Source organism: Anthonomus grandis, chromosome 9 (genome assembly GCF_022605725.1).
Source record: "Anthonomus grandis grandis chromosome 9, icAntGran1.3, whole genome shotgun sequence".
NCBI lineage: Eukaryota > Metazoa > Arthropoda > Insecta > Coleoptera > Curculionidae > Anthonomus > Anthonomus grandis.
The window spans coordinates 18,874,226-18,946,314 of NC_065554.1; the positions used below are offsets into that span (position 1 = coordinate 18,874,226).

General features: G+C 31.1%; 1 long non-coding RNA gene across 2 annotated transcripts; it reads left to right on the forward strand.

Moving 5' to 3' along the window:
- The first annotated feature begins 4,548 nt into the window (after positions 1-4,548).
- LOC126740484 (uncharacterized) lies at positions 4,549-56,662 on the forward strand. 2 transcript variants are annotated; one of them, XR_007661919.1, is made up of 4 exons: positions 4,549-4,721; positions 4,798-5,071; positions 9,660-9,876; positions 56,385-56,662. It is a non-coding gene; the product is annotated as an uncharacterized LOC126740484 (long non-coding RNA). The 2 variants fall into 2 exon arrangements; XR_007661920.1 differs by lacking the exon at positions 56,385-56,662 and adding an exon at positions 39,477-39,579.
- The last annotated feature ends 15,427 nt before the right edge of the window (positions 56,663-72,089 follow it).

The window sequence follows — 72,089 nt, forward strand, 5'->3', positions numbered from 1 at the left end:
ACATTATATCTGATTGCCAATTTCGATTTTTTGAAGCCACACATTTACCAAAGATTGCTAAGATATTAAACTTACAAAAGTTTCACCTTTCATTCTGGATTTCTTTCTTTCAACTTCGCTTACTTAAAAATTGTTGTTTCAGTGACCACTATAAAATCAGTACAAAAATATTAGGTAAAGCTGTTAAGTTTGTTAAGTATGTTACATAGAATATAGATACAAAGAAAAAAAAAGGGTGAAATAAAATTGCTTAATAAGTCTAATAGAATATAATATATTAATTATTTAATTCAAATTCTTTATTTGTTTAATTATATATTAAAATTTCTCAACTTTTTCAGAATAAAAATATACAATTAATTTTTATAGAATGTACCATCTTATGTGAAATCCTAACATAGTTTAATGACATTTAATAAGTCTTTAATTTCGGGAGCTAACTTGTTAATTCATTAATAAAATATCTCAATTTCTTGTTCAGTTTATTCAGGTAGTGGTATCTCCTGTTGACTGCTGCTAAGTAAAATAGTTTGGATTTTATGTAAGTAGGATACTGATATACAGGTTGGAGAATCGATCACTATGCTTCAAGGCGAAATATGGCAACGCGCACACATTTCGTGCGCTCTGCTACTCGCCTGCTACGTCATTGTTTCTATTTACGACGTTAGTAAGCATCTCATTGTTCACACTAACCTATCTAAAAGACTGGAAATTGCCGTTAACAGGCACTATATAAGAAATTTTTTATATACTAACATTTTAACCTTTAAGAAATCTGGAGGCAATTTCTTCTTCTTTACACTTTAAGGCATTTCTACGATCTTGGATCATAGACCTTTGTCGCAGTAGATTAAATACAACGTATAATTAAACATAACCATATATTCTTGACTCTTTTCACTAACATATCCTTTTTTTCATCCATATACAAAAATTCTCAATAAAATCTCATTAAACGTCATCCATTTCGAATGGTCGGACGCATTTAAAACAATGACACGATCTCCCACCGGCCTCTATCCCTCTTATTCCTTGCCAGTAATAATTCTAGAAATTTTTTTCATCATAATAAGATATCGGGGTAAGGGAGTCATACTGTTTTGTACTGGTCTCATATTCAATATCAAGGTTACTATAAATCACTGGAGGTACATATTTATTTGACCTTGCTGGCGATGCTCCGCTTGTACAGCCCGTGGAGGTATACGCAATTCATTTATTGTTGAAATCTGAATTGGCGATTTTGCAAAATGTAGGTATTTGTTGTGTATACTGGTGTATAAACTCTTTTATTATGTAACTTTTTAGTTTTATGATATAAGGTATTTATTATGTAATTTAAGACATTAAACCTTATTGGAATGTAATCTTTAAAGACCAACATTTTGTCAAATAAATACTGAACAGATTTTATTTGTAGCAAATGTAACCAAAGTGATTCAATAAGAAATTTTCATTTGTACATTTGCGTGATTTATTGGATTTCATTAATTAAACTTCGTGCAACTATTATATTACTCTTTGGGCGTTTATGAGCCATTTAATGTGCTTTTTCTTTCAGAGATTTTATGCTTTTTGCTAAGCTTTTATGCACTTAACGATCTTTAATGATAATAACATCAATCTTAAAAAAATACATTGATGATTATTGGACTAAATATATTTTTTCAATGAGACGTTTACCAAAATAAAATTGAACAATATAATAAGTATTAAGTTACAAAATGGCAGAGTATTGTTTTAATAACGACAAACCGGACGATACTTTTGGGATTTTTATCGCTCAATAAACCCACAAATATATGTTTTTATATTTGCCACCTTAAGATGATTTCGCCTGCTTGTAACTGAATAAACTTTTCATATTATTGACTATACCTTTCCATTTTTGCGGCTTTAATGTTTGGGAGATGACCAATTTGTAAATTCCTTTCGTTCATATAAATTTGACAAATAATATAGATGTAATTATTGAATTGTAGACCTCTGATGAAAATATTAATTAACTGGTAAATATAAAATAATGCATAATATTACGTAATATTTATAACTATGAAAATGACAAACGATGGTACATCTCCTAATATTATTTCAACACTTTATTGCAACCATTTACCCACATTTCTTCATAACTTGTTTAAAAAAGACCCCCTGGTAATGTTCTGGAGTTAATCTACTCAATTCACTCACGTTTCACAGCGTGGAGTTAGGTTTGAAAAACGAGAGAAAAAACTTAATGTCGTTATATGATTGACTTTGAGAGAGTTTTGACAAGCTGCTGGCATTGCAGGCAATAAGTTACTATCGTGTTATGTTAAGAGTATTTAAATGTTTAAAGCACACCGTTGCATACAAGAAATATTAAGGAAAAAACAAATAAAATTTAAAAAAATCTTAAAAAATAGATGAGAACGATGTCTAGGTATTAAGGAAATATAATGTATGAGATAAGCTGTTTAGATCGAATATTAATTAAATTAATATTTATGTGAATATAAAGGGTCACTAATAAAACAAGATATATGTCTTCATTTAGATTCAAATAGGGGCTTATCTACCAGCAATTGATTAATTATTAAAAGTTATGATGATTGAGCTAGACCTATTATATGACATATCATATAAGAGTATCGTGGATCTTCTTTTAGGTACTGGTTTTGATCTATTAAAAATCTATTTCCCTTCTAGTCTTTTAATGAATGTGTGGATGTTATCATACCCAGATCTTTAGGATATTTCCAGATTAGCTTAGAAAATGGTGAAATAACTTGCATAATTTCTCATAACTTGCTCAGATCTCATTATATTTTGTACAGTTCTATGACTTTGATCAAAGCTAGTAACTGTCAGTCCTGAAAATTCATAGTCGCCAAGATGCATTTAGGTAACAATCTTTCAGTAAGTAGGCAGTCGGGAGGTTCTTTCTCCTTTTACATAATCTGCATTCACTGAATTGTTCTAAAATTGATATCAGGAACCGTATAAGAATATTTTGTTCACTTTTACTTGAACCTATTGGAACCTTGGACTTTTTGGAATCATTAAAAGTATAAACAATTAAGCTAAAAAATAATAGAAATTTTAATATCATTCCAGGTAAGTGGGTTTCGTCCATAAACTTTTCTTTATTATAAGATTCATAAATATAGAATTTCCTACCCTGTTTAGATAGAGTACACTCACTTACACCTTACCTCTCACGTTAATTTGGTATAGATGCTTATTTAAATTATAGTTTCGATGAGGGTCTTGATACTCTTGGACTTTTTCCTTCATTTTACTGGCTACATCCTTCAATCCTTTTCAATTTTTCCAATTATTTCCCAGTTTGAAAGTCACAAATTCGTGGGAGATTTTGCTTCTGAGTCGAAGACAAAATTCTAGACTTACAATGTTACAACCATTCCTTCTTGAGAGACTTTTGCTAGTGTTGCAGGTAATAAGTTAGTATCGCGTTATCTGTAGTTGGTATAGTAACAAAAAGAGTATGTGCACCCTGTGAACTACAATAGATATTAAGGGAAAAAAAATTAAAACAATAAAGTTTCTTGAACAATAAAAGACGATGTCTTGGTACTAATGAAATATAATGAATCAGAAAAGTTCTTTTGGTGTTGATTAATTTGAACATAAAGGGTCACTGATGAAATGAAAGATATATATATGTCTTCATTTTAATTCAACTAGGCGCTTGTCTACCAGGAATTAATTAATCGTTAGTAATTATGATATTTAGTAAACATTAATCAGAAATTAATAAAATATTCGTTAAAATTCATAGGTTTTAGTCACACATGGTTGTCCACCTTGGAATATGAAGAAAAAAATTACAACGTCTTTAATTAAACATTTATCATTGTTTGATTATATGTCATAAATGTAATTTATTTAAAGCCAATTAAATACATGACAAATTTCTTGAAGCACCTACAGGTTAATTAATTATTGATTATTGCTAATTGATTAATATTTCTAACCGCATTGAATCAATAATATATTTATTATAACTTAGTTGGGTTAATAACAAGAAAACAAATGGCTATTTGAGATATATAAAATAGCTCTATGTTAGGCAGGAATTATTTGAAAATTTTATACAATAAATAAACAGTAACATTAATTGAAAAATCATGATTTATTATTAATGATTAAAATAGGCACCTATCAGTAGGGACTTAATTTTATGTTTATTCTTATGTAAAATCAAATTCTCATTTTGATCATTTATTTTAAATTAACAAATTTCTTATATTTGGCTTGATACTTTTTGCGTGCTTGAAATTCTTAATAATCATGATAACTATAAGTAATTAATGGAAAATCAATATAATATTGATCATATGAAATTACTTTTTTCTTTAGAATTATAAATTTATTTTATAGAACTAGTGGCCAGAAGCAAATTTTTCATATGTTTTAATTTAACTATAGATTCAATATTGCGATTCTACGTCAGAGAAGTGATTACCCAAAAACTGATAAAATAATTATCATTGTGATAATTAAGTAATGGAATATGGTTATCATTCAGGTACAGTCTTTTAAGCCAATAATTTATTAAATGTTGTTGTGAAACTTAGAACATTGAAAGGCCTTTTACAGTCTCTTCAGGAAAATGTTCAAGAGTATCAAGACCTTAATCAACACTATAATCTAAACAAATAGCTACACCATATTGACGTGGGAGATGAAGGTGAACGCTACTCTGTCTAAACAAAGTGAGTAGTCTCAGAAAAAAAAGATTTTTAGGAAAAGTACTCGCCTGGGATAATATTGAAATTTATTTTTTTTTAGCTTAGTGCATATGACCCCAATCACTCCAGAAGGTCCAAGGGTCTAATAAATTCAAATAAAACTGAGCTAAGAATTATTACACGGTTCTTGACAACAAAATTAGAACCACTTAGTGGATGCAGATTATGTAAAAGGAGAAAGAACTTCCCGAACGCCTACTTACTGTATAAAAGGTTGTCAGCAAAAGTCGTGTTATATGAATTTTCAGAAGAAGCGATACCATCTCAGAAACAATCACAACTACTAGCTTTATCAAAACCCTGGACTGTACAAGGTATGATGATCTGAGACTGACATCACAGATATAACTAGCTAACGCAAGTTATATAACTTAAGTTATAACTTGCGTTAGCTAGTTATATCTGTGCTGGCATCAATTCAGTAATGGCAGGAGAAACTTATAAGTCGCAGTGTAGTTGTTTCGCCCTTTTCTAATCTAATGGTAACGTCCACACCTTTATTGAAAGAGGTATCTCATTTCATAATACATCCAGGTCTAAAGAAGAAATAAATCTAAATTGGCAAATCTAACATACTGAATGACTGCTATCAGCGAACCTTAGCATGGGACTTTAGAGAATATCAACCACCTAAATCTATATTCTATATTGTCTCTGTTATAGAAGTTTCCTTGGTAAAGCATTTTTTTACCAAGTTCGTTCGCAGTTATTAAAATAAGAAAAATGCTGCTACCTACCACCTAAAACAACTAAAAATATATTTTTCGAATAAAACTTGATCATACTTCAATCTGATACTGGTTATCATGTCTGAAAATAGAAAAGAAATTTAATTTGATTTCTTTAATTGCACTCGAATCATTTTAAAATATTTTTTTCTTACTTGAGTTTGATCACTTCATATGACATCACATAATCCTATGTGATGATTCTATTATGTCTGAAAATAAGAAAATAATTATCGTCATCTTTGCTGCATTTCGTTACTCTGGTTAAGCATGAATTAAGTTTTCATATATAATCTGGTCTACTATATGATAATTACCATCCTCACTTGGCTTCAGTATGTTACGTAAAATAAGACAAATACTGTACTTATTTATTTCTTATTGGTGCCTCATTAAATGCTATTACTCCTTCCTAAATCATTTTAAAAATATATTTTTTCCTATATAGTTTGGGTTACTACTCCATGATTTTTATCAATCTGTGATGATAAGGTAATAAGCTGTAACAAGGAAAACTATTGTAAAATAGAAGGCTTGTTTGTAAAAATAAGGTGAATCAAGAATTCTATTTTTTTCTATTTTGAATTTACTTCAGTGGTCAATAATATATAAATCTATCAAAAACTCATATAGGAGACTGACAGCCAAAGTTCATAGAACTGAATCATATTTGCATTTTCTTCAAGTCGACGATGTTTATTTCTTATTTACCATACGTATTAATGAAGTAACTAAATATTCTCCAATGTTCGTCTTTTTGGCTGGTATTCATCCTCAAGTTTAAAACGTCGTAAATTTTATTGAATAATTAACGGTTGTAGTTTTAACAACTAATTAAGACTACTAATTGATTAGTCACACTAATGAGTTATTCATCAATAAAAATTATCTTAATTTATATTCCTTTCCTAAATAAGAACAGTTGTTTTTTAAACTAGAAAGATTTTTGAAAGAAAACCTTTTTTTGATATGTCAGCGATAAACGGTGTGTTAGTAAAGCACAGTTTTCACGTTGTCATTTGTCCACTGTTCTACAAACAAAATAGGTGATATGACCTTTGTTAATTTCTATTTAGTGTTATTGCTCTGTTACTGTCTAATTTTGAAAATTAATTTTCTTACGTGTTAAATGGAGCTTATTTCATTAAATAATCATTAGGATTTTCCATCTTGCTTTAACCTCAGATAGATAATTGTATCTTAAAATAAGAAAGATATTGATTGTTCAAATAATCTGCATTTTATTTCAATATCTGATCAAATTTTAACTGCATTTGTCCTATGGAATCAGATTTACCCCTTATGTTAAGCATCATTTTATTATGATCGTCCTAATTAAATTGGTCTTCAAGATGGGTTATCTTGTCTCTATTATCTTGATTATATTGAATTTACTAAATTTTAATCGTGTCTACTGCATTTTATTTCCCTAGTACCTGAATCATCTTAAAATTGTATTTTTCTTTTTCAACTCCCTATACGATCTTCCATAATGCTTGAATATAAAAGCTTGAACCAATGACCTTGAAAAATTGAAAAAAAAAATTGTAAAATATAAAACTTGTTTATAAAATTCAGTGAACGACGTATAAAAATATCTATGCATCTTTTTCATACTTTTTTACATAAGTAGCAAAAGCTTTTCCAATATTCCTTTTTTTTCTAGAATTCAAATGTTCGCATACTCTATTCTCTTCAACTTTAAAACGTCATAAATTTAATCGAATAATTAACGGTAAGTAACTCGACGACTAATTAATTAGTCACCCTAATGAGTTATCCATCAATAAAAATTATAATAAAATTTTATTACTAATAAAATCGTCGAAATGTCGCATAATTATCTGATCTTTTTCTATTCAGCCTTGGGGCTTTTAATAGAGTTTTTAATGCTTTTCTTCGCCTTTTTAATAAGTATACAAATGCAACACATTAGAAACGTTCGTTTTAAAGTTCAACAGCCTAACTATACTATTTCCACCAACAAATCACTTGTAATTACGACTGACATACGCACCATGTTTCTGTGTTAATTCGCCCATTTTTGTATACCTACTTATGCAGTCATTATATTATGATCATTTTTAAGACATAGGAGGTACAACTGTAACTTAGAGGCACGATACTAGGCAACAATAGGCCCATTGTATCAATGATTTAAATGTAAATTATGACCCATTGTTTTTTCTTTTAGGTAAATGAAACTTGATACATTATGTTTCACTTTGTGGATCGTAAATTTGACTTGTTGGTTATGATTTATGGGCTCTCGGATTGCGTTACTTGACGAGACGAAAAACTTTGAAATTTAAAATCTAAAAAAATAGAGTCTATATTTATTAGGAAGCATGAAGCTAGTTAAAATACTTAATCAGATTTTTAATTACTTTAAGAAGGTTTTACCTCAAAGTAAGTACTATGGAATACTATGAATGGAATTGATGGTTCTTATCAAAGAAGTTTCAAAAAAGTGTGACCAGACGGAGAATTTTTTAACTAATTTTTCAAATTTTTCTTCAGTCTTTTGATACGAGGATATTGAAGAGTAAATAGAAAACCTATTCACTAATATCTTTAAGTACGTAGAATAATTTCAGTAGGTTTCAAGCCAGAGACGTCAACTTTCACTATGAAAGCCGACAACTTAATCAACTATTGCTGATCTCCATAATGAGTTCGTATAACAAATCATAAATTTAGATTTTTAGGAAAATATATGATACATTTAAAAAGCAACTCTTTATAATATATCCTAAAATTATTTCATACTATTTCCTTGAATCGTCTTTACATCATGAAAAATAGAACTATATTCCCAGAATTCGTACCATAAAAGCTTTAAAGTTGTTGCAAAAAATTATTAGGTCGATTTTTGTCGACTTTGATATTATTTTACCGTCACTAAGGTTGACGAGACCAATTGGAAAATTTACGTAAGAAAATAACTTACGTTTTATTGAACTGGGACCTAAAAATTTCAATAGATTCCAAGTCAGAGATGTCAATTGCTAATATGAAAACCAACAACTTGATCAATTTTCATTGATCTTTATCAGAAGTCAATACACGTGTTGAATTATCGATGTTAATTTTTGCAAAATATGCGACTAATTCAATTCAATTCAATTCAACCGATGGAAATTTTGATGAAACTGATAAATTACATTAATGCAGAGTGATCAGTTCAAATAAGTGTAAAAAGTAATTGAAAAAAAATACGTGTTAAAGTGATTTTAGAGCAGGTACGGTTTGGTTTTAGAGACAGATTTATATTATATCTTGCATCTCATCAAACTCTTTCAATATAAGCAGTCATTTACACTTTACCCTAAATTGGAGTTTGCATCAGAAATTAGAATGTCTTACTCTGAGTACTGTAGAAACGATTGATTCATACTTTGATCATCGTTCATCTTATCATTTACAAACTACTTTCCTGCTTCCTTCAGTTCTAATTGTTACGTTTAATAAACATAATAAACGTAGTTTCTGTCAATTCTTCTCAATTCTAACCTATATTAACAGAAGTGAGTATATTTGCTGGATCGTAGATGAATAGCCTAACAAAGGCAGAAATATATGGTCTTAATTTTTTATTCAAATGGTTTACATTATTAGGGCAAAGCATCATAGTACTCCAAGCTGAAATACATTCAATGCGATTTTTTGAGAAAAATTTAAAAAGATTCAGAATCAATAAATATTGAAATGATCTTAATTCAATTAAGTATCTATAAAAGCTCTTGCTAGCCTAAAAATGATCTCAAGGTAGGTATTCAATTACTTGCAAAATCTTTTAGCTTTAACTAATAAAAGCAAAGAAAAGTAAGCTATTGTAAGAATGCAAAGAGAACTTGGTGCAAAAAGGAACGGAAATACAGACCCTCTAGTATAATGCAGGTTCTAATTTGTAGGCACTGGATCTGTAATATATATGTTATATTGGATCTTCCCATGCACGTGGGCGACCTTTCTCCTGGAAACCGCTAAATCAGCATCTTTAAATCGGATCACACCATATTATGGAATCTACGAGATAAAGACGAGTTCTCATGCAGTCAGCAGTTAGATTTAGTATAAATAGATTTAAGATTTATTGTAAAACACTGATTAATTATAAGCAGAAACTATGCCAGTTTAAATTTTGATATTTAATAAATAGATTTTTTTTAAGTGGTTCTTGAGTTGTGCGAGATAACAATTTTCGGAAGTCGGTAGGATCTGTCAACGCTATTAGAACAGGAGAATTTCCACTAGTAGCGGCGGATTCCATCCCTTAACAGAAGAACCTGCCAAGAGAAGTCTAACTGGGACGTCTTCAAGAAGAACAAAAGCATTTTAACCACCTGGCAGTCGAACGAGAACAAGGCTCTCATGGAGTATTATTTTTTGTAAGTAAAGAATCGCCTCGTTTATATTATTGGTTTTTTTTTATTGATTTTAAACATTATTATTTTTTTTTCGAAACTGTTTGATTTTTCAAAAATATTTGTCCTTGAACCTATTCCCTGAAAGAAAATAAAATTTATTAGATACTTAATTTTAACCAATTTTTCCTTAACGTACTCAAGTAATTGAATTATTATATTTTCTTTTGCATTTTAAGTAAATTTAACAAAATGGCCAAACAAGGCTTATAAGCTCTCTGAAATATTTTCAATTGTATTCGAGTTTGAGGGTGATCAAATTTTTTTAAGCAATTTTATCAATGCGTGCGATTGCACATACGATATGGCAAGCGCACAACAAAAAGTATTTTTAATAATTCATATTAAAAATAAACCTAGAGGTAGCGCAGCGCAATTAATTAGTTCACGTAACCCCATGTCATATATTAAAATTAAACAACTCTTGAATTTACATTTTGGTGACTCAAGAGACTTGTCTTCACTTATACAAGACAGACCTGCAACGCCTTAAGCAACTACCGGGCGACTCGCCACTTAATTTCTTTAACCGTTTACAAGTTTTGAACGCAAAAATGCATTAGTGCATTCAAAAATCACCTTTAATAACAACTAAAGAACAAAAATTAGCACAAACCACATTAATTGAGACTATGGCTCTAAATACCTTGTTAACGGGTCTGGAACACCGTCTAGAACAACTCATTCGAGCTAGCAACCCTTCCACACTTTTAGAAGGCCAATCCAGAATTCGTAGAAAGCTTCAGCTTTCATATTTTGAGAATCAGAAAACTTCGAAACCCCCTATGCAGAGGCCAACAACTCAACCAATGATGCCAAGGCAAACCCAATTGCCTAAATATGGAATTTGTGGTCGTATTGGTCATATTACCAATCAATGTCGTTTTAACTCGCCTTCTTATGGTGACCCACAGGCATTTCAACGTCATAACCCGAACCCACCAAATTTCCGTCATCAACCACAACAAGGTGTAAATGGAAATAGTTTTTTGCAACACAATGGAGAACCAACAATGGAAACCAGAACAGGAATTTTGGAAATGCTAATCCAAATCAGGTCCAAAATCATCCTTCTTTTATTCAAAACAAACCCAGTATTCCAGCCGCAGCAGAGGACACCATGTGCACTATGAACAACCCTAGGAGGAATACGACCCGAATTACTCTTAACGATTACTATAATTATTCTCTTGATGTTCCTATTCATACTAATGACTATCAGGATTTTCTCACGCTACCAACTACCAGCCAACCCCCAGAAAGCAATACCCAGACCCAGTAGCCGAACTTCAGTCGCAGATACAGACCCTAAATCTGGACAACATGGACCCAAACCTAAACTTCCCGGAACAACATTTCATTTAAAATCCTTACTTACTGTAAATTCTAAAAACTTTTACTATATTAAGGATGCATCAAATAGATTTAAATTACTCATTGACAATACTGCACCAGTGGCAGGCATTTCAATTTTTAAAGAAAAAACGGCTCAAAGATTCCCTGAAAACCTTTTTATCCAAGGTATTATGGATCAAAAATTAACAATTCAAGAATCTACGCTTGTTTCCTTTGGCCCTGGAGAGCTGCATAAGGTGTATATTTACGACCTAGATATTGATTTTGATGGAATACTAGGATTAGACTTTCTTGAACGTTATGAATGCGTAATAGATTTAAATGCAAAACAGCTAATAACGAACTCTAAAACTATTCCCCTGCATAAAGTTGAAAACATAAAATCAAGTGCAGAAAATTCTCAGCAAAAGACAGCACCTGTAAATTTAATTTTAATTGAACCGCGAACAGATTAATTATAGGCAGAAACTATGCCAGTTTAAATTTTGATATTTAATAAATAGATTTTTTTTAAGTGGTTCTTGAGTTGTGTGAGATAACATATATATATCCAAGTCCTCAGAAAATTAACAAAATAGCCTTTCATAAAAATGTTCGAAATTCTCGTGCTATCAAGTACTATATAGTGCTATTTTAATTTATAAAGTTTGTCAGTTTTATAAAGACTATTTATTGAAAGCTATAAGAAGATGCTGATTGTAAACGCAAGGATTATATTCAGATTTAGCATGTATACTTAATTTGCCGCTCCTAAGTTTTGCTGATGATATGACAATTTTTGCCACTCAAAAAACTGGCGGGAGTTAAGTGGAGGAGACCTGGAGTTTATAAAAATATGTTTAAACAACAATAATGTGAATAACACTAAATATATTTTACTTCAATCTTACAAATCAAAATTATGATTACCAGATATTATAAAATTGGGCGACAGCAAAATTTCTAGAACTCAATTGTATTTATTTAAATGTGTTTTTTTTTAGTAATTTATTAGAAGCCCATCGAACTCAATAATGGTGAATTTTATTTAGATTTTATTTAGATCACCTACCTTTTTTAATGCAGTCTTCAAGAAATGCATAAGAACTAAACTGCCACCAGATATCACAATATGAACATCACCTGGAAAGGACAAATATATGGAAGAATAGCGACAATCCTGTACCTGCAGTTTACTAGCAGTCTCTGAAGTTTCAACAGAATTATCTCTCAAAATACACTAATAGAGAATAAAGTTTAATGTCCGATATTCCATTGAAAACAAAACAGACCGATCACTTTAAAAATTAAATATTCATTTATAGCCAAACTAATAAAGTCCCAAGCAAACAAATCTTTCGAAGATGTTACATTTACTTACACTGGATCAATTCATACCTACGTAGCTAAAAGAACCCGAAGAGCTTCAAGGGAGGAGAGGAGAGTTGACTAATTGGGCACATAACCTTCAATGAGTTAGTAAGGTATCTTTGTGTTCACATAGATAGTCGGTTAAAATGGGATGTTCAGACTAAACCTGTAACAAATAAAATTAGCGGGTTTATAACTAAATTTAAGGACTTAAAATTATTTAGAAAGGACTTGCTGAAGTTCACTTAACATATGGTTTGATTGGATAAAGAGGATTATGTGAATCACATTTGAGAACTTAGGCCACGATTCGAAAATGGATAATTAAAGTTATATAAGATAAAAATAAATTAAACTTAACTGATCGTTAATTTTTTACGGGTCAACTGTTGGATTTGCGTCAACTGTACTTTTTCAAAATACTAAAAAAGTTAAAAAAAAAAGGTGAGAAAAAAAAGAGGTGCATAATCGACTATGGTGTTAAAATCACATAGGCAACGTTTGCTATTATATTATTCTACAAGATTGTTTATGTTGTCTGATCAGATAAAAGAAATCGTTAGTATAAAAAAAATTTAAAAAGGAGGTACAAGTATCGATCCTAAGTCAAGATATACTTGGTAGTAAATGCAATAGCATCAATATTTTATTCTGTGTTAATTTTTTTTAATTATGTTCCTCCACAAGCACTTGTGAAAATGCTTTAAGGCTATTTTATGGCATTTATTTTATCCAAGTTGTCTGTTTAGTAATAATATGTCTTTTTATGTATAATTTTTAAAATAAACGTGTTTTATTCATTTAGTTAAATAAGAATATTGTTTAGAATTTCACCCTTATTAAAAGAAGATCTAAGAAATGTACTAAAAATATAGTTAATCAACATGCTGATAGTAAAACAGGATTGGATATTATAGTTATTATTTGTTGCAAAAAAGAATATTAACTTTTCCGAACTTTTTATGTTTTTTTTGAATCTAAATTTAATACTAAGACTTCGAAATATTAAAGTTCAGTTTTTCGAATGACCTTACGAGAACCAGAAAGCAGAGAATAAGAAAAAGCTGGTGGCAGTAGGCGCATGTAAAGGAATTTCTCATCCAACATTTTTTTAACGCTTCTTAATAATTATTAAAATTTTCTATATTTTGAGGCCTATAAGAGCTATAACCTTTTACTTACTAGGTCTTATTAGGAACATCATCAGAGTTTTTCAAAAGTAAACTTTAGCCTTTCAATCATCACACTCATATTTGTACTTTTTCTTATTTGTTAACATACCTATATGGAGATTTCGTTAAGAACAATGAAGCTTTTTGTTTGATCTTACTCTATAGATCACAAAAATGCTTAAATTTTAGCAAGAAGAATTCCAGAACTTAAAATTTTTGAAACCGTTTTTGAAAAGGCATCTTTTAATTTAAGAAATTTTTAGAACTAAAATTCTGTTGAATTAAGATTTAATAACTTTAACATATTCTAAATCAGCGACGAAAAGTTTCTCTGTGAAAGTCAATAAGGAGTCAACTCATTTTTACTTTCTTGATTCAGTCATAGCTAAATCCTGTATAAACAAGTTTAATTTAAATAGTTTGAAATACTCTGTAAAGGAAAAATATCCAGAATATTTCATCTATTTTTTAAGATATCAGCCCAAATAATATGTCGGTGATAATTTTCTCACCAGTCGAGTATTAATGATCAAAAATTTATACGACTATCAAGGATATAATATTTTATGACAATTGTCAGCGATAAATAAAAACTGGTCCAAAACCTTACCTGCCCCAACTAATTTATATAGTTTTAATTATTCGAAGGGGACGACTTTGGAAGTCATCTTGAGTGTGTTTATATCGAATGTTTTACTTAGAAACGCATAAGCATAAAAAAATATATTTTTTTAAGAATTCGTTAAAAAGACGAGCAATTTAGATTTTCATTTAATTATTTATAATATAAGATTCCCAAATTCTTGGTAATCCAAGCATAGCAATAAAAAAAAAATCCTTGGAATATATAATAAGTCATAAATCGTGGGTCTTAACAAATGTCCATTACAGTGATCAATCATATAATCAAGTGATCTACAGAAATATTTTAGATAAGCTTACAAGCTTCTACTAAACTACCAAAATCTTCAATTAGGATTTAAAAAATCATCCGTAAATTATGGTAAGAGACGTTAAAACGTATCCAGCTCCTCCACTCTTCGTTCCAATATTTTAAATCAATTCCTATACACTTTTCAAATAGGAAAAAATCAAAGATTAGTAAGTAACAACCTAGGTAAGTCAGAATATTCATAAAGAGCGACAATCTGCGGCATAAAAATAGTCTCGACATTGTTATGATCAACTGTATATTTTGCATTGTCTGGTTATAAGCAGTTTTAAGTGTGTGACTCAAATCAAATGAAAAGATATTAAAATTAACAACAATAATAATTAGTTAATGCTATACATTACACATAGAAAGCTCCTATTATTTATCATCAGAACTCCGAAATTTTGCATCTTGACTGCTTTAAATCTAATAACTTGTTTTCCAACTATTAATTTTGGTGGAAAAATGCTCAATAAATGCTATGCTTAAAGACTTAAATAATTAATATTTATTGGTAGGCCTTTTTTTGCACTCTTAGAAAAACTTTCGCTAGCAATTCTTATGAGCTCTTGATTTATGCGTAATAATTTGGCTTCAGTAGCTGTCCAAAGACTTATGAGTTGCTTAAAATAATTTAAAGGTAGGAAAAAAATAAGCCAATGTATAATAATGGATAAAATAATTGAATAATTTCTAAATACTTGAACCTAGTTGAGTCTTAAGAAGCCTGGGTATCAGCATATCTAAGATGGCATCAGTTGCTATGAAAAAACGACAACAGATAAAAAGAGATTAAGATTTGACCTTCTAGTCTAAATTATGAAGGAAATCTAACTCACTGAGTCTAAACGATCACTCAGTCAGTGTCAACAATTACTTTTGTTGCATTTTTAACAAACTAGTTTACTCATCATAGAGTTAAAAGCACTTTGTGAGACTTTTCATAAAGGCTTTTTAGAATTGATCTAAGATTGATCCACTATGGACTATGAACGCAAACGTTTCACAAAATAAATATCTATAGACCTAGAATACTATAAGCAAGAAGTATATTGGGCTCTAGATAAACGATTGCTATAATACCAGAATACGAGACAGATCAAGACCAATCTTACTTCTGACAAGAGTCGACGAGGGAATATTACATTGTGAACTTAGCATTTACTTACCCTTTGATAGCAGGCCAATAGTTGCAGGAAACATTTTGCATTATTGGAACTTACAAGAAATCTTAATCTATAACAGTTGTTGATACATCAAACATCCAATTAGTTTGTAGAATATGTGCGAATTATTCTAGCGATATTTAAATTATTTCTATTAAACAGCAAAGAGCCTGATTTAGGAACAAAATAAGCAAAAAAATTGTTATTTTAACATAATTTTAAAAGTTTTACCGAAATTGTCAGAAGAAACATATTTCAATTAGTGAAATGAGTATTTTTCAACTAGATCATCATGTTCACAAAATACCAAGGCTATAGGTAAGAATCTTTGAAGCTTTAGGGGAAAAATAGAAAACAGTTGAATGACCTAAATGATAATAAAAATTCCATAACTCGTAAGGGTATTTGTAATTAAAGAGATTGTTAAGACTTATTACTTTAGGTATATACCGAAAGCTACGTAATTACTAAATATACAAAGAGCAATGAAATGTTAATTTTTCTATCCTAGGATAATAAACCGGAAGGTAAATTAAGTTGAAAAAGCTCTTTCCTGAGATAATAATTACAAGAAACGATGGTACGACCAACTTAGGATAAGTTAAGAAAGTTAATAATTTATAGGTTAAAGTTTATTTTACTAGAACTGCTTTCAAGCTTTTAATCTTTTTACTGTGACATAAACTTCAACATTAGAAATTAATTATTCTTCTGGTTATAGAAAATCTAAAGACAATTTGTCTAACCATACTCAGCGTAAGGAGTAAGTTTCAAGTAAGATACAAAAACATGATAAAGTAAATAACTAGATCTGGAATACGATAGGTATAAAGTATGTAGAGATGTAGTTACGTCAACGCTATTATACTAGAATATGAGACAGGTCAAAATCAATTATTTTCTGCTAATTTTCTGCAGAATCAAAAAAAGACTTGTGATAATACATTGGGATCACTTACAGGTTATTTCTCATATAGAAGAAAAACACCTACCGACAACATATATTTTACAATATTGGAACTTTAATGATCTAGGACAAGTTTTGTCGGTATTACGCTAAATGGTCAATGATTGAAACAAATTAAGGAACATATTTCAGATGCTATTTGGGTTAACTCAATGACAAACCCATATAAAGTCTTAAAAACAGAGCACCATCATCATCATCATCCTCAACATCATCAGTTTTAAACATTTTAATAATTATTTATAGGTGGAGATAAGGTGGAACTAAGTGGGCACACAAACTTAAGTGACCACCATCATCACTTCTTCGTCTTCTTCCGTTTCGTCTACGTACAATCTGCGGTAATAAAATTGATGGTGGAACATTTTATGCGCATTTAAAAATCGAGCCGCTAAAGACGAAAACCGTGTCCCGCGCTCGTCGTTTTGCTTATTTCGGGGCCACTATATGTTATTCTTCTTCATTTTTATCGTCTATTGCTTCAAGAAGTTTGACCTTGCGAAAAACCGCCTGCATTTAAAAGAGTCGGTATGTTCAAAGCGATACGTTTATTTCTTCACATTTGGATCGAGTTGCATTGTTTTCTTAGTCATTTAAGTTTATCATCGAGACATCCTTTAGACTACTTAACTGCCATATTGCCAATCCAACCTATGTAAGAAATTTGCAATAATAATATTTAAAAATATTCAATTTGCAAAGTAGTGGATTCAACAAGGATGATCTAGGAAGATATTGAATAAATAACTTTTATCGGTAATAATTGAAGATTGGGAAGAAATCCTGAATTGCCTCTGGATAAAAACGTTGCTTTAAAGGAATTATATTATTTAATGTAAAACAGATCATAGATGGAATATAAGTAGAAAGAAGTATTACTGAGAAGCCTTTGTTTACCTAAAAATCTTAAACACAGAAGGTTAATAAACAGTTGACAAGAATAAAAAGTTGCTAAAAAAACTCAAAGATTAATTAGTAAAAAAATATATGTCAAACCAATATACAAATATATACGTAGTTCAAAATAAGTCCAAAAAGGTCAATTAACAGTAAAACATTAAAAAGAACAGGAATAAACTAATGCATAACAATAATAAAAATTCATAGACAACACACATGAAAATCAATAAGATGTATTCAAGGAATCATGACCAGAACAACCAGAAGATAAAGACAAGTTGAAGAGAAAGTGTGAAAGTGGGTAAAAATAATTGAAGAATTTCTAAGAAGGTGAACAGCATTACAATGGCATTCATAAAAAGGACTGCAAATAACAGCAAGATATTAAAAATAGCGAAGGAAATAAAGTGAAAAATACGTGTAACAATTAACATTAAAAGCCATATAAGCTATTAGATGTAATTGTAAACAAACTCTTAAAAAGAAGAAGCTGATTTGAGAAATGAAAGAAAAAGTTTAAAAAAGTAAGAAAAGAAAAATAATAAGGTAAAAAAGAATAGAATGAAAGTAAATAAATATCTGGGAATCTTTTTCATCTACCTAAATTTGGTAGGCATAATGTTTAAAATGGTAAAAAATAAAAATACATATAAAAGATAAAAAGGATGGGTACATGTGGTACTAGAGTCATTGTCAATTACTAAATTATAGATATCTCTAGAATGATTCGGGCACATTCTACAAATAATAACTATATTCTTAAAATTAACAACTGTCATATATTATTAAAATTCTCTGCAGGTTCCACTAATACAAAATGCATCCTGTAACTGTCGAACTGCTATAAAAAGGCAGATAAATGTTAAGGTCACAATGTAATATTCCCTCGTCGACTCATTTCATATGATAGCATTAGATTACCTACAATTCAACTTACCTTATGCTTATGATGGTGCTCTAGGTATAGCTATTTAATTTGTAAAGCATTTTCCTTAAAGCATCAAGATTTCCAACGTGCCAAACATACTTATAGTAAATAAATTTCTAGCTAAAACTGATTTACTCAACTTACAATAATCAAGATAGGACAAGAAAATACCATTTAATTATTTATCATCTGGCTCATTACCATAGGATGGTATGAATCCAAGGTCATAAGGATGTAGCTCTTTCCTAGTTTAACGACTGTGTAGCCTTTTATATATACTTGATGTAATAATTCCAAATCTAAATAATACCTATGCGTAACTGTTTAGAGATTTCCTTTATTATTCACACTGGAAGAACTAATCTTAATCTTTTCATGTCAATTGTAGTTTTTTTTCATAGCAATTGATGTCATCTTGTAAACTCTATACCATAGTTATCAGATTTTAGGTAGATACCCAGGCTTCTCAAGCCTTAATTAGTATCAAGTACTTAGGAATTCTTTAATCATTTTGTCACTACGATAATGCATCATAATGCATTTTTTTTTTTGAAAAAAAGAAGCAAAGAAGAGAAAATTTTATTATACTGAAACCAGATAGAATTGAGAAGTATTGACAGAATATCTACCTAAAGAGGGCGAACAGAAAGAGCGTAAAATTAAAATTAAAACATTTAAGAATTAAGGCAATTCAAACATAGTAAGGCATATTTCATTTTCATACAAACAACTCACCATGAATAAACGAAGCAAAAGAAATAAGCTAAAAAAATGTGATATGGAACATTTATTAAAACCGAAAAAAAGATCACCTGGGACTTTGTTAATAAAACAATTAGAAGGATTAAACTACTTGAAAAGGAGTAATAATAGAGGCGGAAAGAAGCATGCAATTGTTAAAGAAATTCAATAAATTTGGAACCTCAAGGGCGTCGGAGCCTCGGTTGTCATGTAAAAAAAGGAAACACATTTAAAATCAAGGAAAAGTAGCAGAAAACTCCTAGTGGCTCACAAAGGCGAGGTTTATCGATTCTGCACTATAAAAAGGGAAATAGAGTATTTTTAATTAGTTTATGGCCCTTTTAACTGGTTTTTTTTTGACTTTATATTAAAAAACTAGCTAATATAAACCGTGCAAAGTCAAATTGAAAGACGGAGTTAAACATAAGAGTAGAAGTAGAAAAAAAATTTTTTTCAGGATGATTTGTATTTTTTATGAGATGTTTTATTAAGAAAAACACCGATTAACAGTTATTCATCTTTATTTTTCCAAAATCTTTAAATCTCCTTTTATGGGTTTTTTTTAGTTCAGCAGCTTCTTTTTCAAGTTTTTTTTTTAAATAGTTAAATAATATATCAATCTCCAATTAACATTACCACATCCCACAGGATAGCCTTCAACTTTAATACATTTTATCTCTGTATCAAAATATTTTGCACCTTTTTTTGAGTTCACCCTCATTAAACCTAAAAAGTTCGCATTTTAACCATCACCGAATTATGTATGCTGTCACTTAAGTCGAATTTTAGGTAGACGTGGGGTTTTAAGACTTTGGACGAGCAAAAGGAGAAAATCCGCCATCCGGAGAGCAGCATGGCACAACGATTGATACGTCACTTAAAATTTGGGGATTTGCCCGACTAGTGACGTGTTATCTTTTTAATTATCGAGACAAATAACGATCCCGGTATAGTGATTTATGAGAGTCTCATCTCGGACATTTTTTGAGGTATTTAATTTTGCGATGGCTGTCGCTTTGATCGGAGCGGTTTTTAATGATCTAATTTACATAAGGCATCTTTGGCATATCACACTAAGGAATCATAAGTCCAAAAGCTTAATTATTGAAACGTTTATCAGAAGTTTAGTTATTTTTTTATATTAATCCCATTTACTTTCCAAAGGAACAATTATATGGGTGTGTAGAAATTAAATTGTGAAAGCATGAAGTAAGCACCATTATATTTAAAAAAAAAAGTAAACTATTTTACGACCAGCAGAAGAAATAAATTCGAAATTAACAAAGGAGATATTCGAATAAATGTTGGCCAGGACAACCTATAATTAGCCATAATTTAATAATTATTATTGTTAATAAAATGTTATTATGCGGGTTTCTGTAGCTAGCTAGTGCTAAAAATATGCAGATATCTTCCTTTCATATCTGCATGATCTAGAAATAGTGGGTATCATCCACATAAACTTTATGACGCTTTTAATAGTGTCATTTATTAGGATAACATAAAAGTATTAAGTTAAAAAATTTAATGTTTATTCCCGACCAGAGAAATAGTTTATTTTTATTTTATTGTAGTTGTGTATTGAAATCTACAATAAACTTTACAAATTTTAATAATATTTATAAAATAATTTATTTGTCTAATAAAATATGTTTGTAGCGATTTTCTTGTTTGAAAATCTAATGTTATTTTGCCAAATATTTTTATAAGTATTATTTCATTACTTAGTCTCAAGACTTTTATAAAATTAAATTAAAAATTAAATTTTTATACAATTGAACAGTTCTATCGCACTAGTGCGTAAAAAGACTTTAGGCACTAGTGCTTAAAAAGTGAAACTATAAACTCTGGGAAGTGTGTAAAGTAAGTATTTTACGCACGGTAATAAAAAAAAGTAATTTGACGTTTATTTCGCACTTAATTTATAATTTGTTAAAAATTTTCTTGACGTTTTTTTACGTACTAGTGCGTAAAGTAATTTCTGTACGCAGTAATACTTAAAGTAATTTAGTATGTTTGAATTTTTTTTTGTTTTCTTCGGTAGTTGAAAAAATTTTGTATGTTACACACATATTACATAAATACATATTTTACTTTAGTTTTAATTAAAGCAAATTATTTAAAAAAATAGTATACTAGTATTTAAATTTATATAAAATATTTCGTCATCTGGATAAAGAGCAGAAAGTATTCTATGTCACATATTTACAATTTTACAGGAGACACTTTTTTTTGTTTTTTAAATGTTCTAGTTTATTAAAATATCTAAAAATTTGTATATTTATATTTTTTATTCTCTTTAAAACTACATAATTCTTCATGCTACCTTTCTAGGATTTTCCGAAATAGAGGACATAGACTACTTTTGTAAATAGTTTACTATTCTATGTTCTGCAGAGTATTCTTAGGACTATAGGACTATAGAAAACCCTTTATTATTAATATTCTTAGGAATATTAGTAATAAAGAGTATTTTAAATTAAATAAAAAAAATTGTCATACTTTTATTTTTTTGTAACACATTGTTTATAAGTAACAAACTCAAAAAAAAATAAGAGAAAAAGGCCATGAAACAGCAAAAGTAAATCAATCGTCTTCATATTCAGAATCTACAGTTTCTTTATTATTTACATTTGTATAGAGAAGGCTTCGAAAGAATCCATGGTATTGACTTAAAATTGCTTTCTTTTCACACAGGTATTGCAGATGGTCATATTTTTTTTGTTAGTGGTATGACAGCTCTGTAAAGCTGTTTAAGGTTAACCTGCCCAACATTCATATCTAACGATTTTCTCCCTTTTTTTAAAAGATCTATTTTGTTAAACGACTCATCAACTTGAAAAATTCATGATCTGGAATGACTTCAACACTTTTAATCTGATTCCAATTAATTTTTTCATTATTCTGATCTTTTTCCTTCAGTCACCTTCGCTTTGCGTATGTCCTCGCTCTAAATATGTATGTCTTATCGTTATTCTGTATTTTTGAGATAGGAAATTGTATAAAGAAAATACAAATCTGTTTTTGTTTTGACCAGGACAGTTATCTGAAAAGAAGTAAAACTCTTTGACGCCTTTCTGAATATGAGCCTCAATATACATTTTTAGGCAGCTACCAATTTCAGAACACCCTCTTTTGGCACCACTTTTATACCACATGTACCAATGTGCATCTCTTGATGCTAAATTAAAAATTGTGAAGTTAAAAGTAGATACTTTGAGTTTATAATATAAAACTCTTACTTCCGTTTTGGGCACAGGCAAAACCTGTTGTAGATCGAAAACTGCGGCGCAAATCGTTGTATTTTCTTTTGCTTTTTGCTTCTCTCTATCTTTTAAATTTCTGGCTAAAACTTTATTTTCCAAATGTCTTTCATAAACAGTTTTTATTTCTTGTTGTTCTTCTGGCATGCTATTTTCAAACTTAATGCAAATGTCACATAAATCTTTTTTTGGTAGAAAAAAAGACAAATTAATTTCTGTATTAAAAACAAGCCTATATATACTTTCAGTACCTTTTTTTTTCTATAGTATTTTTTGCGCAGTATTCGTTATATAAACTAAACATTTTCGTTATATTTAAAGTAGGTGGCAAATAACGTCTCCTCGATTTTTGTTTGCAATAATGACTCTCTACAGTCTGGAACATATTTAAATGGTTACGAATAGATGTCTTAACAGATTCGTCTATTAACGAGTTTTTAGTTGCTTTTTCTTGTTGATCTTCATTCACAAAGCCACAGGAATCAACTTTATTAAAAGCTGTTCTAACCATCTAGGCACTTATACTTAGTGTATTTAAAAAGAATAATTTACAAACTTTAACTTTTAAGCCTGCAGTATTGGATAAATTGTAAATCATCGTAAAAGTTCTTCTACTACTGTGATGTTCATCTCTGTCCTCTTTACATTCCCCCTTCCCCTTTCTCTACGTGGACTTCAATGTCCTTTGCCTTTCGTTTTCGACTTCTTGTTTTTTGGTTGCATTCAACAAATTTTAATATAAAATCTCTCTGTCGATTGATATCTTTAAAATCCCAAAATTTGCTGAAAATTATTTGTCTTTGTTCATGGGTAAATTTGTTATAACATTTCATTCTGCAATTTACACATGGCGGTTTAAGCATTTTTGCTGATTTATCTTTTCCAGGCCAGTCTTTATAGGATTTACAACTATTTCTCATTGATTTTATTTTATTTCTTTTCCACTCACTTTCATTTCTTAGACGTTTTCTTGCCCTTTTTGAATCAGTTTGATTATCAAGATCTGAGGTCGATGAATTATCACTTAGATCATTACCGGGAAATAATCTCTTGAATCTAAACTTTGAATGACTTGAATCAGCTGTAACCTGGAAAGTGAAATCATTTTCTTCGTTCCCTCCTGCAAAAGGGTCAGACTCAGAGGAGAAGATATTTAAATCTTCGTTTAATATGTCAGGTCTAGTCGCTAAATTTTGGCGAGAAACACCCGATGGCTGGCAAATATCCTGTTTAGTATTCACATTATTAATTGATGATTCCTTGAGTATTACACCAACATTTTAAGTAACATTACTACCTAAAAAAAACATACAATAAAAAAAAACTATAAAACATTCAACAATTAAGTCGCTTACTTTGCAAATTAGCATCGGTTGTTTTGCAGACGCCATAATGGCCGTGCTTACTTTTATTGGTAGTTTCTACTTTAGCCAAATTAGCTTCTAGGTTCATGTCTACAAACGTTCAACATTTAAATTTTATATTCATGCATGTACCAAAATAAACAACTTAGGATTTTTTGCATTTTGGACGCTTTTAAAAAAAAGTAAAACTTTTGACGGCGAACGGTAAGGAACACAGGAGTCTTTTGTTATTAGAGTTTCCTTCGCCAGCAAATATTCGGAAATTTTTAAATCCATTGAATCTTCCATTAGATGTACAGAAAGGGATCTAGTTCTGGCCCTTCATTCTTTGTATTTTTAGTTTCATCGTTAACTGCGACTGTTACTTTTGCTTTTGTCTCCGAGTCTGGACGAACTAACGTAGTACTTGTGTTAGTTACTAAAACATAAAGGCAATAGATTTTTTATAAAAGAGAGACAAATTTTATGTATAGCAATAGTAACATATTTAACATTTTGCTTTACGCTTAAAAAAAAAACAAAAAAAAGAAAAAAGAAAAAATATGTTGAAATAAATAAATAAATTATATTTATTTAATTTAAAAAAACATTATAATAAAATTTGCAATGTTATTAAAATTAACTTACCACTATTATTTTTTGGCAGAACTAATGACAAAATTAAATCTAAACATTTACGGCCTTGTACACCAAATATGTTGGAGTTTAACTTAACTTAAATGGCACTAAAAACATATGTTTACAAGAGATAATTGCAGAACTATCACATGTCCATTAAAAAATATACTAAGTTAGGTCTATAAAGTCAGAACTATACTATGACCACTAAAATTATTATTCTAACTTGCACTTTTCAGGTCAGAACTAGTCTAACTCCACATTTAAATGTCTGTTAGGATCGACGATGCATACCCATCCGCAGTTGCAATCGTTCTGCACTAAGACTGGGAAGTTCCAGAAACATAGGCTATTTAAAGAAATGGGTTTTTCGGGGATTTTCATTGGCGGGGGACTTCTGCACCAAATTACGTATGTTCGAAAGTATACATAGCATTGAAAAAGCAAAAAATGGTAACTTTTGACATAGGTTAGTTCTGCTCTCAAGGGACGATTTTATGTTATAAAGCCAAATAATTATATGAAGTCTTGTCAATAGTTTTACAGGAATGTACCGATCCGGCGATTGCAATTCATGTATCTTCAATGCAAAAAATATATATAATAATTTGAAACTTTATTACATAATTCTTTTATTTATTACATTATTGAAATTATAATTATTTGAAAACTATAAAAATAAAAAATAAATACATTTTTATACCATTGATAGCGAAATAGTTTCATATTCGCTTAAAAAAAAATATTGTGTATTTTTTATCGACGATTTTGGCTTTTCAAGACAGGAAAATTTGCAATTAATTTTAAAATATTTAAAAAAAATAATTTATAGTACTATTACACATACAAAAATTAAATAAAAAAATAATATAAGGTGTATAAAATAGTTATTTATATGGTTCTTATAAAAGTATTTGATAGCTATATTTAATTTAGTTTATGATAATGATTCCAAGACTATTTTGATAATTCCTGTAAATGGTATAAACAATACTTTTATAATTTTTTTTTGGAAGCCAAAATAAAACCAACCTCATATTTGTACATTCAAAACATACGAGAAATTAATCATTTTATTAAGTGAGACTAACTTGGGATGTCAAATAATAATTTTTCTTTTTTAAATAAATTAATCAAACCATCTGAAAACATACAGAAGTACATAAATAATATTTTATGCTAAATACCGCCGCAAAATTTTTAATCAATAATTACTTAATCTCCGCTTCACCATTTCTAATCGAAAACTTAATCGCATTTTCCATGCTTAAAAAATGGCAACCAATTAATACAGAGATTAATAAAAATTAAAATAATTTTAAGACTGGAAGACAGAATTAACATATAGGGTATTCGGTTCTTTTTCGAACAAAAGTTGTATTATTGATTAATAACCTTCTAAAGGGGGTTGACTTCTAATTTGCATAAAGTGGTTTCATAATGCTCCCAGAGAAAAAAAAACAAAACAAAACTGCTGCGAATTAAAGCAGGGTATTATGCAAAACGACGTAACCGTAAAAAATATCCGAAGATCGATTATTAATAAATAACTAAGTATAAGTTATTAATTCACGGTAATATGCCCTGTGGTCGCGCGTTTAAGGTATTTTTCATTGGCGCTGAGTACGGAATTCGAAAGAGGCGGAATTATTAACCTGGCATGCGATTTAACCCTACCATTTCTTTTTCGCTGTGTAAACGCCATTTTCATTTATTTGCGATTATTGTATAGAAAAATATTTTTCGGATCCATTCATCCAGTTGCAAACTCAAAATAATGATTTGTTAATTTACTATATCAACATATTTCTTATATAGAAGCTTGCTCCAGTTTATCTTCCTTAAGTTGCCTTTAATAAGCTTTTAAGTTTTCCTTTTAAGAGACGAACCATATTGACTTAAAAAAGATAATACCTCTTCTTATAAATAAAAACTTATCAGACAAGGATGGTCTTATACATAGCTCAGATCAATCTTAGCCTTCCAATATCTTCTTTACTGATTTCGGAAAGAGCTATCTATCTCATTTTTTAACACTCTTAAAATAATGAAGATTATTCCAATATGTAGAGTTAAAAATGGTATCGAGTACTTATATTATAGCCAATAGCCTTATTATCCGCTTTTTCAACGATTTAAGAAAGATTAGTAAATTTAAGAATGATAGAATTTATGGAGGAGAGCATTTTTACTATATGCTACATGCTGAATACCACGTGTTCCTCTATAAAGAAAACGCTACTCGAAGTAAGGGTGCATCACCTCCGCCATTGCTTTTGCCTTATTCGTCAATATCATCCGATCCTTTCTGGTAAAAGTTCTTTCAGGTTTTTTGACCAGGGCATTTGAAATCCTACAGATATCTTAACACGATATTGCAGAACCAGTTCGCTCATCAGACGTCATGTTCGTTTGGGTGTCTCATCCTAAAAAGAAAGAAGAACAAATTTCATGATTGTGTACTCTAGAGAAGTTGGAAGTGGGGTCGTCGTATGACGGTCCGCCCTATTGGTCGGGGTGGATGGAGATGGTAGTCTGGTCACGAATATAAACGCCGCACCCTCATCTGCAAACAAACAGACGTTACAACTTAGCTCTATCAGAGACGAAAGCAAATTAAAAAACAACCAGGATTCATATGTTGTATCCTGTCCATACCCTAGCACTGGTGCTACTCGTGATACTTAAGTATCATACAATTTGTCCTTTTATCCCATGTATTCCGTAAAAAAAATAATAGTTCTCCTAGGTATGGCCATCGAGAAGTATATCCTAAATGTTCTTCTCGGCTTTGCTTTTAAGATTTTACCTGAGTACCCATCGACGGTCTTTAAAAATTTTAATATTGCGAACATGGAGCTAGTTTCGGGTGATGGATTTTTTATGAGCGTGAACTTGGTACTGTTAGTCCATGTTGTTCTTCCCACTAATAATTAAATTAGAGCTGGGACACTATGGTCCTTGCCTTCGTTATTATCTCGATAGTGTACTTCTTTTAGATCGGCTTTTTTTTAGGATTAATTCGAAGCTCCTTGCTGAAATTCTTCAATGGATTTTCACCTGCTCGATGGACATGAGCTAAGGAAGAACGCCTGCTTTGATTACCTTATAGGTCAAACCATCTAGCACTCAAAACATTTATTTGCCAATAAAAGACAACATATTTCATATTTTCCAGGTATTGCTGTGAGAAAAGTTTCAATATCTTGATTTGTAGTTTATGGATTTTAATATTTTTCTTAGAAAATGCTTAAAGAGACCTTAGAGCCATTAAAAATGAGTAGTTATAAAATAATAACTGCTAGCACTTAAGATATTCATTTGCCAATAGGAGACAAATAATCTTATCTCTTCCAGATATTGCTCTGAGAAAAATGTCAATATATTGATTTAAGTGTGAAGAGCCCTTAGTCTTCACAAATAAATAACTATAAAATATCAACCACTAGCACTCAAGATATTCACTTGCCAATAAGAGACAAAATATTTTACCTCTTCCAGGCATTATTGTGAGAAAAATGTCAATATCTTGACTTTTAGTCTATGGATTTTTTTTTTTTTAATGCTTCAAGGGCTCCTCAAAGTAAATCCAAAAATTAGAAAATATTAACTACTAGCACTCAATATGTTTAGTTCCCAATAAGAGATAAATTATTTAATCTCTTCCAGGCATTCCTGTGATAAAAATGTTAATATATTCTAATATTAAGTACATGGATCTTTATAATTGTTTTCAGAAAATGCTTAAAGAACCCCTAGAGCCTTTAAAAATCACTTGAGATATTCACTTGTCAATAAGAGAGAAGATAGTTTATCTACGACATTTGGTCGCATGGCCTTTAGATTTAGGAACGTAGCGCTCGTAGATTGTCTTCACTTGAAGCCTCCGGTGATCATTTCGACAGTATCTGAAGTTCCACGGAATATTCTCGCTAAAATCCAAGTTGCTCAAAAAGCATAATTTCTAGGGTGTAAATTTTTTCGTTTACAATAGGCAGGCTCTCTCTGCAAACTTGCTTACTGCTGGTAAAAGACTAACTGGATGGCAGTTCTGTGGGAACTTGATGTTCTTCCTCTTCTATTTGCCCTTGATGGTCTAGGAAGTCTTTATTTATTCTAGGCCAGTATTTCAGTCATAGAACCTCGTTTACGATCTACTTGATTTAACCGTAATTATTTATAAATTACTATCTGAATCTTCTGGAAATTATGTTTTTCTTTCGCTATCGTCTGAATAGTATAATTTCTTGAGTTTTTTTTACAGGTTTACTTCGAAGTACCTCGCTGAAGTACTCCAATAATTCAACTGCTCGATGAACATGGATTGAGGAAGAGCGCTAGTCTGGTTGGATTGATTATCTTATGGCTTAGACCGTCCTACCATATCTAATCAAATGCTTTTGAGATATTCAGCGTAGCGCTCGCTGATTGTTTTCGGTTGAAGCCTCCAGTTATCATTGACACTAGTCGCAGTACCTGGAGCTCTAAAGAGTGTTCCTCTCACAATTCAAATTGCTCAAGAGGGATGATCTAGGATGTCAGTCTTTTCGTTTACAATAGGTGGGATGGCTCTCTCTGTAACCTTGCTGACTGCTGGTAGAAGAACTTGCCGTCCTTCCTGCTCTACTTAACCGTGATAATTTTGGAAGTCTTTTATATGCTAGGCCAGTGTTTCAGTCGTAGAATCTCGTTTACGATCGAGATGATGATAAGTGTCTCCCTTGGCTGAAAGTTTTTTAAGCATCTAGTAGGTGATGCCTTTTGTACCGAGCGCCTTCCTCTTCTTTAGTAGTGATCCTAGCTGTCTGGAGTAGGAATTCCTTGAATGGTTTCTCGATTATCCAGTTCCTTAATGGCATTCGTCATTTACTTCTCATAAGTATCGTTCTTATCAGAGTGATAGCTTGGGCAACCTCTGTCAGGCAGCGCTTGCTCTTTTTCGAGACTGCTGTACATTTCATGGATAATGTGGAGTGGAGGGATCCAATTCTGAATCCAATCTAATCCTTGCAGTTCGTATCTGCAAGCTTTATAGCCTCCTAAGCCTCCAGACACGCTTCTTTAAAGAAGAACAATGGCCCATTATCGATCTTTAAAGCAGTGTAACGCATCCCAATGATTGGCAAAAATTATATATATTTGTTTTTAATTTGAATTATGAAACTGATCCCTTAATATTTTTAGATTATTTAAACTTCCATAATAAAACCTTAGTCTTAATCTTTATTAAATTGACATTATGTTTCTGACATAGGTAGTTAACATGTTACTCTTTGCAAAATAAAAGACTTGTAATGTAGAATTATCGTATAATTTATAATAAAGATAAAAAATTATCTTCTAATATTTAGGTAATCATTTGTTTATAATTTGTGTCAGAATTAATTAAACACATAAATTTTGATTTTTCAAGATTATAGTCCAACATTTATATATACAGTATTAATAGTGTATACGACATGGGTTCAGGAAATAACGGAAGATTTCAAATTTCGCGGGATCGAAAAGTCCAATTATCTTTTTTTGTAATGTCTGTACACATGTCCCTTAAGTATGAATACATTTTCAACTGGATTTATCATTTACTTTGCCAATGGCACCTGCTAAGGTTATACTTATCTTTATAAGCCCGGGGATTTTCCTTTGTTAAAAAAATGGATCAATGAATTTGTATCAAACTACGTAGAAAATGAAATAAAGTGTAAGAAAGTATATAAAATATTAACAAATACCTAAGGTGAGTCTGAAATGAGTATAACAAGAGCTGATAAGTGGTACAAGCATTACCACAATCGCCGTGAAGACATTAAAGATTATGAATGCGACCCAGCAGTTCCACGACCAATGAAAAGATAGAAAAAATGAAAGTAATGGTTATGGAGGAATGTAAAAGGAATGATCTTCGAATTACAAACAAAGAAGTCGCTGATAATGTTGGAATATCGACAACGGCAAATGGAAGTTGCTCAGGAGTCACTGAATTAAGTTAACGAGGGTGCAGAATTACTAAAACGTATTATAAGAGATGACGAAACATGGTTTTATAGATATGACCATAAAAGTAAGTCTCAGTCGTCCCAGTCCAGGCATTCCGGATTGGCCAGACCGAAAAAAGCTCGGTAAGTACGGTCAAACGTGAAGGTTATACTTACCTTGTTCTTCAATTTCAAAGGCTTGGTGAATCATAAATTCCTGTCACGAGTTCAAACGGTCAATAAGGAGTACTACCTACAACTTCAACGTCGTTTACGTGAAGCAATCCGAAAAAGATTGCACCACGATAATACACCTGCTCACACTTCATTGCGTGTTCGTAAATTTTTGGACAAAAACATTACTGCAATGATGCCACAGCTTCCATATTCACCAGACATGGCTCCGTGTGACTTTTCTATTTCAAAAAATAAACAAAACCTTAAAGAGCCATAGTTTTACAAGCATACATACATGACATTAAAAGCACATCACTGAAAGAGCTGTAGGCTATCCCAAAGATCAGGTTTAAGAAGTGTTTCAAGGATTGAAGAAGGCTTGACACAAGTTCATTATATATAAAGGGGACTATTTGGAGGCGACCACATTGGTGTAGACGAATAAATATGTATTTCTTTTATACGAAAATTTTCGTTATTTTCTAAACACCAAGGGTATGCTATAAAATTAACCTTAATCTTCTTTCTAGAAATTTTAGGTTATTTTTTCAGCCCAGAATTCCCCCATTTGTAATTTGTAGCATGGAGTCATACAGAAAGTGTATAAGAAACCTAATGAAAACTTTAGGCTTAGTGCTTTAAATAGAAATATTTCTTACAAAAAAACACCTTCCAAACAACATGTTAATCCGGTCTCTCCTAATTTCAAGTATTTCCCTCCGCCTCTGCTAATGACCTCTAAGACCGGTGCAAAAGAGCCCTAGTGTGACTGTGTCTTGTATACTTCTTTCTCAACCTCGCCGCAAGCTTCTCTCTAGTCTAGTAGGCCCCGGAGTTTATTAATATTGTCAAAAAGCGGCGGGAGGCAAAGCACACGGTTCTCTAAGCCTTTATGGTCAACCCTCATTAATATTTCAAGAATATTATGAATGTGAATATTATTTTTATCGTGGTTTTGTCCCGGTCGCACCAGCAGATGACAAACGTTTTTCAATGCCAAATGTTTTTTCTCCGTCACAAATAAATATTTTGTTTGTTTTATTTTGGCCTTGGTTGGAATTTTCAGATATTTTTTATTTAAAAGTGGAAGAACATGATTTTAAGATTAAAGAAGGAACCTATGTTATGCTTAGTTTTTTAATGCATTATTAGTTACTTGCAAAGACTCGATAACCATTATTTCATTTTTAAGGACTTGCCTTAATTGACTGTTGTAATCTTAGTAAACATTAATAACATTACAACCCAATATCAATAAAATAGCAATTCTCTATTATTTACACCAGTGACTCATATAGAAATGAAAAAAATTTCAAAAATCTTTAAAAAATTAAAAATCACGAGGCTAAGATAATGTTCCATTCTTTTTACTTAAAAATGTATTCATAACATATTTATACCAATTTCCTATCTAATCAATTTTCTTTTGAAGTTTCCTTCTGCCTTGAGGGAATCTGTTGTAATACCAGATTCCAAATAAGACGACAAAGAGCATTTATTAAATTGCAGGCCAATAGGCTTTCAATTATTTTTCTCCAAACTCTTTGACAAAGTAATATATAAATCTGGCTAGTTTACTTGAACACTACAATATTCTACATCTTTTTAAACATGGTTTTCATGGTAAAAGGTCCACTGACACTGCTATACAGAATTTTATTGAATCAGTGGCGAGGAACCTTTGCTCACCAAGCTTTGGAGGCAGAACAGAAAGTCTGTAAAGTTTCTGTATTCTTGACGTTCATGGACTTCCCAAAGCATTTAACAGCTTAATTTATGAGCTACTATTAGCAAAAATGAGGCGAGGCTTGCTGCTGATTCAGATCTTATTTAAAAGGTAGTAGTCGGTTAACATCAAAAACAGTTTGGACGAAGTTCAGTCAAATATACCAATTTGAGAACTAAATATTCCTTAAGGAAGCATCCTAGGTTCTTTGCTGTTTCTGAATTTCCTTAATTATATGGCCTTGGATATTAATACTTCAAATTGTAAAATTGTAATCTATACAGATGACACAAATGTTATTTTGCAATCGAGTCTATTGAAGGCCAGGAAGGCCTTTTTATTTTATATAAGTACAAATTTTTTATTTGAAATGTTCAAAAAACTAATTCCATTTGTTTCAAGACAAATAAAAATTATATGCTTGAAAACTGTAATGCCACAGTGCAAAGCTACAATATTTTCGCTAGCAATAGATTCAAACCTTATCTAAAAAAAAATTCTCCGTGTTTCTCCGTTAAGAGTTTAAGCTCAATATTCAAATATTGGTATTTTAAAAACAACCTACTATGACATATTTTCTGCCACCTAAAATAAGTATTATGAGGAAGTTTCTTAAATCTAAATAGACTTTTTAAAAGCCGAAATAATACTTACTTACTTAAAGTGGCCAAATAACACTTTAAGCGTTTTAGCCTCCTCGACCACCTCCCTCCATTTAGTCCTATCTCTTGCTACTTCTTCCCAATTGTGTATTTCCATCATATTACCGCCTCTTTCTGCATTATCTTTCCACCTTTGCCTAGATCGTCCTGGTGGCCTTCTTGCGTTTGGTCTGCCTCTCATACAATATCCATATTCTATGTTCTATGTAATCCATGGCTGTTTAGTCGTTTTTCTTACACCTCCACACATGCGTTTCCTCCACTATGTTGTTACTGGATCTTGTACTGATCCTGATTCTCTAAAGAGAGTAAGAGGTTTCTTATCCTATAATAGTTTTCTAATAAGCGTGGACTATATCTTTACGCCCATACAGGACCACAGGAATCACTACTATATTGTATAACTTCAGTTTCACTTTTCTTGGTAAATTTCGTAGTCGAACCAAACTGCTTAGGGCAGCTACGACTACATATTTTCTTTCTAACATCCTCCATGGTTCGTTTATGTGTGAACGCGAGTACCTAAAATCTTTCGCTCTTTCAAAAGATCCAGTAAATATTATTAGGTTTACATCTCTTCAATCTAATTTTATATATTAATTTTTTTCTTTACTTTTGGTACTTATCCTCTTCTATTGGTTTATAGGGTTTTTTAAGCTCTTTCTTTGCGTTGCACATGATCCCCAAATCGTCTACGTATACTAACGCCTTGAATGTCTTGCCCATTTCTACACCCTCATCTTTGTCATCAAGCCCTCTTATCACATATTCTAGAGCTTTGTTAAAAAGTGAAAGTGCGTTTGTTTCTGAATTCTGACGTGCCCTTAAGTTTATCATGGGCTTTGGATTCTAGGATGCACATCTTTATCAGAGTTTATTTGTAAAACCGAAGTTTTTCATAATGGTCCATAGGCTTTTGCGATAGATGCTGTCATAAGCCCGTTCACAGTATAAAAATAGAGCAAAGGTACTAGCTTGGGCATATTCGAATTGCTTTTCCAGAAATTGACTCGCGTTAAATATCTGATCTATTGTCTCCCTCCCTTTTTGAAGCTCACTCTGGTATTCCTCAATACACGTTTCCGCAAAGGAGTCTATTTAGCAGGTTATTCGAGAGTACTCTGTATACCACAGATAGTGGTGAGATGCCTCTTGGTATTATTACAGCATTATTCTGTTACCAAAATAATACCGAAAATTAAACCACTGAGAAGCTGCAGAGGCATTATTGAATCGAATTATCTTCTTTCTTTACCTGCCATATCAATTTTTGAAAGAGTTTTATTCATAAAATGAAAAATGAAATATTTGTTAGATTTCTGGTGAGCCATGATCATAGTACCCAGAGTGTAAACGTGTTGTATAATGTTCCTATGCATCATTACACTTATTCAAAAAAATTTCAGAGTTGAAAAGGAACATATTCTAATTCTTATTTGAGCTGGAATCCTACAGCGTGGAAGATTATTACACTAGCTTAAGGTAGAAAGCTTTTGTAATCAATAAAATTTCATAAATTTATCTCTATACTTTTTAAGGTAATCATAGTCATTTCCATACATATGTATTTTCTTCTGAAGCTGTTTTAAGCTACAGCTGAAATATCTTGCAGCTATCTGTTTCAAAATTAAGGAAGTTATCTATACATCTACTATTAACAGACTATTGAGTAAAAAAAAAGAACTTTAAAGTCATGGGTCTTACTTTTCTTTCTTTAAGATCATGTTTAGCTACGTAAATAAATTTTAAAATTTTAAGTTTAACTCACTGAAGCAACGCAAAATGAGATTCAGCAATTTGAATCGATTTGTCCCCCGGTCCGGTCGCAGTATTCCGATACAATCGGCGCTGCATTCAGACACATGCAAACTCGCCTGGCACACTTCGGAGACAACTCATTTAAATAACATAAGCAAATTAAGATATATTGACTTGCTTGGTATAAGGAGACGCACGGTTGCCGCATTTGCTTTTCATCCTTAAGAAAATATTGTGCGATTTGGTGAAAAGTAAGTTTTTGTAAATTTCAGACTTTTTGGGTAGTGTAAACTGATCAAGTAGATGCTTTTACCCTTTTACCCAAGTAAATACTTTTAAAGTGTGGTACTTCCTGTGATATCAAAAATAGATGTTAACTTATTTTTTTAAAATAGTATGCCTAATAACCCAAAGACATACCAGAAATATAACATAAATACATATTTTTTATATGAATTAGTATGACGAATTTTTAGAGAGTCTAAATATTTCGAGAATGTCTCCAATTTGATTTTACGATTTAGATTACTCAAAGTATTTTCATTCTGTTTAGTTGTATAAGTCAAAATTAATTTTGATTTAAAAAAAATATATTTATCTTTAATTACAATTTTAGTTCCTTTAGAGATTTACTTTCATGTTTGAGTTTGCAGACCGAGGAAAGTGCAAAGACAAGATAAAGAAATTAATTGGTGTTAATAACATAAAAGCTTACACATATCGACAACATGGGTGTAGGTATGCAAGCTTAATTTGAATGTACATTAATTAAGTTATTTTTTCTTTATTTATCAATACCAAAATAAACTGTTAGACACTAGATTTTTCTATACTTTCTTAAATTTATTAAGAAGCAATGATCTTACTGAGAGTGGCAAATTATTGTAAAATAACAATAAAATTCTTTTCTTTTGTTTGAAAAGTTTTTTTAGTGAAATATGAGTGTACATCTTCAAAAGATTCGAAAAAGTATTAATATTACCCCTAATATGCAATAGATAGAAATTGCATCAGAGTTAGAATGCCTGTGTAGAAATTGCAAAAAAGAACTTTGTAATATCAGAAAAATTTGTAATAATATTCCCCCTTAATAAAAAAACCAAACATTTTTTTAAATCAACTATGATAAGATACTCTTTAATGAGGTCGATATTCAACTGTATTTAAAAAAAAGCATGGCAACGCCGCTCGATCCCATTGTTGATGCCACCTACACAAGGAATCACCAGTCGTTTTTTAAACATGAATATTTGATTACATTTGCTTTGATTTACCATTTGAGTTGTTCTTTTAATTCCTATTTAAATCTATATTAAAATGCTTTCCAAATTCACAAATGATATTCGACATATTAATCATTAGGATTAAAAGTTACATTTCTCCAATCACTTTCTAACATGTTACTATTTTTAACTGTTTTTAAATTTTCGTTTATTTTTTGAAATTTTTGTTTTACTTCCATAAACTAAATTTTTTTATTTAAATTTTTTTGCTCGTAACTAGAACCTTTTGAAATTTGAATTCAAAAATTATTACAACCCAAAAATGTATGTACTGAAATACTACAAGGATGTACCAGCGGTGTATTAGGCAATAAACCTTCAGAAAGACTGTCTATTTTTTATTTCTAGGTTAATAGTCCGTAACAATTAAGTGTTTTTTAATAATAAGAGCTAAATTTGTCATTCAAGAATCAATTCATTCAGTGATCCGCCCTTTATATAGAGATGATAACCTGAAGTTAAAAAAGAATTGATGTTGAATAGTTGATAGCTGAAATATATCAATCAGCAGCTATCGATAGCTGTAACCGCCCTTAAAAGATATTTCATTCATCAACTGAAAGACATAAAGTGAAACTGCAAAAATAATAAAAGAAGAAGAAACATAAACACACCTGTCGGACGTAAGTTAAAATTAATAAGACGAGAGGCGGTACCGGGAGGCACGACCTCGAGCCTAAACCCATAATCATTACCTTAGCACAGTAGCGCCTACTTTTTTTTAACTGAACCGGGACAAATTAACTTTCAATTAAGTTAAGCGAACCGTTTATAGAAGGCTGTTATTTCGGGTGATGAGTATATTTATGAAATGGGCTGCTTAACTGCTAGTTTCCAGGTTTGAGCTCCGAAGAGACATCAGAGATTGTTTTGATGATAGGGAGGTGCGGTTTCTCATTTATCATGAATTAAATAAATATAGAGTAATTTTAATTATATTGAAGAGTGTTTCCAAGAAATTAGTTAAAACAGTGTTATTATTAACAATACATATGATTTGTCCAAATAAAAATATCATTTGCTAACTTATATAACGGCAGTCTCAGCTAGGTCGAAGTCAACTTCTGATTTCTACTTAGACTTTAATGACTTCATCATCTGAAAGAAAGACCGCTTACTTTTATTGTTTTGGTGACTTCAAACGAACGAACATAATTTCATTGACATTGCTTAAACCAATTTTCGAATTAACTAAAAGTTTGAGTCTTAATTTACAAAAAGAAGATTGTGACTTAAGCAAATGCATTGAATACACTCCATGATGAAATAGGAAAGAAATAGAAAGGACCTACGTATCAAAGCAGACGTAACATTTTGCGAAATTTTCGAATCAGCGACATATATTGCTGAATCGATTGATACCGTGCTGACTGTTTCTCGCTAAGCAAAACGTCAGAAAAGTAGAGACAACTATGCTGGAAATCCTAAAAGTACTATAGGCGTTCGATCTACATTCTATTCTTAAACAAGTACCCTTATCTGAAGAGCTGGAATCGAAATTTTTAAAGCAACGAGATCTGCTTTCCAAAATACAAAATGTTGTCCCAGCAAAATGTGCAGAAATTGATAAAGTTGGATTGGACAAGATCATTTTTGTTGTCAAAGAAGTATGGTTAAATGAGTTAACTGAGACTACTGAAGAAATAAAATCCGATCTAAAAATATCGAAAGGTGTTAAATGAAACTTGTTTTCAGGGAGCGACTAAAAACATTTCTCGAAACTCTTGCTCGGTGTGGAGTTTTACAAACAAATCTACCAGTCACAGTAGTTTCAAGTGAACGATCATATTTAATTTTACAAATATCGAAGACGTATTAGCATTAAGCATCTATTACACAGGGCGAGATTACTAGCCAGTCGCCGGCGAATTTACTTGCTGCTATAAAAGTCGCCAAATGTAATCGCGGCTGCTAGTAAACTCGCGGCTCGCTTTTTCCCAGCGAGTAAAGTGGAACACTGGCCTACTTTTCTCGCTACTCGCTCGCGATTTCTCTCTCTGGCGAGTGAAAACGCTATGTGTAATTTAAAACAGGACTAGTACTAGTTGAATAAAATGGCGGATATAGTGCGTGCAGGAATTGTTGTTGAGAGCCTTTTAATTAGGAAAAAACTTCAAGAAAAGTTAAACCAGAAAAAAAGAAAAGCAAGACGGGTGTAATTCAGGAATTGGCTTTTAAAATGAGACACATATGGGGCTTCTAATATTTTATTGAAACAATTAAAGGATGAAGATCCTGTGGCGTACAGGAATGTTTTGAGAATGAGCAATGAATAGTTTAATAATTTATTACAAATGGTTGACGAAGCAATCCGCAAAAAAAAATACAAAAATAAGGTGGCGATACCAACTGCTACAAAACTAGAAATAACTCTGCGCTTTTTGGCAACTGGTGATTCGTTTAAATCACTAGAATATTTATTCCGAGTGCCTGAATGTACAATGTCACTGTTTGTACCCGAAGTACTTGCAGTAATTTGTCAGGTTCTAAAGCCATATATAAAGGTAATAATAACTTAATAATCAATTTATTTTTCACACACTGTGTATGAAACAAGTTACTTATTTATAAAAAATATTATTTATTTATTAAGAATTAAACTTGTGCCGAAAATGTATTTATAAGTGCTTGATAAAGAACATCGTGACCATATCCGTTATCTTCGTTATTTTGGGTTTAGGTATGTGTTTCATATGTGGTTGAGGCAGGGCTGGGATCACTTGGGGAGGATGACGATGAAGAAGTTTGCTGTTGAAGGGGTTCTCCGTAGTAAGTATTTATTTGGTTATTGTTTTCTATACAGATTAGCTTCACACGTGCAATAGAATTCTGGATTTCTTGCTGCAATAAAATAGCCTGACGTTGCGGCAATAGACGTAACTCTGCAGCTACATACTTCCCAAAGTCGTCGTACAGTTTTACCTGTGATACATTTTTAGCAATTCTATTTAACTGACCGACTGCATCTGCAATTTCTGGATCTGCTTGTTTTTTCACCCTTTTTTTTAGGTTTAGGAGGTCCCATCGCCTGTGAGAGTTTTACATTTTGTTCATTGGGCGGTGTATCGGGTTCTTCATCTGAGAGTTTGAGACTTCCTCAGATATATTCTGTGTACTGGGTAGAGTCTAAAAAAATTAGAATAAATCTATAAAAAATGTGTTTACTTTTTGCTTGATTTAAGAAGTAAACAAATTTTCTAAAATATTTAATATTTTTCTTCCAGATGCCTACAACAAGCAATGAATGGAAAAAAATACAAAGCAATTTTCTTCTTCATTGGAATTTCCCGAGATGTTATGGAGCGATTGATGGCAAGCACGTTCTGATTAAAAAACCTCCCAGGTCTGGGTCAGTGTACTTTAATTACAAAAAAAACCTATAGTATAGTGTTATTTGCAATGGTGGACGCAGATTATTGCTTTATTTACATTGATATTGGAGCAAACGGCCGAGCTAATGACAGTGCAATATTTAGAGATAGTACTTTAAACATCGCTATGGAAAATAACACTCTTCAACACTCACCAATTCAATTAAAAGAAGCAACAATTGACAATGTTATGGCAGCATGTAGTCTCCACAACTGGCTGAGAAAAAGCAGCGCCGATACTTATTTTCCTAATAATGCTGTGGATAGAGAGGATCTGAACACGGAAAATATTACTTTTGGACAATGGAGAAACCACGTGCATAATCTGTCATCGGTTAGTCATTTGGAAAGTAATAATTACAAAAATTCCGCAGAGGAAGTAAGACGCACATACGCCAAGTATTTTATGGAAAAAAATCTTTTACCGTGGCAATGGAAAAAAGTGCGATTGACTTGAATATATTAACTTGAATAATATTTTTTTATATTTTTAAGTAAATACAATTTATTTTCCAACGTAATTTTGCCCAAAACGTATGATTACGTATGTAAAGATAAAAAATATCTAGCTCTAAAATGTACTCACCAAGTTGAATTGTCAACAAAATGTCTTCTGTTCCACAGCCACTTTTTTTGCTTCGTTCTATTTTGGCCAGTTCTTCATGAAACACATCTTTCAAATTTTTAATTTTGTTCTTCAATTGTTTTCCATGCATTCCTTTTAGAAGCCCTTTATCATCTAATTGTTCACACATGCTCTAATAAAACGTCTTTCAGTTTAATATTCAGATAATCTTTGTGTTTAATATTCCTTAATACTGGAAATTGTTTATAAATTTTTAAAAACTCTATAATTTGATTACTATTCCATTTAACAGACATTTTGAATTTTCGAACGAAAAATACAAAAGAAACAACTTCCAAAATTCAATACCCTGCGAGTAAAGCGACTTAACTAGCCCTGTGTAGTTTGCGCTCGCTGAGCGTGTTCTAACTCGCTCACTCGCTTTAAATTTTACTCGCCGGCGACTGGCTAGTAATCTCGCTTTGTGTAATAGATGCTTAAGAAGACTGGAGAAGAATGGCCCAATGGGTTAGCGTTACTCAATATTTAGCTTGATATTTCAGTGACTGGTGAACAAATACTCTATATTCTTGCGGAAAAAGAAAATCAGACTAGACATAACTTTGTAAATGCTCTTCAACTGTATTTTTAGTGATGATTTCTTGACGACAAGTTTATCCAGATGATCATTGAATTGTATTGTAACTACTGAGTTGACCCAGGTTTATATCTTGATTTTGAGGGACACTTAAGAACTTTACCTTTCTGTTATGAAGCCCATGAATCATTTTACAGAAGAACTAATTAATATTAAAAATTATGCATTTTAATAAAAAGAACAAAATCAAACCTAAAAAGGTAAAATCAAACCTTGCAGCACCATACAAAACGAGGATTATAATGAAACTGGTTTTTGATTTTCCTTTTTTCCTCATTTTGGTCTTGGCATATTGCAATAAACTAGGTTCGCAATCAAGATGGAGTTATCTTGATAAAAAAACTACACGTCAGCACACGGAGAAACTGGTTATAAAAAATCACTATACTTTTAAGTAAACCGCAGAAAAATATGATGTAGTTTTTCATATTTTGACAGCTTGAGGAACAAAATGAGCACTTTTACATCATTTTAATTTTTTATTATTTAAACAATAAAGCTCAGACAGTAGCAAGAATTCCACATAAAGTTTTGAAACAGGCAATACATTTAATGATCATCAGATTTATTATGAATAACAAAATACGAATATTACCATTTCAATAATCAATATCTGTTTTATCACCTAAGAAAAGCTTAGTTAAACGATCCTCTGATTTGCATAAACTTTCTTTTATACCTCTTTGAATGGAAGAATCACTAGCCTACCTTCTTATTATCACTATATCTTATTTTAGAAACGAAAACACCAGGACTAATTAAATTTTTTTTGAACTATCATCAGATTCTTCTAGTCCCTAATCATATTAGTTCCATAATAAAATCTCATATACAAATTAAAAAGGCAAATATCCTAAGTCTCATCTAGAAATATAATTTTTTCTTCATGGTATGTTATGGTGATGTAAAGCATAAATTCATGAAGCATATCACTTTTAGTTTAAGAAATGTATAGATACACCACCAAAGGAAGATCAGCCAATGTGTTTTACAAGTAGCTTATTTTCTTCTTTTTTAAACATAAAAAAATTAAATACTTTTCTTTTAAATGAAGTCTTTTGAAGTAAAATTCGTTTTGAAAATGGAAGAGGAATAATATTGACTAGCAGACAGGACTAGAGCCTTACTAAAGAAATTAGATGATGGTACTCCTTATACACTACATACATCATAAACACTTTCAAGCAAATCCAAGAATGATACAGTCCTTTAATGAATGAAAATTGGTTTGTGAGATTGCTTAAGTCAATTATTAATTGCAAAATGCTATATTCATTTTGACAACATATCCAACTAGAGAAAAGTGACGATGATATAGAAAAAGGTGAAAAAGTCGAATTTACATTCATGAGAATTACTTATTAGTCTCAGAATTAAATAGTGTGGAAATAAAGTGATTTGATCGTTTATAATCTGACAAACTACAAGAAAAAAAACACTATTTCCAGGCTATCCAGACACTATTAAGAAAATGATGTAATGATATAGAGAAAGGTGGAAAAGCCCAATTATTCTCATTTATATATCCCTATCTCAGTCTCAGAATTAGAGAACTGTGTGTGGAAATAAAGTGATGTTTTTCCGTTATTATCTGACAAATTAAGGAAGAAAAATACTATTTCCTGATTATCTCGACACCATTAAGAAAATGATGCGATGATATAGAAAAAGGTGGAAAAGTCGAACGCTCATTTATATATCCCTATCTCAGTCTCAGAATAGAAGAGCATGAGACTAAAGTGATGTTTTTCGGTTAAAATCTGACAAATTAAGGGAGAAAAATACTATTTCTAGATCATCCAGATACCATTAAGAAAATGATGCGATGATATAGAAAAAGGTGGAAAAGTCGAATTCTCATTTATATATCCCTCTCTCATCCTCAGAATTAGAGAAGTATGGGAATAAAATGATGTTTCGGGAAAAAAATAAGAATTTGGGAATAAAGTGTAAATTCGACTAATTAGGTTTCTTAAGTTTTAATCTTTTCCTGAAGATGCTATCATTGCTAGCGAAATACGTGCCGAGACTAAAATAGAGAGTTTTGGTTAGTTGTAAAACTGTCTCGTAATGAATGTTTGCGACGAAGAAATAAAAAAAAATTTCAGAATTGTTTTAAAAGTAAAGCTTCATCTTTCTTTTTTAACTAGGAAAGTTTGAAAATTTCTTAGAGGCAGTTGAAATGATCAATAATTGACTGGGTAATTTAAAAAAACCCTAAGAGCAGTCTACGACTTTACATTTTCCTTTCAACTACGTAGAAGAGAAAAATTAAATATTGCTTACAGGCAGTTCAAGGAAAGGTCAATTGTATATGAAAAGCTCATCAATTCATATAAAATCTTGTGAACACCCGAAATAATAATTAATTTTTTAATATCCTTAACTAACTGTTATTCTTTTAAGCTAATGAAACTATTTTGTAGTCGCCTGGCAAGTTAATTAAATGTAAATTTCAATATTCAACTTACCGTTCAATAAAGCCTAACCTTCCTTCTACTAAACTTTCGTCTTGCGGGTCTTGCCTTTACAAGTAAGTTTCGATTAAGTATTTTTAGCGGGAAGTGCCATTCAAATGAACACATTTTTTCCGGCTGGCATTATATTCAAATATTATTAGTGAAAGAGGATATAAAATATACATACAATACCAGAGCTCTTAGACAAACACAATGTGGCACCTGAACGCTGACGTTTTGACAAATATCCCTTAAGTGAATTCGTATTGAAATTAGTCGAGTATTTTTTTTTATTTGAAAGTTTTAGGAAGAGTGTGGGACAGTAACTAATAGTCCTGAATTAATCCGTTTGTTTAATTTTGTATGTAGGTTTTGATAACGTATACTAAAGGGAAAGAAGCAATTTTCTGCACCGATAAATTTAGGCCAATTTTCACTTTCTTAACGTCCGCGACCATTATTACGGATCAATTATTGGCGAATTGAGTTTCGCAAATTTGACATTTTGTTATTTTCCAAATGCACCTCATTACCGTATTAATAATATGGTATTGATGTGTAAAAGAGCGTGTAATTGTAGTCGTAGCGAGATAAATGATTTAATATCTTGTTGCTTGAGTAATTCTCCAGTTATGTTATAGTCAATTTGTGATTTTTTTTTCAATAATGATTTAAAATGTATATATTTTTATTACTTAATCGCATTATTTGTTTGCTTTTCTTCTTATTCTCTTCGTTTTTTCTCCTTTATTTAAATTCTGTGAGCACAATTTTAAATATGTTCTTTCAGACCTTTAATTTCTTTCTTATTATCATGAAGTAACCCACTTATTTGTAACCATCTTATTTCTTTTTCAACAAAAACATTTCATTAAATCATATCTAGATGTTAACTGACTATACTTTCTTGCTTTTTTTAATCAGACTTGAACTAAGAAATGCCAAAGAAAATACCAGAAGAATAAATTGAAACACATTGAGTTAAATATAGACCAAAACTACTGATAATTTTCCAGAGATACTGGATAAGAACAAAAGCAATTAAAAGTAAAAGTCAATACTTAAAAATATTTAAAAAAGTAATGGACAAGGAAGCTAAGAATAGAAAATAAAGATGAATAAATTAACAGAACATTTTCTGCAACTGCTCAAAGATTAAACATTTAAGTAAAAAAAATTAAGAAATATTAGAGAACTGTACTGAACTGAGCGGATATAATGTTTTGTAAAATAATATTGTTTGAGGATAAAAGAAGAGAAGTTTTATTTAGATAAGAGATAAATCTTTTAGTTTTCTCTATTATTAGTTTTTATATGATTTTACTTAATAAGACTATATGTAAGTTAAAGAACCATTAAACTATTCAACAAATAATATTATAAAAGAATATGAAATCAATAGAAGTCATAGGTCGACTAAAAAGAAATTATGTTAATAGAATAATGAATGTAAAAAACACAAAAAAAAATTACAAAAAACAAAAAAAACAATGTTTTGGAATAGGAAACGCTTCAGCTATTGTTGTGAAAACCACAACACTGTCAAAGTCACAATTAAATATTTGCGCTTAATACGCTATTCACGAATAAGTACGAATCGCGCTTAACGATTACGTAAGCAGCTCCAGTCACGAAGGAAGTCAGTTAGTAGCTATTCATCTCTCACACTGTCGATGTGCTCGATCTCTGTATAAGAAATATTTTCCGGAATTTCTAAAAATAGTAAAAAGTTTAAATATTGGCTTTTTTAAGTGTTGTTAAAAGTGGAAGTAATTTTAGTATTAGAAGTTTGCTATACCCTTAAACGTAAGTGTTGGGTAAATAAGTGTGAAGTATTATGCATTTGAAGAACTAGTGTTGTGTAAAAACGATTTTTTTTACAATATTAAAGGGATGTAAAGAAGTAAACCTTATGTGTGTTTAAATGTAAGTTTTGCCTTTCCTGGGATAAAATTCAACCCATGGTTGTGGTCCTTCGAAGTCAATAATAGAATCAGTTACGCGGTTCTACGTGGTGTAGCATTAAATGTTGCACTCCACTTAGATGTTGGGGATTCAGGAAAACCCTACCATTTCAGCTATTATTATTATTATCCAGAAGTATAATAAGATCCCGAAATCTGAATATTTTCAGATCAAAATTGATCTAGCCTAGTTCAAAAAGTTCCAGAATTCTAAATCTTTTTAGACTGAAATCAACCTGAAAAAAGTTTTTCCAGCCTAAAATCGATCTAAATACATATACGTTTAATTTGTTTCAGAAGGCTTTTGTTGCAATAGAAAATTTATTGAAATTTTGGCAAATGTACCAGCAAAGTTACTATTAAAAGACTATTAAAAGCAATGTGTAACATAACATAAGTGAGAGGCTTTATATATTACACATTTAAAGAAGGTGCTAACTTCGGGAGTAGTAATAGCTTTCCAGATTACCGATCGCGGCAACTAATGGTTTCCAAAAAGGAGAAAATTATGAAAACATACTTTAAGAATATGACTATTTATTGGAAAGACTGTTAATAATAAAAACTTAAAATCAAGTCAATTAAAATCAAAAAACTTAAAGAAGGCAGAATTTACTCTAATTTGATGATAAAATTATATAATTTGAATTAAATTGTCTTTGATTTAAATAAGATATTTAGCAGTTTAGAGTTTTTATACCATACATACAGATAATTTATAGAAAAAAAATGGCTCTTGAATCTAATAGACAAAATAGATTGATTTCAGAAAAACTGATTTACCTTGGTTTAATTAATCAGCTTATAATAGTGATGCATTTTAGAAACTATAAAGGAGAATAAAAAACTAAATTATTAAATCATACTGAGCTATATTAAAAGCACGTTATGTGAAGAATAATGAAAAAATTAAAGATAAATCAGAAAGTTGGGGATCAAGTAGATGGAAAGAATAAACAAACCTGAAAATAAAATGAAGATACTGAAGTATCATATGATATAGACCAGAGTCCATATTTTAATATACTTTCTAAAAGCTATCAAGTTTTGGTTAAACCAAGTACTCAATAAGCTCATATCAAAAGCAGGAAAAAACTCTTTTTTTTCTTTAAGGGATTTTATAGTATTAATAACTCAAATAAGAAGTATTGAAACATGGAACATGCCCAGCCTATATCGACCAAGTGCGGCAATAAAAGTGTTGTCATACTGATAGTCGGCATTCAGTACTTTTCTATATCAACAATAACCAAAATACCACGCTTTTGGTTTAGATTTGGTCTACTTCTACAACTGCACCGATAGATGATGCACCAAGGGAAGAGAAAGATAAGGGTATAAAAGATATGTTTTGCGACACTGTGGAGAGAAAACTAGCCTAAGTTTTTTAACAAAATATTAGACTGATCATGGAAGAATTTAATTCTAAAATCGGGCACGAAGAGGCACTTAGACCTAATGTAGGCATGCAGGCCCTGCACAATCCTTCCAATGATAACGGGCAAAGAGTGGCAGCATCAAATAATTTATTAATAGAGTTCTCTATGTTTGAAAATAAAGATATACACAAAATGACAAGGATATTTAGTGATGGTGTAACCAGAAACCAAATAATTGATGCAAGAATCTGCAGCGGAAGCAGATGTCTATTCAGATCATTTTCTGGCCAAAGCCAATATTAGAGTTAGAACATGTAGAGTAAAGAACAAGCGAGCAAATCGTCTCAAAACAGAGGCGGCTAGAAAGGCGGTACGGGAGAAACCTAGGAGGTAACACAAAAATCACTGGTATGATGAAGATTACGAAGAGAAGAGAATTACGGCTAGACCCAAAAGGTTAAAAGGTCCCACAGCCGAAAACAGGAAAGATTCAGAAGACTAAGAACCCTAGAAAAAAAACTGTTAAAAAGGAGGAAGAGAGAATGGCAAGACAGAAAGTTAACTGCACTAGAAGAGAAGGAAAAAAACACCAGATCATTCTCCCAAAAATTACGCTTTACGAAAGCAGAATTCAGATCCAGGACCAATAATATCTTGCAGGCTATTGCTAAGAAAATGGCGATCTAATAACTGACAAAGTGGAAATATTACGAACATGAAAAAACTACTTCCATCAATTGCTTGATAGAGGAACTGATAAGGAGGAGGCTGTTCTGCTGGCTACGGATCAACTCAATGAGACACCTTTTAAAGAGGAAATTTTAAAAGCCATAAATAAACTAAAAAATAGTAAAACCCCTGAAGGAGACCTAATTACAGCTGGACTTCTTAAATATGATGCCGATACTATCATAACACAGCTGCAAAACCTCATTAAAACCATAAGGGAAAAAGAACAAATTTCTGATTACTGGAAGAAGAGTATTATGATACCTATACACAAAAAACGATATGATAGAACGGTGTGTAAAAACTACAGAGGGATAGCCCTCCAGATGAGCACAGGTCTAAAACAACAGGGAAACGCACTATTATCCACGCTTTTTAATATCGCATTGGAGAAAGAGGTAAGAGAAAAATTGAATGTCAGGTATTCGGTGCCAATGGATCATATCTGCTGCTAGCATATGCCGACGACAAAGACGCGAAGAGCATAAGTGTCGGAAAAGTAAAAGTAAAACTATTGTACAAAATCAAAAAAAGGCGGCATATATAAAGCTTAAGGTCAAACCAAAATATAAGCATGTTTTAAGACCAGGCAGAGCTAGTATGGGACAAAAATTGACCAAGGACATGGGTGCAAAAATAGAAAGAATAAAAGAAACACTTTTAAAAAGAAAGTGAAAAAAGTTAAGATAATAAATATTTTAAGGTCAACTCTAGAAAATTAGTAGGAGATTTGTATTTTGGTATTGGATTTTAAACATAAATTACTTGTGAAAACCAAAAGTTGCAATAAAAAAAATTGGAAAATCCAAGCTCTAACCTAAAAGCAAGAGATAATATTTTAAGATCTAAGTAGAATTAGTAGTATCTAAGTAGACAAAGAGGTTTCTGTTCTATATCGTTTTTGCTACACATATTAATTGCTAAAATTAACCAATTATCAAGAACTGACAGGCACTGGATAGTTATATATTTATTGCATCTGAAAAAATAAGAGAGGAACTTTCTAAAGGAACTGAAAAACAAGAGAGATAGACATATCTTTCAATGCGTGTTGTAAAAAGATTAACAAAAAAATTAACGTTCTGTATGTCACAAACACACTCCTATAATAAATTCTGTACAATATTATAACCTAGTGGTAATTATAGATTTTTAAGTAAACCAGTACCCATTTCCCTAATTGAATTCATGTAAGAAATGCAACTGTAGCATAATATATTAAATTATCATTTTTTTTTAATATCTCAGCAGTTGGTCATGAGCCAATATGACGTTTTTCTTAGCATTCCATCGCAAGTGCCATATTTTTCCTAATAATAATTGCAGGGTGGCCATTTACTTATTTAGTTTAGTATTATTGGTGCCGGTTCTGATCATTTCGCTGAACGTTTATTATTATTTTTTATTTTCTATGGGGCAGTTATAATATATAATATCGATGATGATGGTGTTCGTTATGCAAAGAGTGGGCAACGCCTAGCTTGGAATGTCTTGGAGACCGGCTTTGCATGTTTTAACATATACAGGGTATTCAAAAATATAATGTTAATTTTATAAGAGGTCTCAAAAGTATGGTGTGTGATGTGTTTTGTTTTAGTTGGTCTGATGATGCCTTAGTTGGGCGAAACATGTAATCTTGTAACTTTTATATTATATTGCGTCACCGTAGATTTTGCCTTTTAATTCATACAGGGTGATTTTCAACCTATGCGCATAAACTTGGGAAATGATAGCTAATGAGTAATAATGAAAAAAAAAAGTAGTAAAATATTTTTAGTTTTGGAGATATCCATATTTTTAAAAAATAAAAAACGTGTATTTTTTAACGTGTTTAATTTAAACTCATTTAAAGCAACTGTTCCAAGTTGTTTCCATTATTTTCGATACAGACTTGAGCTCGTCGAATCCATGAAGACGTACATGCATGGGACAAACCAGGCTGTACGTGTCACTGGCAGCGTTTATGCGATGTCGTAGCTCTTGCTCAGTATCAACTTCGTTTACATACACCATTGTTTTCATATGACCCCACAAATAAAAGTCTAATGGATTAAGGTCAGGCGAGCCAGGGGGCCACCCAACTGGACCATCACGGCCTATCCATCGTTCGGGGAACACGATCTAAATGTTGTCGCACTGGTCGTGAAAAATGTGGTGAAGCACCATCATGAAGAAACCACATGTTCTGCCTAACGTTGAGATTCACATTTTCAAGGAGCACTGGTAAATTGTTGCGCAAAAATTCTAAATACCGAGCACCAGTCAAACGATTTTCCAGAATAAAAGGTCCGATGAGCATCCTGTTCAGAATTCCAGCCCATACATTTACAGAAAAACGTTGTTGAAAGTATGTTCTCTGTGTAATATGCGCATTTTCCAAAGCCCAGTAATGAGTATTATGAAAGTTGAAAATTCCATTGCGCGTAAAATTTGCCTCATCCGTAACTAAGTTCATAGTAAAGTTTGGGCTTCACTGCTGGTGATGTAACAACCACTCACAAAAGTGTACTCGAAGCGGCAAATCTCTTGGAAGTAGGGCTTGTACCCTCTGTACATGAAACGGGTACAGCAACTCGTGCCTTAAAATTTGCCAACTTGTAGATTGCGATATTCCATATCGCGCTGCAATTGTCCTAGTGCTAATTCCAGGTTGTTCTTCGATAACTTCTAAAATATCCTCCTCCAGATTTAGAATGTGCCTAGGTCTAATAGCTCCTCCATCTTGTCCAGGCCGCGGCCGCAAATTGCCAGTTTCTCTACCCCGCTGAATAACACGTAAGAAAGCCCCACGTCTTGGGTGATATCTTCGGGGAAATCTTTGGGCATATAGATCAACTGCTGCCACTGCATTCTGATGCGTTTCTCCATAAACCAAAACCATATCGACAAGTTCTTCGTTTGTAAAAATGTGCGCCATTACATTTGACGCTTTTATTTTGTTCGTATGAAAATAACAATCGAAAACGATCACAGCCAACAAACTAAGTACTGCTTAAGATTCCAAGCAACAAATTCCAAACATTATGACTTGTTTACTATCAGTTATTAATAAACAAAATAAGTTCGTCTGATACACGTTCTGTTGACATTTGTTTAACTTTATTTCGGAAACCAAAAATATTTTACTACATTTTTTTCTCATTAGTACCCATTATTAATCTTCATCTACCATTTCCCAAGTTTATGCGCATAGGTTGAAAATCACCCTGTATAATAGCAATCATATTCCCAGAGGAAAAATAATCTGTTAGCCTTAATTAAATAACTTCATTAGTTATATGTAGCATTTTTTTAGTTGTATATAAAATAACTTTAAATTTTTTCTTTGTAAATTGCCATTGAAGTTTTAAAAAAATACAGAAAAAACGAAGAGTGAAAAAAGTTAGCATCTCCAGAACGCACGTGTATTCCGTAAAATGTATCAGAAAGTCTTGTGAATAAACCTTAAAGACCTACTTAAATTAAGATATCTTTCAGGAAATTTCAAAAATATTATTTTACGTTATAAAGTCATTTAAGGCAAATGCCTGTAATAATAGAAGTAATGACCATAAAATTTTACTTTTATTTGTGAAATTTTTATAGAATAAGTTTAGCAAAGTTAAAGTTTTCTTGACTGAAGGAATGTTTTTAGTAAGTCCTACTTAAATTTAATTAATTAAAGTTGAGGAATTTACTTTATTAAAAAATATTCCTGATAACCTCAAATGTAATTGGAAAGTTCTTTGAAAACTTAAATGATCTGCCAAGAAATTTTACCAAATTACATGTATGAATTCATGAAATGCTCTTAGGATGTTAATTGAAAATATTTCCTAAAACAATTTTACAAAATATTCTTAAAAAATCTTAAATTACTTGCAAAAGTGTCTCTTAAAATATTATATAAAATATTATTGTTTGATCAATGATGGAATTACAATACATTCAAAATAATAAATTGTCCTGGAATGTTCTAAAAAGATTCCCAGAGGCCATCTTTGAGACGTTGATTGGATTTCCTACCTCTGTTATGATACGTTTTGTATTTCAAAATATAGAGACCCAAATAAAATTTTTTAACTGACCATGGGCGTGGTAGATCCCAAAACTTTCTGATTTAAATAGTTTAGACTTTTCCTTATAACGGCAACTTTGTAAAAGTATTAAAGAATCGCAGCCAATAGCTTTTAAAAATATAACAAAAACTACCAGAGGTGCTTAAAGAATACGTTAATATCCCGTATATGTGTTTATATTATGACTAGTTTATATTTTTGTTTCAATTAAAATGATCCGTGCTAATGAAAAACGGTAAATGGTTCATTAAAATCGTGCTATCTATGATCGACGTGTTGTTTTGGTGCCCCAAAGGTCAAAACGGATAAAGATCGCCACCTTTTCGGAAACATTTGTCTAGACACGGCCATTAAACAGAACCGCCTTACCGCATTAATATTAAATCAATAGGGGGTGCACGTCTGATGTCTGCCAGTATCTTATGCCATATTTCTTTATTTTTTATTTTTTTTAAATTTAGATGTCACATCTTGATAAACGTTTGAAAATTAATATTATATAGCGTTTTAGAAAAAGGTCTAAATAAGTTTAAATAAGTAAACCAATTAAAATTAATGGTACTTGCTCGTACATATTTTTGTTCATTGGCTTCTTCAGGGCAAGGCAACCAAAACTAAAGAAGAAATTAAAAAAATAACTATTTACACATGTTTTGATACTAACCATATTACCATCTTCAGATGCAGGCTAGAACTTTTTCGTATACTTCCAGGCTTACTACAACTTTTTTAGCTATCAAAATTCGGCCAACAAGCTTTGCACTTGTATATATCAATTTATTACAACAGAAAGTTAACTAGCTTTTGAGGTAAAAGTGACGCTTTTAGAAAGGCGAACAAGTCCTAGTTTAAAAAATATAATAAAATAGTTATTTTTTATGTGCTACAAAAGTGTGTAAGATGATCATGGAAACTGACATATTTTCTATTTAAAAAAAAAGAAATTGTAACTACCAATTAGAACACTATAATAATCTTTGTCTTGTCATTACCATCAAATTCAAATGTTTATTGCTAAGAAATATGCAAAGCATTTTTCAAGTCAAAAGGAAAAGTCATATCAAAAAAAAGCTTCAAAGTATAATTGGACACTATACTAATAAAATACATGTTTTTAACATAAATAGTATTTTGTTTAAACTTGAGGAAAGAGTGTTAAAAAATGTATGCCAAGTTAGCACTGTTACGGGTCAGATATGAACCTCAGCTGAAGAAAAATCTGGCGGCAATCATTCTGACACATTTCCTTTCTAAGCCAAAGATATTGTGGGTATGCGCAGAATGTCCCTATTCCAGAATGGCATAGGTAATTTTCGCGGTGAAATAATTTTGAAAGGCTTGTAAGCGCCTTACATTGTAAAGGATTTTCAAGAGGTACAAGATGAAAAACTCCGAATAAAATAAGTTGATTTGGATACATTTTTACGGATCTCCGAGACATGTTGGCCAGTTATCTTTGGCCCTTCCACTGCTTTCAATATGAGTGTTTAGCCCTGGTTTTAAAGGAAAATATAAATCTATATCAGGAATAGCCCTCAAGAGAATTCGAACCTTATCATCAATATCTATTTCATAATCATCGATAAAACTCCACTTCTTAAGGTTAGAATACAAGGTAAATAGAAAAAGGCCACAGGGATCTGAAAGGTAGTAGAAATCAAGCTGTGTTGGATCCTAAAAACCTTCAAACAAGTTTGTAGAAATATATCAATCTGGGAATTTGGCCGAATACTGAAATTTACTGTCAGGTGTAAGTCTAGCATATAAAAGGCATTTATTACATCTAGAGTTATTTCACTGTTAATATGAAATGAAACATTAAAGTGATATAGAGATATATAAAAAAAATCAATTTGGACCAATATCAAAGTGTCAATAAATAGATAAAAATTTGTCCAGAAAGGTCTCCCCTTTAGAATAATATAATAACCAGAATATGCAAATCTTTAAGAAAAATATCTGTATTCTGACAATGCTGTTCTGTTGAAAACTCTTCCAGATTAAGTGATGAGTAGCGAACATCCTTGGTAAGTATGGTCACACCATTATGAGACTTTTGATACCTACCAAAGCAGGAGGCCAACTGATGAGTCCTTAAAGTTAAGAGAATCAATACCACCAAAACCGCAATTAGTTCGATAAACCCTAATTTTTTAAAAAACCAGCACCAACTAAAAATGTTGGTTGTGGCAATCCAATTTCAGAATTTTTTAACAAGGTAGACGAAAAATTATCCCAATAGAACAAAATACTTAGTTACCAAAACTCGGTTCCGTCTACTAAGGCTGGGGCCACACTATGCGTTATCGCTGAGGCGGTCGAAATGCCTGCGTGTTAACCGCATCGGATCGACTGGTCATACTGTCAGTCTACTGCGTTTCGTAAGCTCAATAAGATGTCCCGCAAAATTTTGGAAAAAAAAGCAATTCCGCTATTATGAGAGAAGGGAATATTAAGAGGGCCAGGGAATCTCAATCACTGAATCAATATCTTCTTTTCTCATCGCGAATCAACTGAAAAATTTCAAAGATTTTCCAAAAATATTGGTCTATGTTATGATAATTTTTTGAAATATTACCGATTATCAAATATATCTTTTGACGAGTTGCTAAAAATCTTGCGACCTTACTTATTAAAAGAAAATATGTAATTTAGAAACTTCATGATAACGTTTAATTCACGGGTGACAGAGTATTCAATAGACTTGGTACTGAGTTGGAGCTTCGCCTGCGTTGTAGATTTCTAAAGAGTTCCAGCGAAAGAATTTAGTTTTTTATATTCAGATAAAAGTAATAGAATATATATTTTACCTGGATCTTCATCGCCTTGGACGCTATTTGTGAAATCTAATTTTTGTATAATTATTTAACAATTTACAACATAAATCATTCGTTTTGTCGTTCACGAGATGCATATGGTTGGTGTTGGCAATCTGCTACTAGAACTGTTTGACAGCAGTTAACTACGACGATCCTCTACTTAATCAACGGTATTTCCTAATGGTTCTTCGGTTTTGCTAGTATCAGTGGTTTCAAAATTACCTGATGTTTGACGTTTTTCTACTTTAAATATATATTTTTTCGTTTTCGCTGCTGGGTTTCCACTCTTTCCTCTATTTAGATATTTTGAAAAATTGCCTCTGATATGGTGCTATTTCTATTTTGTTTAATTTCCTGTAACATAAAAAAATCAATCAATTTCATGATAACTACTACGTTCAATTTTTATTATATAATGTGAGTAAGCCTTCTAGCCACTCTGTACTAGTGATTAAGTATAAAACTTCAGAATAGGCTCAACGATTATATGGACTCTTAGATATTAAGGCTACATCGAAAGAAGTGTTAAATCGATTTTCTAAGCTGGGGAAGTAAATTAATTTGAATGTCTAAAATTGTTTTATTATAATTCCATATTAATAATAGGAATAACAATATCCTTTATTGTCACATAATTCAAAATTCCAGCATTTTTCTTCTGCTTCTTTCCCAAAATGTTTCCTCTTAATCCGGTCCTATTTTGGAATCGTAAAGTTTTTAATTCTACCTTTAAAACCCACATATCATTAAAATTAATTACATTTTAAATTTGAAAAAGGGTTTTTACATATTCTTTACGTTTATTAGGCTGCCATTTTGTTTTTAATCACAGTAGTGATATAAAGGGTGTTTTAGGTATCTTTAAATGGTAACTTTTACCTTCAACTACATGTATCGCAAAACATACTTTTCCCACTTTTTTTTGCAAAAAATGACGTCCATCTATTATTTTAAAACTTGCATGACTTTTGAATTTTCAAAAAAAAATTTATTTTGGTCTATTATTCGAAATAAAAAAAATAATACAGATATTCCTGTACCAGTTTACTATGGTACTCACATTGCAACTGGAGCTAAAAATATTGCAAAAATATTTGCTCTTTACTTTTGTTTTGTTTTTCTTACTGACATTTCTATAGAACAAAAAAAATTTTGATCTAAAAATTATTTCTGCAACTGGACTTTAAGCAAAAATAATATAAATGATGCTATTAATAAATAAAAGCGCAATATAACTGTAGCTCCTGATGTATTACCAGCATATATAATTAAAGGCTGTAATGATATTCTTTTGGTACATCTGCAATCATAAGGTCTTTAGTTTATCCTACAACCTGGCTTTCCCTTATTTAAAAAAGGTTTTAAAAATGAAGCATTAAACTACTACAGTTCTTAAATGAATGTGTTTTTACCATATAGCATAAATCTTAATTTTATGAACAAATTCACAAATTAACTTTTGTCAATTTGTTCATAATGCTTTAAATGAAAAAAACAAATTGAAGTAATTGAAAGCAAAATTGAATAAGGTCTAAGGGTTAAGCATAATTTTATTGTTAAGTCACTTTACCACAATAATGTGCCTGATAATTTAGTTTATTTAATCGTTGTTTATCTGTCAAATAGACACCAATATGTTGATATCAGAGATGCCAGATCTGATTTTTACACATATATTGGGTCATATGGTAAGAACTGTGACTGCTAAAAAAATTTACAATTTGATTCAATTCACTACTGTCGCGTCAAAATATAATAATTTTTTCAACTAATTTGGTTTTTTTTTCGGTGGGCATAAACATCACATTACAGAAAACCGTAGACTCTCAAAAGAAATCATTATGTAACATGTATGTCGAAAACCAGTGGTGTATAGGCACTCTTTTCCAAAAACGTTTAAAAAAGAATTTTGGATTTTATTGTTCAGATAGAAAAAGAAAGTTCGTTATACTAAAAGTTTTTTCACTTGTGAAAATTTGACATCTATTTCTTGAAAATTAATGGTCTGAATGTAATATTGTAAGATGAGTGAGTGCATCCTCATTTCATGTTACCCTTATCTCGCTCCGTATCTGAAATTATATTTGCATATTGCATTTCTTATTTGAAAAACAGAATTATTTTTTTTAGGTATTCAAGAGTCCTAATGCAACGCCACTGATGCAACACACAATAACAATAATAATTAAAATGGCCCTAATGAATTCCATAATATTTTTCGTCGAGCGGCCATGCGAAAGCGGCGAAGTGACGGTTTTTCGGTCGGGTTTTGTCAGACGAATTAGGCCCAAATCGGCTGTCATGTTCTCTTAAACGTTACAGAGGACGGCCAACGACGGAAGCGGAATTAATTTAAATTTTATAAATTTTATTTACTTATTAAAGACTTGTAGTTTGTAGCAGTTGCTTCTTAAATAATATTGATTGGAACTCAAATTGTGTCATTACTAAAAAAAAAAAATGTAATTATAACCAAGAAAAAGATGAACCCTGAATAAATCATAGTAGAATTGAAATGAATATTATTACATGCAATACAAATATACATTTGCTTACGCGTAAAATAAGTATAAAAACCCTATAGGATAGTGGTAAAAATGTTCTCGATGGCAAAAGGTGTGTGTGAGAAATTTTGCCTATAAATTTAAAAAGATACAAAACAATAAAACTGAAACGATACAATACAATTATCCCTAAACCTATATGATTGTAATCTTAAGAATGTCATAAAAAGCACAAGTTATGAGGTAGCTTTTAAACTTTTAGAATTTCAAATTTCTCGTGGCATCACTAAGCCTATTATAATTGCATCCAGAAGTAAACAGTTATTGATCGATACCTGAACTCGAAATAATTTTGGAATTCAATTAGGCGTAGCTCTAATAGCCTTTTGAAAAGCTTTAATAGCATGGCTTGAATTGCTTTAAAGAACAAGCAAGTATAGACAATAGGCATAATTGGCATTTATCTACAAATAGCTTTAATCTTCTCAATATTTGTAGATAGTTTTCTCTACATAAAAAATGTTGTTTCGTATCAGGATGCCAGTTTAATCTGCCATCAACGCATTACTTTTGAACAGAATCTCCAGTCAGTATATAAGTTTTAAAAGAAATCATTATTCTTTAAGTTTTCTGGATATTCATACTTAGTTTATTAAGGTCAAATAATTCTTTAACTCTAATCTGAAAAACATTTATCTTGTCATTTAAAATAAACACAGACTCTGGACTGGGAACATCAAGCTTGTATCATCTGCGTAGAGCATATATGAGTCGTTATTAAAATTAAAAGATAGGTCATTTACATATGATACGAATAAAGTGGGTTTAAGGATTAATTCTTCATACTAATTCTCCGGGGGCCTGACAAATTTTTTTTCTGGCCCAGAAATTGTACACTGTCTGATACATTTTCACAATATTTCGACATTTAAGCAAGCTGCAGTAAAGTATAACTTGGGGCATTAGGATAATAGAAATCTTAAAGTTTTATCAATGTTCTGTTTTATGGTTTAAAACAAAGTTTCTGGACCCCTGAAGAAGGCCTAATATAAGTTTTACTTGGCTCTATATTTAGCTAAATCCAAAAAACCAAAAACAATTAAATGGATCCCTAGAATAACATATTAAATCTATCTGATAAGAACTGCCGTGTTAGATTTTATTTTGTTAATTTGAATACCTGTCTACTAATATTTGGGTTGTTGTACCCCTAATGAACATCTTAAATTTGTATCAATGTTTTGTTTCATGAGTTTCAACGAAAGGCCTTAACTTTTTTCCTTAACCCTGAAGAAGCCCTAAGCGCTTTATTTGGCACCATATCGAACAAAATCTTAAAAAACTAAATCAATTAACTGAGTCACTAAAATAACATATTAAATATCATAAGATCTTAGAAACTATAGAAGCAGTCAAAATTATACTTCAACTTGTACAGTAATCTTCTTTCAGCACCACATGACTTTCGTCTACTGGCACTAATTACAGTCTTATCGAAATTATCTTTGTCGTACATAGAGTATCTACTACTTCCTCTAATTATCTTTACCAGACTTCTAATGGGGACACTCCAGACTTACGTGCATGAAAATGGCTTGGTAGATAATATTGATTATAGATTATTCATAGAGAAAAAAAATAATGGCATGTTACGTGACTGCCCGATACAGGAAAGGACTAGGTAGGAAACGGTTCCTCAACTAGTATATATATCAAAATATTTTCTCACAATCAACTAATAGAATTCCTTAGAAATAATTGGCTAATAATTTTTAATTATAATTATTAGCCTATTATTAGCTCTAACTCTATCCGTTGTGACGTTGCTGACATCGATATCTAGTAGGAGTTTTCCACCATCGCTTTATTCCTACAAACTAGCGTGCTGTAACAAAACCTAGTGGATATGGTGTTAAAAGAATATACATTTAATAACCTCGCCCAATAAAAAGAATAAGTGGTGCCTTAATGCTCCAGTTCTTCACCAGTATTACAGGTATCCCCAAAATTACCCTTTCGGTTGAATATTGCTTCGAGGGTACCTTTGGAGAATTGTAGTATTTAAAGGATTTACCACTGCTGATATATATACTGCTCTTCCAATTGTGATACTCCTTGAGATATATTTATAACCCAAGCTGGTAAACCAATGTGGTAGTAAAAAAAAGATAAATTATAGATACTTTAAATGAGTAAAATGACTAAAATAATAACTAAATGACACCACAAATTTGTATTTTTTTCATTTATTTATAATGTCTTTAGTCCATTTTTACATAACACAAGTATATAATTATTAAATACTGTAAAAATTTTTTACAAATTGGTAGCGATAACAAAGCAATTAAATACCTAAATGGTAAAACAATAAGATTTCTTGATCCTAAAACTTTAATATAAATACAAGAAAAACATTTATAAATTACTTAAATCTAACCCGTTCAATTGATTTTTAATGCCACACAGAATGCACCGAAAAGTATGTACGAGTATATTCGTATTATTTAATACTCGCATTAATCTATCAATAGGAAAATGCTGTTCATAGTTGATTGAGTGAAATGGAATGTGAAAAAGAGTGATTGCGAAGATAAAACCAACCTTGGATAAGAGTCTAAAGCAATCTAATGAACCATTCAGTAATTTAAAAACAGAACATGAATCAAATTACATACGTTGTGTCTCTAGGGAATCAGGTTCAATGTATCAACCAGATCAGATCTATGGTAGTTTTCAAAATGATTATTGGATTTATTTTTTAAGTTTAAGTTTATACTTCATAAAACAAAGAAACTTATTTTGAATACGTTTCAGACAATTAATGTAAATCCGATACTGTGATGACCAAATGATAGTAGAATATTCCAGATTAGGTCTCTCTACTGAAAAGTACAGTAACTTAATAGCCTCACAAGATAGTCCCTCAGAATTACGGATAATAAATCTCAGAACTTTTATACTCTTTATGCTTATCCTAGAGATGTGCTCAGAAAATGGCAATTTCCATTAAATCAGACTCCAAGATCTTTGATTATAGTAATTTGCGTTTATTGATTTTATATCCAGTATTACATTTCTTGCCCCGTTTGAAGAAACTTAAAAACGCAAAAATATTTTTATTTAGCCAAAGAATTTTAGATACTGATCACTTCTATATAGCATCCAAATCACTTTGAAGCTTCAATGAGTCACCCCATCGCTCAATATTCCTGTAAAGTTTTAGATCGTCTGCAAACATACTGCATATAAAATATTTGGTAACATTCATCCAATCATCGGCAAATAAATTAAACAGAAGGGGAGCATAATGCGATCTCTGCGGAACTCCTAAAGGAGCTTCAAACTGAGATGAAATTAAATTATTAATTTTATATCTGTGTATTCTTCCTATAAGAAAGCTCTTAAGCTAAGGAAGAAGTGAGCGGTGAAATCCCATGAGCCCAATTTCTGAAGTAGTAACTTGATATTTACTCTATCAAAGGCCCTCGAGAAATCAGTATATATGGAATCTACTTGAATATTATTCTCGAAGTCCTCCAACAAGTCAGTCTTATGTAATACAAGATCATACGAGGCTGACCGTCCCTTGCAGAAGCCAAACTGGTCTTTACTAATTAGTCCTGTCCCTAGTTCTAGTAATCTTCCATGCTAACTGATCATAAATCATGCTGTCAAATAACTTGGTAATAGCACATTGATTACAGACACCTTGATTATTTACGTCATATTAAAAAAATTAAATTTTTGAAAAAAGTCAACGTGTAGTATTTTAGGTATTATGAAATTTGGAATAAGTAAAATAAATATTTTCCTACAACATGGGTAAATTCGTCCATTGATTTGGCTGCCAAATACTCCATCAACATCAATCATTTTTATACATGAAATAGACAAAAATTAATTTGGTAGTCCAAGGATTGTAAAATGTTTAATTGTATTTTTGTTAAATTTAGACTTTTATGGTTTTCTGAAAACTGCAAAAACTAGTTAAAATAGGATTGATATAGAAATAGGATTGACATAGACCATGGCTTATGGCAGCAAAACTTAGGGGTGGTAAAATTCAAAGCAACTTAAGCATGCAAAAAATATAGTATAGTTTTTTTGCATTGCATTTAGAGTGTTTGTTTCTCTTCCTATTTCACATTGTAGCCTTGAAAGATCATTTTTTTAAACGTATAAAAAACTGTCATCGATCTTGATTGTGGGAAGATAAGTTAATTGCCCCTGCATTGTTGACAATAAAGTCAGATTTGTTCTCGTTAATAGAATGTGAAAAAATTATCTGTGATTTTGCAACTGAAAAATCGAAATTGTTTTTTTCATTATTGATTAAGCACTCACAAAAAAAAGTATCAAAATTGCATTTTCTGTCAAAATAAGGACGGTTTAAGGGATAAGGCGCAAGTTCAAATCCGCCACTATGGTTCAATATCCTAAAACACGATAACTAAAACAATTCTCTTAATATGAACGCGACCACGAAGCACAATGATTTAATAGCTCATTTTTACCATTTCCAACCACACAATAAATATCATAAATTTATCATCTAGGAAGTTCACAATTATGCTTTTTTTCGGTTAATTTCTATGTGCTTATGGCGCGTGATTTATCTAATGTCACCTATACTAATAAATAATCGGACGTTAACAATTCACCGGTTAACGTTCGTTTAAACTGTTTGGATTATTATCTTGTCTATGGAAATGTGAATATAGCATTAATAGCATTAAAATAAATATTAGAAATTTATATTCTTTGAGAATTCGGCTTTAACTATTTATAATAATCTCTTAGTTAATAAATTAAAATTCGATTGTAATTAGCATACCATTGTAAAATAGCGAAGAAATTTTTTGAAGAATTGATTTGCATATAAGTAAGTAGAAGTCTTATGGATTTCGTGTCAAAAAAAGATTAATTGTAATATATATTTTACTGTCGGAAAAGGAACGGTCCAGGTTTAGCGACTGATATAACATGCTTTTGGCAATAATCCATAACTATCAGAACTGTAACCATCATTTAAGTTATATGACTTAGAATCAGCACTTTTAAGAGACTTAATTTGGAATTGCAAGAGTAGCAAGGAGATAACTCTATCGTTACCAGTACTTACCTGAGCAGATGTATTGGTAGAATTGTATTATTACAAAGTTTAAGCAATGCTGGCCAATGATTATACCTTAGTGATATTTAATACTCGCAAAATAGTAACAAAAGTAAACCAGGTCATTCCACTCAACTGGTTTAATATTGACTCATAACTGGATTTATTATTAAACACTTAGCGTTATAATTTGTATTTTTTTTATTATGGATCCAATGGAAATAATTTTGAACATGTATTTACAGATATATTTTAAAATATATCTAAGCATGTTAGAAATACTTTGAGAATAATCTGTGTCAGCAGTTGGACTATTCCATTGCCTATTCCATGTTACGACCTCATATTCATCTGCGTACATATATTTTTCTGCGATTTCTTTATTAAACACAAATTTTGAAATATAGCGAAAAGCATATATGTTAAAGTGTTAAATCTGATTAGATATGTTCTGAAATATCTGTCATCATGCAGGAATGGTCTGTATCAATAATTTGAATATTTTTGAAACATATTTATTCAAAAATTGTCAACTATCAAATATTTTGCTACAGTGATACTGATATCCGTAGTTAGTGAGTTAACTGGTTTGTGTAGTAGTTAATCAGCAAAACATCTTAAGCTAGAACTAGTAGAACTTCATTGGTATATTACTTAAATGAATTATGATAATCTACAAGGAAAGTGGTTTTTAAATAATTTTGGACTATACTTATTTATGTCTAATTGAATATGGATGCAGTGTCATTACTTTCCCGCCAAAAATGTTTATTGTGATCGTAAGTATTATTTAAGTTAACTTAAAAATAATTCTCAAAAGGACTGACGGAACTTTAGTTCAAGCATACTTAAATTAATGTCTTAATAGCACATTTTCATTTAACGTTGACAGTGCCACCAACCACATTTCACAGAAATGAAATTTAACCCAAGTAAAATTTTATATAGTAATAATACCACACTAAACAAATGAACTGTGTTGGTATATTCATATTTTATTTAACGAGTAGGGTATCTAATTTCTTAAGTTTATCGTGCCCGTACTATGTTAAGATACAAATCAAATATTGTTGTTGGGAGCGCATAAGGCATTTAACAGATCGCGATAATCGCTAAGGTAAACCGAGCAACGAAACGGCTTTGTTATGCAAATTTACGCGAAACATAATAGAAATTGTAACTGGATATTATTACTATAGCTGGGAAAATATCGTTCGTTCATATGGAAATCGTGTCATTTAAACTTCGGTAAGAATATAGTAAATAGAGATTATTGGACTTCTGGTTTCATAGGTAGAAGAATAAAAGTTTTGGAAATATGAATATAGTTAGAACAATTAAGGGCCACAGTAAAAATATTGTGGTACCCTAGAAGAATATTTATTGTAAAAATTAATGTTGACCCTGATAGTTTAAATAAGTTCTACCGTACTATAGGTTGTAACATAGCAGGACAAATTCAGGGCTTTTTAAACTGTGAATAGTTTTCTAAGTATAGAGCTGGATCTGTGCTTATATGTGCTTAATTCTTTTTTACTTTACCTGATGCGGCACTGGAGGTACTAGTATATGCAATTTATCATATTTTCAATTCCGGCCAATTTCCTAATTATCTTAAGGGGGCCAGGAATCATACATTTGTTTAAAAGGGGAGTTCCTTCTTACAGACCCGTAGCATTGCTTCTAACTCACTCAAAAATCATCAAGAAATTGATTAAAAAGCGACTTATGTCATTTTTAAATAAAAAAGCAAGCGATTAAGTTGGAGCAATTTCGGTTTCAAAGTGCCAGGGGATCATCAGATGCAATATTTTCATTCCATGTATACTTTTCAACCCTGAACAGTGATGTTAGTCAAGAAACTGAAGCGGTATGGGTTCAAGAGTTTGACTCTTCAGTGGTGTAGGTTTTATTTATACAATAGAGTGTAGTGCATTTCTGTAGATGGTGTCTTTTCATAAAACAGAATGTAATTCATGGTGTTTCATCATGTATTGAATGTAATTCACAGGGATCAGTTCTTGGACCAATTATGTTCCTCATTTATATTAATGACATAGCCAATCTTTCACCACGGGAAATTTTATTCAGTTTGATCTTGCAACCATTTTGTAGCAGGACACAAATGCAATAAATCTAAATACTACAGTTAACAGAAATATTGTAAAAATTAAGAAATGGTGAGATTCTAACGAACCGTGTTTAAATATTTTTAAAACTAGTGTTATGAAATTTGAGTTCAATTTAAATGACGTGTTTTTGGAAAATCAGATTCACAACTTGGATTAAAGTAAATTCTTAGGTTTATTTATTTACAATAAACTAAAATTTAAAAGTTGCGATATCAAAAGATATCGAAAAATATCTGCAAATTGTTATACTCTTAAGGTGGTAGCAGGAGAGGTTGATTTTGAAATGGCGAGAAATGTTTATTTTTCTTTAATTTTGTATGTTTTTGGAGTGCATGCACATATTACTTATTTCAAGATTTTTGCCATTTTACCCAATATATTTATGTAATTTACTTTTGATTCAGTTACATTGATTATAATTGTATAAGTCAGTAGTGAATAATATCTGTATTATACATATTGATACTCTTGACATTGCAATTTGCATTGTGTTGTCAGGTTTGTGATGGTAGAACAAGGATCTGTTGGATTTGCCAGTACAGGTAAACCAGAACCATATTCATGAGTGCGAAGTGCCTTTTAGATCGTGGCCCTTTAGATCATGTTGACTAACCTTTAAATGTGTTTGTGTATAGGTATTTTCTCTTTTTATAGCTTTGTTATCAAATTTCATGTTATGATAATAAAGTATATACATTAGAATAAGGCGTGTACAATCATCAAGCGTTTAATCATGAAACGTAAATGTTTAAATCAAGTTATGTCTAAATTTATTTAAAATTAAGTCACAGTATAACAATAAACTATTTTATTGTTATACTTTATAGTTTATTATTATACTGTGATTAAGCGATGGGTTTTTTGCAAAAATACTTGGTCCAGTCGATTTTTATTATGAGTTAGCGCTTTTTTGTAGGTAAAGTTTGTATATACAAGGCTGCTGAAAAATAAATTTTAACCATCAACTTTTTTTTATTTCATTTTTGAATTTCGCGTGGAATTCTTTTTGAAAACAGTTATCAAAAAAAAAACATGATTCATGTAACAAATAAAAAAAGAATCAAAAATTACCTTAAATTTTCAAAATGGTTGCATTCACGGCTTGACAATATCGGAGATGATCAATCAACTCTCGTTGCACATTTTCAATCATTTTCCGAGTTACGGCGCGCACTTCTCTGCAAATCGTCTCTTTCAAGTCATCTAGATTATTTGGTCTATTACCAAATACCTTTGACTTGAGGTATCCTCGCAAAAAAAGTCCATTGGTGTTAGGTCAGGCGACTTATCAGGCCATTCGATGGATCCTCTCCTTCTTATCTACCGATTGGGAGAGGTTTCATAAAAAATGTACGCACAGTAGCAGTATAGTGCGGAAGAGCACCATCTTGCTGGAAAACCTTCATCATCCAAGGCGGATTTTCTATTGTCCAATATCGACAATTTGATCTCTTCGCATAACCATTCAAATAGAACTTGGCTTCATCGGCAAAAATAATATTTGTTACTAAATTATTATTTAGATTGCACATATTTTGCAAGCGTTCACAAAACTCATTTCGCCTATTGAAATCGCCATACAACTCTTGCACTGAAACACTTTTAAATGGGTAATATTTGTGCTTTTTAGCTATTCGGTGAACTTCAGATTTCACTATGTGTAAATTATTAGCCCCTTTGTGCGATAGAGCAGTGCATGGATTTTCTTCCAAAGAAAGCAAAACGTCAAGTTATTCATTTTCATGTCGAGCAGGATGACCAGATTTCAGCAGATCTCTAACATGATCGAATTCTCTAAATTTAGCCTCTATTCTACTCACCCGCTTTTGACATATTGAAGGATGATCAGGATGAATCCTATTGAATAATTAAGCAGCTTCCCTTTAGTAGAGTATAAGTTCTATTACCGAACCCAACCATGCAGAAAATTTCTATTTTTTCTCGTTCCGTTTACTTCACCATTGTGAAAACCGCAACTATGCTTAATATTTGTTTGATGTACAACTGCCAACATGCATTTTCTATGAAAATATACCGTCACTAGCCAACATTAAAAAAACACTATGGCCTATTAGATAAAAAACTGTGTAACTAAGTGGAAAGAAAATCACCAAAACCTAGAGGTTTTAACTTTCACAGTTCAGAGATTATCATCTATTTCTCCAGGGTGAAGTACCATTATGCAAAGCAAAATAATAGGCGAAGGGTCCTGTTTACTTCACACTTTATAATTAAGAGTTTGTGGTTCACTTGGTCAAAGGCTTTAGAATAGTCAGTGTATATGCTATCTACTGCAATACCAGATACTATTGAACGGATTAAAAAATTAAAATATTCTAAAAAGTTAGTAGAAATTGACATACCTAAATAAAAACCATTATGGGTATTACTTATAGAATTTATACCATTATCTCTTTCCCCAGATTTATTAATTAGCTAAAAATTACCTTATTTTCAAAAAAAAAATGCATTTAAAATTTTAAGAAAAGGATAAGACAGAGTATAAGCACAGTTTCTGATTGTAAGGGAACGATTACCATCTGGTGCAGAAGAGACTGACTTCTTCATGTGAGTGAACTCTAATAAGATATCACTTAAATGTAATTATGTGTTACTAATATGACATAGTTCATGAATAAGATAACCATCAACTGTTAAATCCATATTAGAAAATACAGTTCTAAATAAAGAGGCAAGCAGATTGACGGTTTCTTACCTATTTGAACTTGAAATCCTATTGTAGCACATTATTTTAGAAAACTCCTATTATCTTACGACATTCTTCAACTGCTTCTAACACCACTGGTCTTTCATGAATATCATTCGCCATTTTAGTTACCTATATTTTTTTGATAATATTTTTTTTTGTTCTATTATGATCAGCCTGCAGTTTAAAAAAATCTGATACTTTAATGACCTCCCTTCCTATCGTTTTAACCTTTTATGGGATATTTATTAAATTTTTTTTTCAGTTTGTTTCTGTAACATCACAAAGTTTACATTCCGTAAACTAAATAATAAAATATTGCACAAATGATACCCGTATCGTTTACGTTAATTTTCCTTCCAGTTCTGAAATGCAAATGCAAAGTCACTAATAGCTGGAATGTAGTGTGAATTCATTATATTTTGGTTAATATTTCGGTGGACAGTCAGTTTTTAGGTCTACATCAAAAATAGATTTATAACTCCTTGCATTTATTTGCTATGGAGCTTTTTCATTTATTCTAGCTTGTAAATCTATAAAGTCAGATATTCAAAATCATTCTGGAACGGAAATCACAATAAGAATTTCTTCTACAAAATAACTTTGTGAGAAAAGTGATTGAGAAAATTTTAAAAAGTGATGCTAACTATGTTGTGTGATGAAAGTAAGTCAGAGAAAGTGCCTAGCACTTCTTAAAAAAAGTTACTAAATTCGATTAAATACACCCCAAAAATGTTACCTTCACATTAACCTACCGGAAATCCAGTCAATAGGTCGTACCATACCGGGTCTAACAAAAGGCACCCATTGTATCCCAAAATCCATTCTGTGACGTGCCAAAATCGGGTCGGATTTCTACCATTCGGCTCCAATTTCCCGCACACAATGATGCCCCTTCGAACTGGTCCATTCATTCATCACTCGTTTTTACACGTTCGTTTTGCTTTTGCTGCTCGCATGGGCCCACTAAAGAATCGCTTCCTTTTTGTGCTGATGCTTTTGCGGCCTTTTTTTCACGTGCTTTTACCTGTTTAGACAAGAATAATAACGTAAATGTACTGTAGTTGGGTGACGAGGGTACCGTCAGTAATCGTTAGTGTAGACAGCTGATGATGAGGAATGTGTGTGTTTTATTGAAATTCTCAAAACTATCGATAGTTTAACTAAAAAGAAGTTTCTTAATTTATGCTGACACTAATCGATGTCAAGCAGTTAAATCACGTTGTAATGTTCAAAAGGTTTACTAATAACTTTTATAATATTATAAATTAAAACTGCTTAGAAACATGATCATCAAAGTTATTACCACTTGTTTGAATAAAATATCGATATAATCGATAGCTTGCTGGCTGAATTATGGTAATGGAAAAAAAGACGATATGACTAAAAGTTATTAATAAAAATGGATAATGTCATATATTCGAGCGTTTTGCGAAGGATGGCATAAGCAATTTAGTTATCTGCCTTATTAGTAGCATTGGGGGATATACGTTTATATGTGGATATTTGTAAGTTAATTTTTGAATTTGATATTACTAGTATAGTATATTACAAAATATTATGATTATCGGAACGGTACCGTATATTTCTAGCAAATCTTTAAGTTGTTTTTATTATGAGAGCATCTAATATAAAATTTTGTTTAAGATGGAAGAATGCAATTTATCATTACGGGTTGTGGTTAATGGTTAAATAATTATATATTTAACCACCAACAGTTACAAAATGTATACATTGGTTGCTTAGAAAAAACTTAAGTTTATTAAAAAAAAATCAGCTTGTATTCCTTTTTTACGAGTGTATAGCAATATGAAGATATGATTTCTTAACCCAAAGTAAATCACAGATTACCCTTTTTTTTAATTCCATATACACCTACTTCAGTACTCGATGGACCAATGGAGGTAAACGTTAATTATCTTATTTTACAAAATCGAGAGTTTCTTGCTACTCGGAGATAAGATGCGAATTTTTTACTACAGTAAAATAATAATTTCCAAATCCAACTCTAATTTCTTTTCTAAATTTTTTACATTAAAATACTAACAGCATACAAAAAAAGCACTTAAGTAGCTAAATACTTGCTTATAACCCTAACAGTATAGAATAAATATAATAAATTTTAATTAAAAAAAATATATAAAGCCAGTTTACAAATAGATATTATCAAATTCCACACAACTTTTCTTCAACACAAAACATTCAAAATTCAAAAATTCAAAAGCCCAATTCAAAAATAAGTGTATATTACCTTAGAAATATACTAAGTTTAATGCAATTATGATATACATATTCCCTAACTTTATTACTGAATATTTTAAGTTCAAATTCAAATTCAAAACGTCTATTTTTCAATATCAAAAATTGCAAAGTGTAAAATTTTGGCCCTAAGTGGTTAAGACAGTATGTTATGCACATTATTCCTAGTTCCGTGAGAATGAGAAACTTGCTTCTTTGAAATATTAGTTTTAGGTGCAAACGAGCAAGCATCTTATATGTAAAAACGATCTATATTACTGATCTCAGAATTATATAACAATTCCGTTCAGTATAGTTTGTTCTTTTTGTAAATGACTTTGAGAATATAATTTTAGACTACTTTCAAAGATTGAACATTTGATTTGCATGATGGTATACTATACTAAAATGCAATACGATAACATTGATTTTACGAAATATTTATAAATAAGTAGGCATAGTTTATTACATAATATCTCTTGAAGCATATAAAATATAATCTTATATCTTTCCTTTAATCTATAATCTTTGCCCCGATGACTCTGATTCCTTTTTGCTTAATCTAAAGGCTTCAAACTCAGTTAAGAAACTGGTTAAGATGTTGACTTCTTCTTTAATTATAGCAATTTAAGTAGATCCATTTTTCAGAAATGTTAATTAATTTAATTTTCTATTAGCTACTTAATGACAAAGAGTCAGATTTCTTCTATACTTCCACCTCACTGTTTTACTTTGAAAGTTCTTTCTTTAAAAGCTCTTATGAAAAATAAGACTAAACTTTATTTATCATTACTTATTACTATAAAAGTTTTTAAGTCACCTAATTCCAAAACATCTACAATATTAATCCTGCACTAAAGTACCTCGTTTCCTAAATACAGGGTGTTGAAATTTAAAAATAAACGTTTTTCTCCGTTTGTATTAAAAACGCTTTAAGTGATTTAAATGAATTTTAAAGGTTTTAAATAATGATGAGAAAACTTTTTGAGTTGCAAGTTGTGAATTGCAAGTAATTTGACTTGTCCAGGGGCGTACTTGAGGCACATACACGTTAAATTTTTTATAAAAAAACAGGTACAGCACTGGTTTTTGAAAAAAAAAATCTGATCTATTGTTTATTTTTAACAAAACACATCCCTTGCATTTTTCTGGACCGACGCACCGTTTTGGTGCAAACAAATAAAATCCATACCAGAGTTATTTATATTAATATTTTTAATTATTAGTTTTTTTTTATTTCCCGGAATTTTAGGCAGTTTTTGATGGTAAGATGATACCATACTATACCCAATTACAAATAATGTTATCAGACTGAATATTGGAGACCAGAAAGAACTCTGGTTCCAGCACGATGGCTGTCTAGCGCATTTGGCTTTTACTGTAAGAGCTTTCCTAGATCAGAACTACAACAATAGATGGGTTGGTAGAGGTGGTCCAGTCCTTTGGTCAGCAAGGTCACCTAATCTGACACCTCTAGACTTTTTTTGCCTAGGGCACCATGGAACAGCTTATCGACGCAACACCTGTAACCCACAGAGAAGACCTAGTTGCTAGAGTTGTAGCGGCTGCGGACTTTCTAAAAAACAATCCAGGGGTCTTTACTTGTGTATATCTTAGGTGCAGGAAATGTGTGGAAACGCATGGAATACACTTTGTGCATTTAGTTTGAATTGATTGTTGCTTAAATTGTTTTTTTTTATTCTTTAAATTATTTCTTTTATTGCTTAAATTGTTTATTGTTTAGTTAAATTATTTATTTTTTTAGTAATGATATTAAAATTTTCGTTGTAACATAAAAATTTTAAAGGATCCTTGTATGGATTTTATTTTTTTGCACGAAAACGGTGAATCGGAGTGCAAAAATGCCAGGGATTTGTTTTATTAAAAATTAACAAAATATTTCGAATAAAATTTTATTTTTTAAAAAATAGTGGCATATCTTTTTTTATAGGAAATTTAACATACATGTACTGCAACTCCGTCCCTCGACAGATCAAATCACCTGCAATTCCTTAAAAAGTTGCCTAGTTAATAAAGTAGTTGCAGTACCCCTATAACCGTTTTTAATGTTTGGTCAGCTTAGGACACATTTTCTTTATAGAGAAATCCAGATAGTTAAGCAGTCTTAGAAAGATCATATCTCTTTATCTAACTCTTTGCTTCGATCCTTTTTGCTTAATTCATATGTTCCGGCCTTTGCCTTACAGTTTTTTCTTCTTTATTCTTTTTAATTCAAAGGGTCAATCATAAATTCAAATTCTGTTAAAGATTAATATTATTTATTTTAAAGCTGAGGTAAATTGAATGTTTTTTTTTCAGTAAAACAATGTAATAAACTGTGTTATAATTTTTTTAATGATACGTCATTCAAATTTGGGTTTTACGAAACAGTACAAACGAGATTGTTATAAAGATACAAGAGGCACGTTGGTGCCAACTTTAAATAATACGCCGGTATTGCAAAAAAGAAGCGAAAATTTTTTAAGCTTATCCGGTATGTTCGTTAAATTAGCATATCTGCCTCAGATGAGTTTTACATAATGAGAGTAGGTACTGATGGCCACGGCTGATTTTCATGTAGAAATGGCCCGCTTTATTATTCCTGATAAATATCTTTATATTTTCAGGGTCCAAAACGTGTCTTCTTCTTGTCAAATTTTGGCTGGTGAAAAACTGGTCTTCTGTTCGGTCGCTATCAAATATCTAAGGTGTCGGTTTAAAGAAGCTTTAATGGATTTTTATTTTAAAATTACATAAACCATCGTAGCACGTTAAAGAGACTTTTTTCAAACGCCAGAGACCAGCAGCCATCGTCCATAAACAGAATGGAAACGCGTGCTTAACAATACTTAAAAAAAACGCCATTTGATGCGACAATGGTCGAACAATACGCAGGAATCCGAAGACACATTTTAACCTAATAGAGGTAATGGACCGTCTAAGCCAATTAAGCAAGAAAAAGTACTAATTTATTTTTTGCTGAGGTTCTCTTAAAATGGTTTTAAGACGATTTCGTCCATATCTTACGCAATACTGTTGTAATAAGGCATCTTAGAAATTCATAATGCAAAAAGGTTGAGAAAAAAGTAACTCATTATATGTTATTTCATTATTAATGGCTATTCTTAAAAGCTTATAAAT